This window comes from Ranitomeya imitator, chromosome 5 (genome assembly GCF_032444005.1).
Source record: "Ranitomeya imitator isolate aRanImi1 chromosome 5, aRanImi1.pri, whole genome shotgun sequence".
NCBI lineage: Eukaryota > Metazoa > Chordata > Amphibia > Anura > Dendrobatidae > Ranitomeya > Ranitomeya imitator.
The window spans coordinates 521,708,451-521,780,539 of NC_091286.1; positions in this window are offsets into that span (position 1 = coordinate 521,708,451).

A 72,089-nucleotide genomic window follows, 5' to 3' on the forward strand; every position below is an offset into this window, starting at 1 on the left:
TTATTGAATGTAGATGCATTTTTTCAGGCGCTCGGATTATTGTATGACGAACCTAATTCTGTGGATCATGCAGAAAAAACCCTGTTGGCCTTGTGTCAAGGTCAGGAAGCGGCAGAATTATACTGCCAGAAATTTAGAAAATGGTCTGTGCTCACTAAATTAAATGAAGAGGCTCTGGCTGCTATTTTCAGAAAAGGTCTTTCTGAAACCCTTAAAGATGTTGTGGGCTTTCTTACGCCTGCCGGTTTGAGCGAATCTATGTCTCTAGCCATTCAGATTGATCGGCGTCTGCGCGAGCGCAAAGCTGTGCACCATATGGCAGTATCCTCTGAGCAAAGTCCTGAACCTATGCAATGTGATAGGATTTTGGCTAGAATAGAACGGCAGGAATTCAGACGTCAGAATAGGCTGTGTTTTTACTGTGGTGATTCGGCTCATGTTATCTCTGATTGCCCTAAGCGTACTAAGAGAGTCGCTAGGTCTGTTACCATTAGTACTATGCAGCCTAAATTTCTCTTATCTGTGACCCTGATTTGCTCATTGTCGTCCTTTTCTGTCATGGCATTTGTGGATTCAGGAGCTGCCCTGAACTTAATGGACTTAGAATTCGCCAGGCGCTGTGGTTTTTCCTTGCAGCCTTTGCAGAGCCCTATTCCTTTGAGGGGCATTGATGCTACACCCTTGGCCAAGGATAAACCTCAGTACTGGACACAGATGACTATGTACATGGCTCCTGCACATCAGGAAGATTGCCGTTTTCTGGTGTTGCATAACCTGCATGATGTTGTTGTACTGGGATTTCCATGGTTACAGGAACATAATCCGGTGCTGGATTGGAAAACTATGTCTGTGACTAGTTGGGGTTGTCGAGGAGTACATAGTGAGGTTCCTTTGACGTCAATTTCCTCTTCCCCCTCTTCTGAGGTCCCAGAGTTTTTGTCGGATTTCCAGGATGTATTTGATGAGCCCAAGTCCAGTTCCCTTCCTCCACATAGGGACTGTGATTGTGCTATTAACTTGATTCCTGGTTGTAAGTTCCCTAAGGGCCGACTTTTCAATCTGTCTGTGCCAGAGCATGCCGCCATGCGGAGCTATGTTAAGGAATCTTTGGAGAAAGGGCATATTCGGCCCTCTTCGTCACCATTGGGAGCGGGTTTCTTTTTTGTTGCTAAGAAGGATGGCTCCTTGAGACCCTGTATTGATTATCGTCTTCTTAATAAGATCACGGTCAAATTCCAATACACCTTGCCTTTGCTTACTGGTTTGTTTGCTCAGATTAAGGGGGCTAGTTGGTTTACTAAGATTGACCTCCGAGGGGCATATAATCTTGTTCGTATTAATCAGGGTGACGAATGGAAAACTGCATTTAATACGCCCGAAGGCCATTTTGAATACCTTGTGATGCCATTTGGGCTCTCTAATGCTCCATCTGTGTTCCAGTCTTTCATGCATGATATTTTCCGCAATTATCTTGATAAATTCATGGTCGTATATTTGTATGATATTTTGATTTTTTCCAATGATTGGGAGTCTCATGTGAAGCAGGTCAGGATGGTGTTCCAGATCCTTCGTGATAATGCTTTTTCACTTGGCTCGTCCTGATCGGCCTGGGGGCTCTGGTGAGGGTTCGGTGACCCCTCCTCAAGGGGGGGTACTGTTGTGAATTCCGCTCTTGGGCTCCCTCCGGTGGTTGTAAGTGGCACTTTTGTGAGTTCTGCTCTTGGGCTCCCTCTTGTGGTTTCTAGTGGTATGGCTGCTCCTTGGAATTAGCTGTCATCAGCTGCCTCCACTTATCGTCTCTTCTGCTCTGCTATTTAAGTCTGGCTCTTTCTTCAGCCTGTGCCACTTGTCAATGTTTCCTGGCTGGATTCACATCTCTGCTTGGATTCTCCTGGTTTCCTGACCAGTTCTGCAAAGATAAGTTCTGGCTTGCTCTTTTCAGTCCACATGTTGTGGACTTATTGTTCTGTGCATTCTATATTTGTCCAGCTTGTCAGTATGGATTATTTCTGTTAGCTGGAAGCTCTGGGAAGCAGATTTACCCTCCACACCTTTAGTCAGGTGTGGAGATTTTTGTAAACTCTGTGTGGATTGTTTTGTAGATTTTATACTGACCGCACAGTATCCTTTCCTGTCCTATCTATCAAGCTAGACTGGTCTCCTATGCTAAAATCTGATTTCATTTCTGCGTATGTTATTTTCCCCTCCTCTCACCGTCAATATTTGTGGGGGGCTATCTTTCCTTTGGGGATTTTCTCTGAGGCAAGATAGGTTTCCTGTTTCCATCTTTAGGGGAAGTTAGATCTTAGGCTGTGCCGAGGGGTCTAGGGAGCGTCAGGTACCCCCCACTGCTATTTTTAGTTGCGCTGCTAGGTTCAGGGTTTGCGGTCAGTACAGATACCACCTCCTTCAGAGCTTGTCTCATGTTGTTCCTAAACCACCAGATCATAACAGACATCCAGCAGAGGGCGCCTCACCGCGAATGAAGGTAATTACAGGTCATTGACCTAGTTTCCATTCATTCGCTGGGGTTTTACAGCCACGAGCATAGCTGCATTATAGAAGAGCTCCTAGCTGTAAAAAAAATTAACCCCTTCAGATGGATTTACAACGTGGGACGTTACAGATCCTCGGAAGGTATGTATATTGTTGGTTTATTATTTTTTCTTTGTCACAGAGCGAGGGTCTTCAGCGAGTGGATTGAGCGTACAATAAAATAATACAACAAACGGTGTGTTTATTTCATTAAAAGACTTGTTAATAATGTGTGTGTGTTTTTTAACACTTTCATACAATTGGATTAATAATGGATAGTTGTCAGAATTGACGCCTCTCCATTATTAATCTGGCTTAATGTCACCTTACAATAGCAAGGTGGCATTAACCCTTCATTACCCCTTATCCCACCACTACACGGGAATGGGAAGAGAGTGGCTGTAAGGATTTCGACTGTACATCTGTTCCTGTCTGCTGTTGCCCTCAGTTCGGTTACTTTTGCCCTTACCTAAGATGGAGTCACTGGCCTCACGGGGGCCATCTTGCTTCCTGTCAGACTTTCCTTGTTCCTGTCTGTGGTGTATATAAGGGAGCTCTGTATATTACTCATTGCTTGAGTATCTTGTTCCTGGACTTGTGATCAAGCTGGAAGAACTGCTATCTTGCTGGTTTCTTCGTTACCTTGGGATACCCCATCTGTCTCCGGATCTACATCTCTTCATCGTAAGACTTGTTTCCCTGGATCTGCTCTGCACTCGTCTCTGCTGCTGGACTTTTCCCTGCTAGGAGGCCTGGCCTGGTCTCCAGGTCTCTGGATCTGACATACTTGGACTTCCACGGTCTGTACACGTGCTTACTGCTTATCCAGCTCTGTCTGCTACTAACTTGCTGTGTCATAGCTGTTTACCTGCATACCATCATAAATATTATTGAACTCTTAACCTGTTGTCTCTCGGCCTCTTTTCTGACCCATGACACTGATCTCCACTACACTTAGCACTAAGTTTATAACAGTGGCCAAGTGCCAGAATAGGCGCATCTTCCAGATGTGCCTTTTCTGGGGTGGCTGGGGGCAGATGTTTTTAGCCAGGGGGGGGCCAATAACCATGGACCTTCTCCAGGCTATTAATATCTGCCCTCAGTCACTGGCTTTACTACTCTGGCGGAGAAAATTGCGCGGGAGCCCACGCCAATTTTTTCCGCCATTTAACCCTTTAATTTAATAGCTAGAACGGCCAAATTTTGCACATACACACTACTAACATTAGTAGTGTGGAATATGCAAAAAAAGGGGGATATGACATGGTTTACTGTATGTAACCATGTCTCATATCATGTCGGGTTTTGGAAGGAGATAGCAAAAGCTGGCAATTGAATTACCGGCTTTTAAGCTATCTAGCGCTGGATGAAATATTAATATATATACATATATGTGTCTCAATGACATATATATATATATTATATATACCTATTCTATGTGTACACATTTATTCCACCTATTCTATTGTAAGCTGTCAGTGTGATTTTATTGTACACCGCACTGCATTGCCGGCTTTTCTCGCTAACACCGCTGAGTATTTTTCGTAAGTCACACTGCTGGTCCATGTGTAATCCGTATTTTTCGGGCCCCCATAGACTTGCATTGCCATTTTTTTTGCGCAATACGGTGACAAACGCAGCATGCTGCGATTTTCTACGGCCGTAGAAAGCCGTATAATACGGATCAGTAAAATACGGCAGATAGGAGCTGGAGCATAGAGAATAATTGGGCCGTGTGTAATGCGTGTTTTACGGACGTATTTAATGCGCTCATATGTCCGTAAAACTCGCTAGTGTGAGGCCAGCCTTACTTTGACAAAGGAGCTGCCAGAGGATCAAGCAGGATTCAGAAAAGGCAGAAGAACAAGAGATGTAATATCCAACATTAAATGGTAAAGTCTAGTGATGAGCGAATGTGCTCGCTAGTACTCGGTACTTGCCTAAGTATCACTATGATTATTCAGCGGGAGCTCGTGTCTCCTACTTTTAATTTTGGCACTTTTTAGAGCACCAATCAGCATGCAGGCATTGTCTGCCATTCACTGTAATGCCGCAGCCATCTTTGTTGCGGTATTACAGTGATTGGCTGGCCGCACAGCGTCATCAGGGTCTATAAGCCCTGCTTGCCGCTTTCTGCTCGCCGCATTCTGCTCCGGACTCAGCTATTGTAGGGAGAGCTGCTGAGATAGGGTCAGATTCTTACTTGTATTAGTTAGTGTGGGTCTACTAGTGTTCAATCCACAAATCCTGATAAACCAACAGTCATTTTAGAGCTAATTCGGGGGTGCATAGATTGCAGCGATATGTATGCAGTGGAGTCTATGTGCACATATCCACATCAGTGAAAGGCCTGCAGGCACTGTATGTGAGTATATACTGTAGATCTCACTGCATACCTCAAAAAGCTCCATTCCTGTCTGCTGCTGCTGTGTATTATATACTGTATATACATAGCTGCAGGTATCCGTGGCAATTTTTTTTTTTTTTTTTTTTGCAGCTTATACCTGCTCATTTTATTAGAAAGCAATCCATATCCCCCTTTTTTCTACATTTATTTGCTTGGTCACGCTGCAGACTATAGGCAAGTCATTGCAATGCAAGAGCATGAAAATCTAACAATTAAAAAAAAAAAAAAATTGTCCCAGGCATCAGATGTGAGTGCGCAGAAAAATCTGGCCTTTTTTGGCACTATATTATTTTTGGAGTGTCTTAAAACATTTTGGACACCATTTTTCTGCCCCAAAAATCTGTAGCTGGGCCAAGAATATTTAGCAACAATTCTGATATTTATCACTGTGATTTCTACGCCACACGCATCGCATATCATTGCTCTAAATATTTTACAATTTTAGTACTCCAATTTCTTTTTAGTGTCATAGCATACTTATTGACACAATTTTGGTGGACCCCAAAAATTAAGGCCACATTTTGATCAGTCTATTGTTTCCGTCTGATGCCTGGTCTATCTGTGGTCTCCACATTCTTACTTTTCAGTCATACATTGCATTTTTTGGTCTGCTAGCCTTTGTCTACTCAGTATTTAGTGTTTAAATTTTGTTGTTGTTTTTTTTTTTTTAACCCCTTAGCGACCGCCGATACGCCTTTTAACGGCGGCCGCTAAGGGTACTTAAACCACAGCGCCGTTAATTAACGGCGCTGTGGAAAAAGTCCATAGCGCCCCCCAGAGGCCGATTTTCTCCGGGGTCTCGGCTGCCGAGGGTAGCCGAGACCCCAGAGAACATGATTCGGGGGTTTTTTAACCCACCCCGCATTTGCGATCGCCGGTAATTAACCGTTTACCGGCGATCGCAAAAAAAAAAAAAGCGATCTCTTTTTAATTTCTCTGTCCTCCGATGTGATCGCACATCAGAGGACAGAGAAAAGGGGTCCCAGGTGGCCCCCCAATACTCACCTAGCTCCCCCGATGCTCCTCGTGTCTCCCGGTGGGCGCCGCCATCTTCAAAATGGCGGGCGCATGCGCAGTGCGCCCGCCGGCCGGCACCGGGAGAATCTTTGGGGTCTCGGCTGCCGGGGGTAGCCGAGACCCCAAAGAGCATGATTCGGGGGTTTTTTAACCCACCCCGCATTTGCGATCGCCGGTAATTAACCGTTTACCGGCGATCGCAAAAAAAAAAAAAAAGTAAAGTGTAATTCTCTGTCCTCTGATGTGATCGCACATCAGAGGACAGAGAAATAGGGGGATTCGGGGACCCTAGCATATTCACCTAGGTCCCTGGATCCTCTTGCTGCTCCTCCTGGCCGCCGGCAGCAGAACATGGCGGACGCATGCCCAGTGCGCCCGCCATCTGTCTCCATCTGCCGGCCGGCAGGAGAACAGCAGTTGGGGCTAAAATTAGGGGTAGGGTTAGGGGTAGGGTTAGGGGTAGGGTTAGGGTTAGGGGTAGGGTTAGGGGTAGGGTTAGGGGTAGGGTTAGGGGTAGGGGTAGGGTTAGGGTTAGGGGTAGGGTTAGGGGTAGGGGTAGGGGTAGGGGTAGGGTTAGGGTTAGGGGTAGGGTTAGGGGTAGGGTTAGGGGTAGGGGTAGGTTTAGGGGTAGGGGTAGGGGTAGGGTTAGGGTTAGGGTTAGGGGTAGGGTTAGGGCTAGGGTTAGGGCTAGGGTTGGGGCTAAATTTAGGGTTAGGGTTGGGGCTAAATTTAGGGTTAGGGTTGGGGCTAAACTTAGGGTTAGGCTTCTTTCACACTTACGTCGGTACGGGGCCGTCGCAATGCGTCGGCCCGACATACCGACGCACGTTGTGAAAATTGTGCACAACGTGGGCTGCAGCTGTAGTTTTTCAACACATCCGCTGCCCAATCTATGTCCTGGGGAGGAGGGGGTGGAGTTACGGCCACGCATGCGCGGTCAGAAATGGCGGATGCGACGTACAAAAAAACGTTTCATTGAACGTTTTTTTGTGCCGACGCTCCGCCAAAACACAACTGATCCAGTGCACGACGGACGCGACGTGTGGCCATCCGTCACGATCCGTCGGCAATACAAGTCTATGGGCAAAAAACGCATCCTGCGGGCACATTTGCAGGATCCGTTTCTTGTCCAAAACGACGGATTGCGACGGAATGCCAAACGACGCAAGTGTGAAAGTAGCCCTAGGGCTAGGGTTAGGGTTGGGGCTAAAGTTAGGGCTAGGGTTGGGGCTAAAGTTAGGGTTAGAACTGGGATTAGGGTTAGGGTTTGGATTAGGGTTGGTATTAGGGTTAGGGTTGGCATTAGGGTTACGCTTGGGATTAGGGTTAGGTTTGGGATTAGGGTTAAGGTTAGGGTTGTGATTAGGGGTGTATTGGGATTAGGGTTAGGTTTGAGGTTAGGGTTGAGATTAGGATTAGGGGTGTGTTGGATTTAGGGTTTTGATTAGGGTTATGGTTAGGGTTGACATTAGGGTTGTTTTGGGGTAAGGGTTGTGATTATGGTTAGGGTTAGTGATTAGGATTATGGATGAGGTTGGGATTAGGGTTAGGGGTGTGTTGGGGTTAGGGTTGGAGCTAGAATTGGGGGGTTTCCACTGTTTAGGTACATCAGGGGGTCTCCAAACACGACAGCCAATTTTGCGCTCAAAAAGTCAAATGGTGCTCCCTCCCTTCTGAGCTCTGCCGTGCGCCCAAACAGTGGGTTACCCCCACATATGGGGCATCAGCGTACTCGGGATAAATTGGACAACAACTTCTGGGGTCCAATTTCTCTTGTTACCCTTGTGAAAATAAAAACTTGGGGGCTACAAAATCTTTTTTGTGAAAAAAAAAAATATTTTTTATTTTCACGACTCTGCATTCTAAACTTCTGTGAAGCACTTGGGCATTCAAAGTTCTCACCACACATCTAGATAAGTTCCTTGGGGGGTCTAGTTTCCAAAATGGGGTCACTTGTGGGGGGTTACTACAGTTTAGGCACATCAGGGGCTCTCCAAACGCGACATGGCGTCCGATCTCAATTCCAGCCAATTCTACATTGAAAAAGTAAAACGGCGCTCCTTCACTTCCAAGCTCTGCGGTGCGCCCAAACAGTGGTTTACCCTCACATATGGGGTATCGACGTATTCAGGAGAAATCGCACAACAACTTTTGTGGTCTAATTTCTCCTGTTACCCTTGTGAAAATAAGAATTTGTGGGTGAAAAGATCATTTTTGTGTAAACAAAAGCGATTTTTTATTTTCACGGCTCTACGTTATAAACTTCTGTGAAGCACTTGGGGGTTCAAAGTGCTCACCACACATCTAGATAAGTTCCTTAAGGGGTCTAGTTTCCAAAATGGTGTCACTTGTGGGGAGTTTCCACTGTTTAGGTACATCAGGGGCTCTCTAAATGTGACATGGTGTCCGATCTCAATTCCAGCCAATTCTGCATTGAAAAAGTCAAACGGCGCTCCTTCACTTCTAAGTTCTGCGGTGCGCCCTAACAGTGGTTTACCCCCACATATGGGGTATTGGCGTATTCAGGAGAAATTGCATAACAAAATTTATGGTTACATTTCTGTTTTTACACTTGTAAAAATAAAAAAAATGGTTCTGAATTAAGATGTTTGCAAAAAAAAGTTAAATGTTCATTTTTTCCTTCCACATTGTTTCAGTTCCTGTGAAGCACGTAAAGGGTTAATAAACTTCTTGAATGTGGTTTTGAGAACCTTGAGGGGTGTAGTTTTTAGAATGGTGTCACACTTCATTATTTTCTATCATATAGACCCCTCAAAATGACTTCAAATGTGATGTGGTCCCTAAAAAAAAATGGTGTTGTAAAAATGAGAAATTGCTGGTCAACTTTTAACCCTTATAACTCCCTAACAAAAAAAAATTTTGTTTCCAAAATTGTGCTGATGTAAAGTAGACATGTGGGAAATGTTAATTATTAACTATTTTTCATGACATATCTCTCTGATTTAAGGGCATAAAAATACAAAGTTTGAAAATTGCAAAATTTTAAAAATTTTTGCCATATTTCCGTTTTTTTCATAAATAATCGCAAGTAATATCGAAGAAATGTTACCACTAACATGAAGTACAATATGTCACGAAAAAAGAATCTCAGAATCAGCGGGATCCGTTGAAGCGTTCCAGAGTTATAACCTCATAAAGTGACAGTGGTCAGAATTGCAAAAATTGGCCTGGTCATTAAGTACCAAATTGGCTCTGTCACTAAGGGGTTAAAGGCCACATATTTAAACAGTCTCTTATCTCTGTCAGATGCTTGGTCTATATGTGGTCTCCAAATTCTTGCTTTTCAGGCATGTATTGCATTTTTTCGATGTGCTAGCCTTGGACTACTCAGTATTTAGTGGTTTAAAAAAAAAAATCCCACATATTTAAACAGTCTGTTATCTCCATCAGACGCTTGGTGTATCTGTGATGTCAAAATCCTTACTTTGCAAGCATACGTTGCATTGTTTTGCCTGATAGCCTTGGTCTACTCAGTATTTAGTGGTTTAAAAAATTTTAAAAAACAAAAATGGACACATATTTAAACAGTCTGTTGTCTCCGTCAGACACCTGATGTATCTCTGGTCTCCAAATCCTTGCTTTTCAGGCATACTGATCACAAATAAGTTTTCTCAAAATTAAAACATTTATATTGAACTTTTAAAATAATTCAGTAGTCCATTTAAAATGGGCAAGGCAAGGGGCAATGGACTGGGAAGTGGACATGATGCTGATGGTGCATTCAGAGGAGGAGGACATGGTTAAGATGAAAATGGGCCACAACAAAGACCCACATCTTCTCACTCAACATTCTTGTCGCATTTTCTAGGGGACTGCAGCACACCACTATTGAAGCCAAAGCAGTATGAATCGGTTGTTGGTTGGATAGCAGATGATGCTTCCAGTCACTTAGCCACCACCATCACCACTTCTTCCACATGGTCAAGTCTGAGTAGCCGTGAGTGTGGACCGCATATTACTCAACCTAATCCTCCTTCCTCCCACCATGCTGAGTGCCCTGAGACAACTGATCCCACACTTGGACACACCAAAGAGCTGTTCAGTGTTCCCTTTAACCCCTTTCTGCCATTAGACGTACTATTCCGTCCATGTGGGGTGGGCTTTACTTCCCAAGGACGGAATAGTACGTCATAGGCGATCGGCCGCGCTCACGGGGGGAGCGTGGCCGATCGCGGCCAGGTGTCAGCTGCTTATCGCAGCTGACATCCGGCACTATGTGCCAGGAGCAGTCACGGACCGCCCCTGGCACATTAACTCCCGGCACACCGCGATCAAACATGATCGCGATGTGCCGGCGGTGCAGGGAAGCATCGTGCAGGGAGGAGGCTCCCTGCGTGCTTCCCTGAGACCCCCGCAGCAACGCGATGTGATCGCGTTGCTCCGGGGGTCTCCTACCTTCCTCCCTGCAGCAAATCCCGGATCCAAGATGGCCGCGGATCCAGGTCCTGCAGGGAGGGAGGTGGCTTACCAAGTGCCTGCTCAGAGCAGGCACTTGGTAACGCTGCAGCGCTGTTTGACAGATTGGTGATCTGTCAGAGTGCTGGGCAAACTGACAGATCACCGATCTGTATTGTCCCCCCTGGGACAAAGTAAAAAAGTTAAAAAAATTTTTTACAAGTGTGTAAAAAAAAAAAAAAAAAAAAAAAATCCTAAATAATGAAAAAAAAATATATATATTATTCCCACAAATACATTTCTTTATCTAAATAAAAAAAACAAAACAATAAAAGTACACATATTTAGTATCGCCATGTCCGTAACGACACGACCTATAAAACTGGCCCACTAGTTAACCCCTTCAGTAAACACCGTAAGACAAAAAAAAAACGAGGCAAAAAACAACGCTTTTTTATCATACCGCCGAACAAAAAGTGGAATAACACGCGATCAAAAAGACACATATAAATAACCTTGGTACCGCTGAAAGCGTCATCTTGTCCCGCAAAAAACGAGCCGCCAAACAGCAACATCAGCAAAAAAATATAAAAGTTATAGTCCTCAGAATAAAGCGATGCAAAAATAATTATTTTTTCTATAAAATAGTTTTTATCGTATAAAAGTGCCAAAACATTAAAAAAATGATATAAATGAGGTGTCGCTGTAATCGTACTGACCCGAAGAATAAAACTGCTTTATCAATTTTACCAAACGCGGAACGGTATAAACGCCTCCCCCAAAAGAAATTCATGAATAGCTGGTTTTTGCTAATTCTGCCTCACAAAAATCGGAATAAAAAGTGATCAAAAAATGTCACGTGCTCAAACATGTTACCAATAAAAACGTCAACTCGTCTCGCAAAAAACAAGACCTCACATGACTCTGTGGACTCAAATATGGAAAAATTATAGCTCTCAAAATGTGGTAACGCAAAAAATATTTTTTGCAATAAAAGACGTCTTTCAGTGAGTGACGGCTGCCAATCATAAAAATCCGCTAAAAAACCCGCTATAAAAGTAAATCAAACCCCCCTTCATTACCCCCTTAGTTAGGGAAAAATAAAAAAAAATTAAAAAATTTATTTATTTCCATTTTCCCATTAGGGTGAGGGCTAGGGTTAGGGTTAGGGCTAGGGTTAGGGTTAGGGTTAGGGTTAGGGCTAGGGTTAGGGTTAGGGTTAGGACTAGGGCTAGGGTTAGGGCTAGGGTTAGGGCTAGGGTTATGGTTAGGGTTAAGGCTACAGTTAGGGTTAAGGCTACAGTTAGGGGTAAGGCTACAGTTAGGGTTGGGGCTAAAGTTAGGGTTAGGGTTTGGATTACATTTGCGGTTGGGAATAGGGTTTTGATTAGGGTTAGGGGTGTGTCTGGGTTAGAGGTGTGATTAGGGTTACCGTTGGAATTAGGGTTAGGGGTGTGTTTGGATTAGGGTTTCAGTTATAATTGGGGGGTTTCCACTGTTTAGGCACATCAGGGGCTCTCCAAACGCGATATGGCGTCCGATCTCAATTCCTGCCAATTCTGCGTTGAAAAAGTAAAACAGTGCTCCTTCCCTTCCGAGCTCTCCCGTGTGCCCAAACAGGAGTTTACCCCAACATATGGGGTATCAGCGTACTCAGGACAAATTGGACAACAACGTTTGGGGTCCAATTTCTCCTGATACCCTTGGGAAAATACAAAACTGGGGGCTAAAAAATAAGTTTTGTGGGAAAAAAAGATTTTTTAATTTTCACAGCTCTGCGTTATAAACTGTAGTGAAACACTTGGGGGCTCAAAGTTCTCACAACACATCTAGATAAGTTTGTGGGGGGTCTAGTTTCCAATATGGGGTCACTTGTGGGGGGTTTCTACTGTTTAGGTACATTAGGGGCTCTGCAAATGCAATGTGACGCCTGCAGACCATTCCATCTAAGTTTGCATTCCAAATGGCGCTCCTTCCCTTCCGAGCCCTCCCATGCGCCCAAACGGTGGTTCCCCCCCACATATGGGGCATCAGCGCACTCAGGACAAATTGGACAACAAATTTTGGGGTCCAATTTCTCCTGTTACCCTCGAGAAAATACAAAACTGGGGGCTAAAAATAATTTTGGGGGGAATTTTTTATTTTTATTTTCACGGCTCTGCGTTAGAAACTGTAGTGAAACACTTGGGGGCTCAAAGTTCTCACAACACATCTAGATTAGTTCCTTGGGGGGTCTAGTTTCCAATATGGGGTCACTTGTGGGGGGTTTCTACTGTTTAGGTACATTAGGGGCTCTGGAAACGCAATGTGCTGCCTGCAGACCATTCCATCTAAGTCTGTATTTCAAATGGCGCTCCTTCCCTTCCGAGCCTTCCCATGTGCCCAAACGGTGGTTCCCCCCCCCCATATGGGGTATCAGCGCACTCAAGACAAATTGCACAACAAATTTTGGGGTCCAATTTCTCCTGTTACCCTCGGGAAAATACAAAACTGGGGGCTAAAAAATAATATTTGTGGGAAAAAATGTTTGTTTTATTTTTACGGCTCTGCATTATAAACTTCTGTGAAGCTCTTGGTGGGTCAAAGTGCTCACCACACATCTAGATAAGTTCCTTAGGGGGTCTACTTTCCAAAATGGTGTCACTTGTGGGGGGTTTCAATATTTAGGCACATCAGTGGCTCTCCAAACGCAACATGGCGTCTCATCTCAATTCCTGTGAATTTTGCATTGAAAAGTCAAACGGCGCTCCTTCCCTTCCGAGCTCTCCCATGTGCCCAAATAGTGGTTTACCCCCACATATGGGGTATCAGCGTACTCAGGACAAATTGTACAACAACTTTTTGGTTCCAATTTCTTCTCTTACTATTGGGAAAATAAAAAATTGGGGGCGAAAAGATCATTTTTTTCACAAAAATTATTTTTTATTTTTAGGGTTTTGCATTATAAACTTCTGTGAAGCACTTGGTTGGTCAAAGTGCTCACCACACCTCTAGATAAGTTCCTTAAGGGGTCTACTTTCCAAAATGGTGTCAATTGTGGGGGGTTTCAATGTTTAGGCACATCAGTGGCTCTCCAAACGCAACATGGCGTCCCATCTCAATTCCAGTCAATTTTGCATCAAAAAGTCAAATGGCGCTCCTTCACTTCCAAGCTCTGTCATGCGCCCAAACAGTGGTTTACCTCCACTTATGGGGTATCGGCGTACTCAGTACAAATTGTACAATAAGGTTTGGGGTCCATTTTCTCCTGTAACTCTTGGCAAAATAAAACAAATTGGAACTGAAGTAAATATTTTGTGAAAAAAAGTTAAATGTTAATTTTTATTTAAACATTCCAAAAATTCCTGTGAAACACCTGAAGGGGTAATAAACTTCTTGAATGTGGTTTTGAGAACCTTGAGGGGTGCAGCTTTTAGAATGGTGTCACACTTGGGTATTTTCTATCATATAGACCCCTCAAAATGACTTCAAATGAGATGTGGTCTCTAAAATAAAATGGTGTTGTAAAAATGAGAAATTGCTGGTCAACTTTTAACCCTTATAACTCCCTAACAAAAAAAAATGTTGGTTCCAAAATTGTGCTGATGTAAAGTAGACATGTGGGAAATGTTATTTATTAAGTATTTTGTGTGATATATCTCTGTGACTTAATTGCATAAAAATTCAAAGTTGGAAAATTGCGAAATTTTAAAAATTTTCGCCATGTTTCCGTTTTTCTTCACAAATAAACGCAGGAAATATCAAAGAAATTTTACCACTATCATGAAGTACAATATGTCACGAGAAAACAATGTCAGAATCACCGGGATCCGTTGAAGCGTTCCAGAGTTATAACGTCATAAAAGGACAGTGGTCAGAATTGTAAAAATTGGCCCGGTCCATAACGTGCAAACCACCCTTGGGGGTAAAGGGGTTAAAGATTCTGAGCCAGTCAACTTGAAGTGGGGCACGATGAGATCGCAAGCATGCCCAAAGATTTGAGCAGCCACGGTCACACGAAGGCGATGGTGGGAAAGTGTCACAAGATGTGGATGATGAGAAAGTCAGGAGGAGGAGCAGGTTGCGGATGTGGAAGACGAGGTGGCAGATGACATAGTAACTGACCCAACCTGGCAGGAGGATATGCAGAGCGGGGACTGTAGCACGCATGAGGAAGGAGGCATATCACCCCAACAGGCAGGAAAAAGTAGTGTGGTGGCCACAGACAGAAGGCATGCATCTGTTTCCCGTAACACCAACATGACAGAAGTTGCCATTCTAACTGTTAGATCTTCCCAAGTCTGGTTGTTTTTTAAAGACTCTGCCGATAACCACAAACAGACCACTTGTTGCACCTGCCATGCCCACATCAGCAGGGGTAGCAAAACTACCAGCCTGACCATCACAAGCATGATCAGGCACATGGCAGCAAAGCACCTGACTTTGTGCGCTCAACCCCAGGCTCCAGGAACACTGTCTACATGTAACCCCACTGCTTCTTCCACTGTTTTGCGTAGAAACCAATCCCCAGTCCACAGTGCATGTGAAGATGCCTCGTGCCCTGCACCTGTTGTTGCCCACAGTCAACCAGCACCATCATCAAGGCCGTCCACATCCTTGTCCCAGCGCAGCCTTCAGTTGTCTATACCCCAGTCATTGGAACGCAAGCAGAAATACCTAGCCAAGGTCCCACAGACCACAGTACTAAATTCTAACATTTCTCATCTGCTTGTGCTTTAAATGTTGCCTTTTAGACTCCTTGAGACAGAAGCTTTCCACAACGTGATCCCAAGGTATTCGGTTCTCAGTTGCCACCATTTCTCCTGGTGTACAATATCGGCATTACACCAGCACGTGTCCCACAACATTACCCTTGTCCTCAATAATGCTGTTACTGAGAAAGTCCACCTAACCACGGTAAATTCACTGACAGCACACTGGGTTAACATTAGTGGAAGCCAGGACCCAGTCGGACCTTGGGATGGAACACATCCTCCCCATGCCGAGGATTGCGGGCCTTATGTCAAGGGTTGCCACCACAGTCTACAGTTTCTGCACCTCTTCCTTCTCTTCAGCCTGCATCTCTGAAATGAGCATATCAGTCAGAAGCTGGAAGCACTGCAGCACTGCCTCAGCCAAGTGGCAACAGCCTATGCTGAAGCTAATCTGTTTTGGTGACAAACCGCACAATGCTGAAGAGTTGTGGACAGCGCTGAAAGAGTCAGATGTTTGAATGATACCGCTGAACCTACAGCCAGGTATGGTCATGTGTGACAATGGCTGGAATCTGGTGATGGCTCTGAGGCAAGGTGAGCTCACACACGTTCCTTGCCTGGCCCATCTGCTTAACCTTGTATTTCAACATTTTCTCAAGAGCTACACAAAGCTGGAAGATCTGCTAGTGAAAGTACGCTGTCTGTCTGCCCATTTTAAAAACTCAGCTACAGCTTCAGCCGCACTTGCCGTGCTTCAGCAGCGTTTGCAGCTTCCGGCTCGCCGACTGGTGTGTGATGTCCCCACATGATGGAACTCTACTCTCTATATGATGGAAAAGATTTGTGAGCAGAAGAGGGCAGTTGTTGAATACCAGCATCAACAAGGCCATCATTATATAGTTCAGACTCCACAGCTTAGACCTCAGGAGTGGACATAGATGTCAGACATATGTACCATCCTGAAAATTTTTGAGGACTGCACCAAGATGGTGAGTAGAGATGATGCCGTAATTAGCATCACCATCACACTTCTCTGCATTCTGGAAACCTCTCTGCTCACAATTATTGCATTGCAGGCGGAGCATGAGGACATGGAGCAAGGAACCATACAGGGTGATTACACTCAGCCCAGCCTCATGTTGTCACAACGTGGATTGGTAGATAATGAGAAAGAGTAGGAGGTACTACAAGCACAGCTTTCATACTGTCTGTTAAGCCTTGATGGCCTGAGGACAGCGAGGAGGAGGACAGTATGGTCAGTCGTCCTGTTATTGAGGACACAGAAGTCTTGCCTGTTAGCAGTCTGGCACGCATGGCTGACATTATGTTGCGCTACGTTTCCCGTGACCATCGTATTATTAAATTATTCAGTGACACTCATTACTGGTTGGTGACACTTCTAGACCCACTCTTCAAGGAGAACTTTCAATCTCTTCTTTCAGAAGCAGACAGGTGTACTAAAATGTTGCAGCACCAGAGGGCCCTTGTAGCGGAATTACTAAAAAAATTCTCATCTGAGAATGCTGACAGCAGACAACAGAGTTTGTTGTACAACCAAGGAGTCCAAGAGAGAGAGACAGAAGTACAATCCAGCTCAGACATGGGAACAATGGCAAAGTTTTCATTTTTCTCAGACTCTCCCATCGTGCCGGCGCAGAGGCTGAAAGCACTGCAACAGAGGCAAGGGGTGCTGTCACATGAAGTGCAATATTTGGGAAGATGCTGAGGGAGTACCTTGCTGATTGTACAAGTGCCTTTTAATTATTGGGTATCCAAGCTGGACACGTGGCATGAACTGGCTCTCTACGCCTTGGAGGTCCTGGCCTGCCCTGCTGCCAGCGTTCTGTCAGAGCAAAAATTGCTGGACAACCAGGTTCAAAACCTGAGCCGTACAAGGCACATGTGTGACATTGCCCCAGCGAAGGGCTGCACCCAGGTTTGCAGCATTGTCGCACACAGCCTTCCCTCGCTGCAGGTTGTGTGGAGACAACCATTGATGGAACTCAGTCTCCAGAGCTGACCGACAAAACTATTAACTGGATTAGATGCAGTAAAAATTGAGATACACAGGCGGTATAGTTAGTTTCACAGGCGGGCTACTCTGCTGACGTGCAGTCACTGCTCCTAGGCCCAAAACTATAAACTGGATTAGATGCAGTAAAAATTGGGATACATAGGTGGTTTTGGTCAGCTTCTATGAAGAGGTAAGTTCCGGACTGGACCAAGGTAACCCAGTAGATGTGGTGTATATGGACTTTTCAAAAGCTTTTGATACGGTGACACACAAAAGGTTGATACATAAAATGAGAATAATGGGGATAGGGGAAAATATGTGTAAGTGGGTTGAGAGCTGGCTCAGGGATAGGAAACAAAGGGTGGTTATTAATGGAATACACTCGTACTGGGTCGCGGTTAGCAGTGGGGTACCACAGGGGTCAATATTGGGCCTCTTCTTTTTAACATATTTATTAATGACCTTGTAGGGGGCATTCAGAGTAGAATTTCAATATTTGCAGATGACACTAAACTCTGCAGGGTAATCAATACAGGGGAGGACAAGTTTATATTACAGGATGATTTATGTAAACTAGAAGCTTTGGCTGATAAATGGCAAACGAGCTTTAATGGGGATAAATGTAAGGTCATGCACTTGGGTAGAAGTTATAAGACGTATAACTATGTCCTTAATTCTAAAACTCTGGGCAAAACCGTCAATGAAAAAGACCTGGGTGTATGGGTGGATGACAAACTCATATTTAGTGGCCAGTGTCAGGCAGCTGCTACTAAGGCAAATAAAATAATGGGATGCATTAAAAGAGGCATAGATGCTCATGAGGAGAACATAATTTTACCTCTATACAAGTCACTTGTTCGACCACACTTAGAATACTGTGTACAGTTCTGGTCTCCAGTGTTTAAGAAAGACATAGCTGAACTGGAGCAGGTAGAAGAGCGACCAAGGTTATTAGAGGACTGGGGGGTCTGCAATACCAAGATAGGTTATTATACTTGGGGCTATTTAGTTTGGAAAAACGAAGACTAAGGTCTGATCTTATTTTAATGTATAAATACTGAATATGAGGGGACAGTACAAAGACCATTCTGATGATCTTTTTAATCATAGACCTGAGACAGGGACAAGGGGGCATCCTCTACGTCTGGAGGAAAGAAGGTTTAAGCATAATAACAGATGCAGATTCTTTTTTGTAAGAGCAGTGAGACTATGGAACTCTCTGCCGTATGATGTTGTAATGAGTGATTCGTTACTTAAATTTAAGAGGGGACTGGATACCTTTCTGGAAAAGTATAATTTTACAGGGTATATATACTAGATTCCTTGATAGGGCGTTGATCCAGGTAACTAGTCTGATTGCCGTATGTGGAGTAGGGAAGGAATTTATTTCCCCAATGTGGAGCTTACTCTTTGCCACATGGTTTTTTTTTTGCCTTCCTCTGGATCAACATGTTAGGGCATGTTAGGTTAGGCTATGTGTTGAACTAGATGGACTTAAAGTCTTCCTTCAACCTTAATAACTATGTAACTATAGTTAGTTTCACAGGCGGGCTACTCTGCTGATGTGCAGACACTGCTCCTAGGCCCAAAACAGGTGGGTAGATATCATAGGGAGAGGGAATAGGGGTGTGGGGGTTATGTTTTCAGCTTATCATTAACAGTCATCTTTGTTCATATTACTTGAATATATTTGAAATGCAATTATATGTTATGTGTAGCTTTTGAATAAAGTTGATTTATATTGTTCATCGATGCTCAGTTTCTCCTCCTGGCAATATAATTTGTTTTGAGCAGATAGAGTGAGTTCGGATTTTCTTGGCGTTATTTTCACCAGAAATCCATTTTCTCACATTATGTATATGGGATCTTTGTTCTAACTGGATTAGATGCAGTAAAAATTGAGATACACAGGCAGTATAGTTAGTTTCACAGGCGGGCTACTCTGCTGACGTGCAGACACTGCTCCTAGGCACAAAACTATTAACTGGATTAGATGCAGTAAAAATTGAGATACACAGGCGGTATAGTTAGTTTCACAGGTGGGCTATTCTGCTGACATGCAGACACTGCTCCTAGGCCCAAAGCTATTAACTGGATTAAATGCAATAAAGATTGAGATACACAGGCGGTGTAGCTAGCTTCACAGGCAGCCTACTCAGATAACTATCAGACAATGCTACTAGCCCAAAAGGATTGGCTGAGCTAGATTACCAGCGTAAAAGTAAAAAAAAAAAAAACACTTCATACTTACCTTCCGCTGTCTGTCTCTCGGCGCTCTGCTTCTCTGCCCTGTGTAAGCACAGAGGCCGGAAAGCAGAGCGGTGACGTCACCGCTAGAGTTGAGCGACCTTGACCTTTTTAGAGTCGAGCCGGGTTTCGCGAAACCCGACTATCTCAAAAGTCGGGTCGAGTGAAATCGGCCGATTATGACGTAAAGTCGGGATCAACCGAAACACGAAACCCAATGCAAGTCAATGGGGCAGCATAGTCGGCAGTGAGTGGGGGCCAGGAAAACACCTAGAGTGCCCATTTTAATGTCAAAACCATCCATTCTTCTTAATGAAGCTTGTCAAGCGTAATTTACCTTATAATAATTGGAAGGCATTTGAAATTGGGGGTCATTTGGCTAAAGTTGTGGTGGGTAGGGCTGGTTCAAGTAATTAGTGGGCCCAGGAAATCTGGACCACGTCACGGCAGTGGAGCAGGGAGAGGTAAGTATTTCAACTTTGCAAGTGCTGTGAACCTGAGCAAGCAGGGGGGGCCCACTCGTTGGCATTGGCACTGGCACAGGGCCCCTCAAAGTACAGCGGTGTGTTTGCACGGCGGGGGCGCCTCCCACCGGCAGCAACACTTTTGCGTACTATGAGAGGCCCTGTGCCAGTGACGTCGCCAACTAGTATTCCTCCCCCCCACCTGATGAAGGAACCTGCACTTTCATCTGCACCTTCCTCTTTGTCCCCGTGTAAGGTGGTATGGTATGCGGGAAGAGCAACCTGACTTTCAGCAGGGTCACAATGTTGTTGTGTAGCGTGCACGGGGAATGTTGCGTTATGGGTCAATGTACCAGCAGACTCATCTATCACTGGCTGGGCAATGGGCAGGATGAGGAGGAAACACAGATATAGGCCCAAAGAATAAAGTTGGCTAAATGCAGTTCAAAATTGGTAACACAGGAATAACCAGGGGGCATTGCAGTGGAGGACAACTGGAATGAGAGGCTGACACAGAGAGTAGGCCCAAATCAGTAAGTAGTCGAAATGCAGTTCAAAATTGGCAACCGTAGTAAACAGGCGGCACAGCTTTGTTCAGTGGAGGAGAACAGCAAGGAGTGGCAGACACCGATAGTAGGCCCCAACCCAACTAGTAGGCAAAATGCAGTCTAACATTAACAACTACTTAACGAGCGCCTGAATACGGAATTTCAGGACAGGAAACCAGGAGAACAGCAAGGAGTGGCAGACACCGATAGTAGGCCCCAAACCAACTAGTACGCCAAATGCAGTTGTTCCGTTTAACCACAATTTAATGAGAGCCTGAAGATAGAAGTTCAGGAAAGGCAACCTGGAGAACACCTTGGAGTGGAACACACCATCTCTCTACACCCCATACCCAATTTGTAGGCCTAATGCAGTGTAGTTTCCAAGAACTACTAAACGAGAGCATGAAGATCGAAGCATTGGCGAGGAAACCTGGGGAACACCTTGGAGTGGAACACACCATCTCTCTACACCCCATACCCAATTTGTAGGCCTAATGCAGTGTAGTTTCCAAGAACTACTAAACGAGAGCCGGAAGATCGAAGCTCAGGAAAGGCAACCTGGAAAACACCTTGGAGTGGAGCACACCATCTCTCTACACCCCATACCCAATTTGTAGGCCTAATGCAGCGTAGTTTCCAACAACTACTAAACGAGAGCATGATGATCGAAGCATTGGCGAGGAAACCTGGGGAACACCTTGGAGTGGAACACACCATCTCTCTACAGTGGAACACACCATCTCTCTACACCCCATACCCAATTTGTAGGCCTAATGCAGCGTAGTTTCCAACAACTACTAAACGAGAGCCGGAAGATCGAAGCTCAGGAAAGGCAACCTGGGGAACACCTTGGAGTGGAACACACCATCTCTCTACACCCCATACCCAATTTGTAGGCCCAATGCAGCGTAGTTTCCAACAACTACTAAACGAGAGCCGGAAGATCGAAGCTCAGGAAAGGCAACCTGGGGAACACCTTGGAGTGTAACAAACCCTCTCTCTACACCACGGAAGGGCTGATTCTTAGGAAGGAAGGCTGTCGGAAAGAAGCAGGGCGCGTCCGAGGGTGATTATATTCTTATTAGGTATATACTCACCCTCGGACGCGCCCTGCTTCTTTATTTGTAATGAATGTTTATTTGCAATGTGGTTTTGACTTACTCTATGTTTTTGGTAAATAATGATTTTATTATTTTCATTGTTTTGCATCTTCTTGGCAATAATATAAAGAAGACGCGACAGGACAACACTCGGTGGATGCCATATCTGTGTTTAAAATTGAAAAAACCTTTCAGTTAACTACTTGCAGGAGAAAGTTATTGTAGCTGGTGGCCATTTTTAGTACTGTACCAGATTTTTGTTGTATGTGTTTGTTTTTAATGTTAAAATGTCTGCATTTGATATCTCTCCAGTATTTTCTTTTTTATAAGCAAAATACTTATTTTTATATTTTCTGATGTTGGTTCCAGGGGTACACGGGCAGCAGTGGTGTGGTCAGTGGAGGCCTAGTGGAAGGAGTGACCGCAGACAGGCATCGAAGGCCTAAAATAATAACACATGGCTGTAGGCAATTTTAAATTGGTTCCAGGGGTACACGGGCAGCAGTGGTGTGGTCAGTGGAGGCCTAGTGGAAGGAGTGACCACAGACAGGCATCGAAGGCCTAAAATAATAACACATGGCTGTAGGCAATTTTAAATTGGTTCCAGGGGTCCCCGGGCAGCAGTGCTCTGGTCAGTGTAGTAGTAGTTGAAAGAATGGACCACAGACAGGCATCGAAGGCCTAAAATAATAACACATGGCTGTAGGCAATTTTAAATTGGTTCCAGGGGTACACGGGCAGCAGTGGTGTGGTCAGTGGAGGCCTAGTGGAAGGAGTGACCACAGACAGGCATCGAAGGCCTAAAATAATAACACATGGCTGTAGGCAATTTTAAATTGGTTCCAGGGGTCCCCGGGCAGCAGTGCCCTGGTCAGTGTAGTAGTAGTTGAAAGAATGGACCACAGACAGGCATCGAAGGCCTAAAATAAAAAAATTGGGCTGGCTGTAGGCAATTTTAAATTGGTTCCAGGGGTACACGGGCAGCAGTGGTGTGGTCAGTGGAGGCCTAGTGGAAGGAGTGACCGCAGACAGGCATCGAAGGCCTAAAATAATAACACATGGCTGTAGGCAATTTTAAATTGGTTCCAGGGGTACACGGGCAGCAGTGGTGTGGTCAGTGGAGGCCTAGTGGAAGGAGTGACCACAGACAGGCATCAAAGGCCTAAAATAATAACACATGGCTGTAGGCAATTTTAAATTGGTTCCAGGGGTACACGGGCAGCAGTGCCCTGGTCAGTGTAGTAGTAGTTGAAAGAATGGACCGCAGACAGGCATCGAAGGCCTAAAATAAAAAAATTGGGCTGGCTGTAGGCAATTTTAAATTGGTTCCAGGGGTACACGGGCAGCAGTGGTGTGGTCAGTGGAGGCCTAGTGGAAGGAGTGACCGCAGACAGGCATCGAAGGCCTAAAATAATAACACATGGCTGTAGGCAATTTTAAATTGGTTCCAGGGGTACACGGGCAGCAGTGGTGTGGTCAGTGGAGGCCTAGTGGAAGGAGTGACCGCAGACAGGCATCGAAGGCCTAAAATAATAACACATGGCTGTAGGCAATTTTAAATTGGTTCCAGGGGTACACGGGCAGCAGTGCCCTGGTCAGTGTAGTAGTAGTTGAAAGAATGGACCGCAGACAGGCATCGAAGGCCTAAAATAAAAAAATTGGGCTGGCTGTAGGCAATTTTAAATTGGTTCCAGGGGTACACGGGCAGCAGTGGTGTGGTCAGTGGAGGCCTAGTGGAAGGAGTGACCGCAGACAGGCATCGAAGGCCTAAAATAATAACACATGGCTGTAGGCAATTTTAAATTGGTTCCAGGGGTACACGGGCAGCAGTGGTGTGGTCAGTGGAGGCCTAGTGGAAGGAGTGACCACAGACAGGCATCGAAGGCCTAAAATAATAACACATGGCTGTAGGCAATTTTAAATTGGTTCCAGGGGTACACGGGCAGCAGTGCCCTGGTCAGTGTAGTAGTAGTTGAAAGAATGGACCGCAGACAGGCATCGAAGGCCTAAAATAAAAAAATTGGGCTGGCTGTAGGCAATTTTAAATTGGTTCCAGGGGTACACGGGCAGCAGTGGTGTGGTCAGTGGAGGCCTAGTGGAAGGAGTGACCGCAGACAGGCATCGAAGGCCTAAAATAATAACACATGGCTGTAGGCAATTTTAAATTGGTTCCAGGGGTACACGGGCAGCAGTGGTGTGGTCAGTGGAGGCCTAGTGGAAGGAGTCACCGCAGACAGGCATCGAAGGCCTAAAATAATAACACATGGCTGTAGGCAATTTTAAATTGGTTACAGGGGTACACGGGCAGCAGTGGTGTGGTCAGTGGAGGCCTAGTGGAAGGAGTGACCACAGACAGGCATCGAAGGCCTAACATAACAAAAATGTCAATACAATGGTATTGTCAGTGGCAGGCATTGAAGGATGTCAGCGCATAGACTAAACATTGGTGGAGCTGTGAGATAATTTTGCAAGTGGTAGAGCACTGTTTGAGCTGGGGTGGGGGGAAACTGTCTTGTGGCCGGCGGTACAGGCCCAGGGCCCCTCATATTACAACGGTGTGTCTGATGTTGGGTGCGCACCACCACCGCCAGAGACACTTTATTGTACTAGGAGGGACCCAGTGGCAGTGCCGTCGACCAAAAGCGGGCTCACCCACCTCTTCAGACAAACTGCACTCTCACGGGTGCTGTCGCCAAGTGTCGATACCACGGCCCCGTGTGGGGAGTTTGGCCGTTTAGTGAGGTGTAAACATGTCGTATGCTGGACAATCAGGTGCAGAAAATTACGAGATTGGAAAAGGCATTCAGAATAGTCCACAGGCAAGACCTTTTCATAGGAAAGCTAGGTGTCAGCCGGGCAAGGTGGGGCAAAAGATTTCGAAATCCAGTTGTGGTTCATTTTAATGAAGGTTAGATCATCTACATTTTGGGTAGCCAGACGAGTCCTTTTTTCTGTTAGTATTGAACCTGCAGCACTGAATACTCTTTCTGATAGGACACTAGCTGCCGGGCAAGCAAGCTCCTGCAATGCATATTCTGCCAATTCTGGCCAGGTGTCTAATTTTGATGCCCAGTAATCAAATGGGAATGACGGTTGAGGGAGAACATCGATAAGGGATGAAAAATAGTTTGTAACCATACTGGACAAATGTTGTCTCCTGTCACTTTGAATTGATGCTGCAGTACCTGTCCTGTCTGCGGTCATAGCAAAATCACTCCACAACCTGGTCAGAAAGCCCCTCTGGCCAACGCCACTTCTGATTTCTGCCCCTCTAACTCCTCTGGTCTGCTGGCCCCTGCAGCTCGTGTGAGAACGATCACGGGCGCTGTGTGCAGGGAATGCCAGAAGCAAACGGTCAACAAGAGTTGATTGTTTGGTTGCTAATATTAGTTCCAAGTTCTCATGTGGCATTATATTTTGCAATTTGCCTTTATAACGAGGATCAAGGAGGCAGGCCAACCAGTAATCGTCATCATTCATCATTTTAGTTATGCGTGTGTCCCTTTTGAGGATACGTAAGGCATAATCCGCCATGTGGGCCAAAGTTCCAGTTCTCAAATCTGCGGTTGTGCTTGGTTGAGGGGCAGTTTCAGGCAAATCAACGTCACTTGTGTCCCTCAAAAAACCAGAACCCGGCCTTGCCGCGCCACCAATTTCCAGTGGCCCCGGAAAAGCTTCCTCATTAAAAATATAATCATCCCCATCATCCTCCTCGTCCTCCTCCTCCTCTTCGCCCGCTACCTCGTCCTGTACACTGCCCTGGCCAGACAATGGCTGACTGTCATCAAGGCTTTCCTCTTCCTCAGCTGCAGACGCCTGATCCTTTATGTGCGTCAAACTTTGCATCAGCAGACGCATTAGGGGGATGCTCATGCTTATTATGGCGTTGTCTGCACTAACCAGCCGTGTGCATTCCTCAAAACACTGAAGGACTTGACACATGTCTTGAATCTTCGACCACTGCACACCTGACAACTCCATGTCTGCCATCCTACTGCCTGCCCGTGTATGTGTATCCTCCCACAAAAACATAACAGCCCGCCTCTGTTCACACAGTCTCTGAAGCATGTGCAGTGTTGAGTTCCACCTTGTTGCAACGTCTATGATTAGGCGATGCTGGGGAAGGTTCAAAGAACGCTGATAGGTCTGCATACGGCTGGAGTGTACGGGCGAACGGCGGATATGTGAGCAAAGTCCACGCACTTTGAGGAGCAGGTCGGATAACCCCGGATAACTTTTCAGGAAGCACTGCACCACCAGGTTTAAGGTGTGAGCCAGGCAAGGAATGTGTTTCAGTTGGGAAAGGGAGATGGCAGCCATGAAATTCCTTCCGTTATCACTCACTACCTTGCCTGCCTCAAGATCTACAGTGCCCAGCCACGACTGCGTTTCTTTCTGCAAGAACTCGGACAGAACTTCCGCGGTGTGTCTGTTGTCGCCCAAACACTTCATAGCCAATACAGCCTGCTGACGTTTGCCAGTAGCTGCCCCATAATGGGAGACCTGGTGTGCAACAGTGGCAGCTGCGGATGGAGTGGTTGTGCGACTGCGGTCTGTGGACGAGCTCTCGCTTCTGCAGGAGGACGAAGAGGAGGAGGAGGGGGTGCGAACGGCTACAGCCAATTGTTTCCTAGACCGTGGGCTAGGCAGAACTGTCCCAAACTTGCTGTCCCCTGTGGACCCTGCATCCACCACATTTACCCAGTGTGCCGTGATGGACACGTAACGTCCCTGGCCATGCCTACTGGTCCATGCATCTGTTGTCAGGTGCACCTTTGTGCTCACAGATTGCCTGAGTGCATGGACGATGCGCTCTTTAACATGCTGGTGGAGGGCTGGGATGGCTTTTCTGGAAAAAAAGTGTCAACTGGGTAGCTCGTAGCGTGGTACAGCGTAGTCCATCAGGGCTTTGAAAGCTTCGCTTTCAACTAACCGGTAGGGCATCATCTCTAACGAGATTAGTCTAGCTATGTGTGCGTTCAAACCCTGTGTACGCGGATGCGAGGCTAAGTACTTCCTTTTTCTAACCATAGTCTCATGTAGGGTGAGCTGGACTGGAGAGCTGGAGATCGTGGAACTAGCGGGGGTGCTGGTGGACATGGCAGACTGAGAGACGGTGGGAGATGGTATTGTTGCCACCGGTGCCCTAGATGCAGTGTTTCCTACTACGAAACTGGTGATTCCCTGACCCTGACGGCTTTGGCCTGGCAAAGAAACCTGCACAGATACTGCAGGTGGTGCGGAAAATGGTGGCCCTACACTGCCGGAAGGGATGTTGCGTTGCTGACTAGCTTCATTGGCCGAGGGTGCTACAACCTTAAGGGACGTTTGGTAGTTAGTCCAGGCTTGCAAATGCATGGTGGTTAAATGTCTATGCATGCAACTTGTATTGAGACTTTTCAGATTCTGTCCTCTGCTTAAGGTAGTTGAACATTTTTGACAGATGACTTTGCGCTGATCAATTGGATGTTGTTTAAAAAAATGCCAGACTGCACTCTTTCTAGCATCGGATACCTTTTCAGGCATTGCAGACTGAGCTTTAACCGGATGGCCACGCTGTCCTCCAACAGGTTTTAGCTTTGCCACGCGTTTTGGGCAAGATACGGGCCCGGCAGATGGAACCTGTTGCGATGTTGATGCCTGCTGCGGCCCCTCCTCCTCCGCTTCAGAACTGCTGCCGCCTGCACCCTGTTCCCCCAATGGCTGCCAATCGGGGTCAAGAACTGGGTCATCTATTACCTCTTCTTGTAGCTCGTGTGCAACTTCGTCTGTGTCACCGTGTCGGTCGGTGGTATAGCGTTCGTGATGGGGCAACATAGTCTCATCAGGGTCTGATTCTTGATCAGCACCCTGCAAGGGCAATGTTGTGGTCTGAGTCAAAGGACCAGCATAGTAGTCTGGCTGTGGCTGTGCATCAGTGCACTCCATGTCAGATTCAACTTGTAATGGGCATGGACTGTTAACTGCTTCACTTTCTAAGCCAGGGACGGTATGTGTAAAGAGCTCCATGGAGTAACCCGTTGTGTCGCCTGCTGCATTCTTCTCTGTTGTTGTTTTTGCTGAAGAGGACAAGGAAGCGACTTGTCCCTGACCGTGAACATCCACTAACGACGCGCTGCTTTGACATTTACCAGTTTCATGAGAGGAGGCAAAAGAGCTAGAGGCTGAGTCAGCAAGATAAGCCAAAACTTGCTCTTGCTGCTCCGGCTTTAAAAGCGGTTTTCCTACTCCCAGAAAAGGGAGCGTTCGAGGCCTTGTGTAGCCAGACGACGAACCTGGCTCCACAGCTCCAGACTTAGGTGCAATATTTTTTTTCCCACGACCAGCTAATGCTCCACCACTACCACTACCCTCATTACCAGCTGACAATGAACGCCCCCGGCCACGACCTCTTCCACCATACTTCCTCATTGTTTTAAAAACGTAAACAAACTAACGGTATTTGTTGCTGTCACACAAATTACACGGTGAGCTATAACTTCAGTATGATTTAGCTACCCCTTTACAGGTGAGTGAGACCACAACGAAAATCAGGCACAATGTTACACACTCTGTTGTTGGTGGCAACAAATGAGAGAGATGCCACACACGCAGGACTGTCACTGAAGCACAAATGTAAATATTAATCTCCCACTGATTTGATTTTTTTTTTTTTTTTTTCAGGGAGACTTTAGGAAAAAAAAAATAGAATAAAATGATTTTTTCAGGAAGAATTTAGAAACCAAAGAAAATAAAATGATTTTTTCAGGGAGAATTTAGAAAACAAATAAAACAAAAAAAGGCTTTCTATGGCCCACTGAGTGAGAGATGACGCACACAGGAGTCAGGAGTGGCACACAAGCCCAGAGGCCAATATTTATCTCCCACTGATTGATGTAGTGATTTTTTCAGGTAGATTTTGGAACCCAAATCAAGCTAAAAAAAATAATAGGCTTTCTATGGCCCACAATTGGAGAGAGAGAGAGAGAGAGATGGCACACCCAGGAGTCAAGACTGGCACACAAGCAGAAAGGGCAATATTAATCTCCCACTGATTTGTTTTTTTTTGTTTTTTTTTTTCAGGGAGACTTTAGGAAAAAAAAAATAGAATAAAATGATTTTTTCAGGAAGAATTTAGAAACCAAATAAAATAAAATGATTTTTTCAGGGAGAATTTAGAAAACAAATAAAACAAAAAAAGGCTTTCTATGGCCCACTGAGTGAAAGATGACGCACACAGGAGTCAGGAGTGGCACACAAGCCCAGAGGCCAATATTTATCTCCCACTGATTGATGTAGTGATTTTTTCAGGTAGATTTTGGAACCCAAATCAAGCTAAAAAAAATAATAGGCTTTCTATGGCCCACAATTGGAGAGAGAGAGAGAGAGAGAGATGGCACACCCAGGAGTCAAGACTGGCACACAAGCAGAAAGGGCAATATTAATCTCCCACTGATTTGTTTTTTTTTGTTTTTTTTTTTCAGGGAGACTTTAGGAAAAAAAAAATAGAATAAAATGATTTTTTCAGGAAGAATTTAGAAACCAAATAAAATAAAATTATTTTTTCAGGGAGAATTTAGAAAACAAATAAAACAAAAAAAGGCTTTCTATGGCCCACTGAGTGAGAGATGACGCACACAGGAGTCAGGAGTGGCACACAAGCCCAGAGGCCAATATTTATCTCCCACTGATTGATGTAGTGATTTTTTCAGGTAGATTTTGGAACCCAAATCAAGCTAAAAAAATAATAGGCTTTCTATGGCCCACAATTGGAGAGAGAGAGAGAGATGGCACACCCAGGAGTCAAGACTGGCACACAAGCAGAAAGGGCAATATTAATCTCCCACTGATTTGTTTTTTTTTTTTTTTTTTTTTTCAGGGAGACTTTAGGAAAAAAAAAAAATAGAATAAAATGATTTTTTCAGGAAGAATCTAGAAACCAAAGAAAATAAAATGATTTTTTCAGGGAGAATTTAGAAAACAAATAAAACAAAAAAAGGCTTTCTATGGCCCACTGAGTGAGAGATGACGCACACAGGAGTCAGGAGTGGCACACAAGCCCAGAGGCCAATATTTATCTCCCACTTTTTTTTTTTTGTTCCAGGGAAAATTTATAAACCCAATAAAAAAAATAATAAATAGGCTTTCTATGGCCCACTATCTGAGAGACAGAGAGAGATGGCACGCTTAGGACTGGCACACAAGCCCAAAGGCCAATATTAATTTCCCTTTTTTTTGTAAGGGAGAATTTATAAAACCAAAAAAAAATAAATAAATAGGCTTTCTATGGCCCACTATTTGTGAGAGATGGCACGCTCAGGACTGGCACACAAGCCCAGAGGCCAATATTAATCTCCCACTTTTTTTTTTTTTTCCAGGGAAAATTTATAAACCCAATAAAAAAAAAAATAAATAAATAGGCTTTCTATGGCCCACTATCTGAGAGAGAGAGATGGCACGCTTAGGACTGGCACACAAGCCCAAAGGCCAATATTAATCTCCCACTGATTGATTTATTGATTTTTTCAGGTAGAATTTAGAACCCAAATAAAGCAAAAAAAAAAAAAAAATGGGCTTTCTATGGCCCACTGAGTGAGTGACGATGCACACAGGATTCAGGAGTGGCACACAAGCCCTGAGGCCAATATTTTTCTCCCACTGATTGATGTAGTGATTTTTTCAGGTAGATTTTAGAACCCAAATCAAGCAAAAAAATAAATAGGCTTTCTATGGCCCACTGAGTGAGAGATGGCACAGACAGGGATGGCACTCTAGCAGAAATGTCAATCTTAATCTCCCACAAAAAAAAAAAAAAAAACAGGGAGTGTCCTTCAATTACTATCTCCCTGCAGTAATCTCAGCCAGGTATGGCAGGCAGCAATAAGGAGTGGACTGATGCACAAATTAAATAAAAAGTGTGTACAAACCAAAAAGATAGCTGTGCAGAAAGGAAGGAACAAGAGGATTTGTGCTTTGAAAAAAGCAGTTGGTTTGCACAGCGGCGTACACACAGCAATGCAGCTATCAGGGAGCCTTCTAGGGCAGCCCAATGAGCTACAGCGCTGAGGGGGAAAAAAAAAAAATGTAGCTTCCACTGTCCCTGCACACCGAAGGTGGTGTTGGGCAGTGGAAATCGCTACAGCACAAGCGGTTTGATGGTTAATGGACCCTGCCTAACGCTATCCCTGCTTCTGACGAAGCGGCAGCAACCTCTCCCTAAGCTCAGATCAGCAGCAGTAACATGGCGGGCGGCGGGAACTCCCCTTTATAGCCCCTGTGACGCCGCAGACAGCAAGCCAATCACTGCAATGCCCTTCTCTAAGATGGTGGGGACCAGGACCTATGTCATCACGCTGCCCACACTCTGCGTTTACCTTCATTGGCTGAGAAATGGCACTTTTCGCGTCATTGAAACGCGACTTTGGCGCGAAAGTCGCGTACCGCATGGCCGACCCCGCACAGGGGTCGGATCGGGTTTCATGAAACCCGACTTTGCCAAAAGTCGGCGACTTTTGAAAATGAACGACCCGTTTCGCTCAACCCTAGTCACCGCTGTGCTTTCCGGCCGCTGGGCTTACACAGGGCAGAGAAGCAGAGCGCCGAGAGACAGACAGCGGAAGGTAAGTATGAAGTGTTTTTTTTTTTTTTACTTTTACGCTGGTAACCAGGGTAAACATCGGGTTACTAAGCGCGGCCCTGCGCTTAGTAACCCAATGTTTAGCCTGGTTACCGGCATCGTTGGTCGCTGGAGAGCTGTCTGTGTGACAGCTCTCCAGCGACCAAACAGCGACGCTGCAGCGATCCGGATCGTTGTCGGTATCGCTGCAGCGTCGCTTAGTGTGACAAGACCTTTACCCTTGCCAAAACATGGTTAAGCCACAAAGTCATGGGCATTGTTGAGTTCACCAAAACCCAGTTGCAGTTGACAGAGAGCCATAAAACAGAGGTGTAACTTGAGGGGCAGGCATGGATGTTCCTTAAGTGCAGCCGGCAGGGGGGAACCAGTTTCCGCCCCCCCCACCCCCCCGGGTCGAAGTTTGTTGTTCGCTGAGCCAGCTGTCAAACTGACAATTATTAGGGGAACAGATAGGGCAATCTGTCACAAAGACCGGGATCGTCGAACGGTGTGCTGCCTACCTGGCGCTCAAGTCTGACACATTGCTGATCAGGTTGACAGATTACTGGGAGGGGCTGGTGAGGACCCAGCGGTCATGGTGCACATTGGCACAAATGACAAAGTTAGAGGTCGTTGGAAGGACCTTAAAAACTATTTCAGGGAATTAGGCTGCAAGATGAAAGCAAGGACCTCCAACGTGGTATTTTCTGAAATACTGCCTGTACCACGTGCCACGCCAGAGAGGCAATGGGAGATTAGGGAGGTTAATAAGTGGCTCAAGAATTGGTGTAGGAAGGAGGGTTTTGGGTTCCTGCAAAACTGGGCTGACTTCTCAGTTGGCTACAGGTTCTACGCTAGGGACGGGCTGTACCTCAATGGGGAAGGTGCAGCTGTGCTGGGGGAGAAAATGGCTAGAAGGTTGGAGGAGTGCTTACACTATGGATTGGGGGGAGGGTATTCATTTTATAGGAGGGGAAGATAGTGCAGATAGAGACCTGGGCACAAAAAAGGAAGTTGGGGGTGGCGGTGGCATAGGGGTGGGGTTAGAACAATTAATAATTTAAGAAAGAATAGAGGTGCAGAGAGATACATATATTGTATGTATACTAATGCCAAAAGCCTCGCCAACAAAATGGACGAATTAGAATTAATGTTGTTGGAGCATAATTATGACATGGTGGGGATATCTGAAACATGGCTGGATGAGAGCCATGACTGGGCTGTTAACTTGCAGGGTTATAGTCTGTTCAGAAATGACCGAACGGATAAGCGAGGGGGTGGGGTGTGTCTATATGTAAAATCGTCCTTAAAACCCATCCTGCGTGATAATATAGGTGAATCTAATGAAAATGTAGAATCCCTGTGGGTGGAGATAAGGAGAAGGGGAAAAAATAATAAATTACTGATAGGGGTTTGTTATCAGTCTCCAAAAATAGTGGAAGCAACGGAGAATATCCTCATAAAGCAAATAGATGAAGCTGCGACTCAAGGAGAAGTCATTATTATGGGGGACTTCAACTACCCTGAAATAGATTGGGGAACAGAAATCTGCAGTTCCAGCAAAGGTAATCAGTTTTTGACAACTATGAGAGACAATTACCTTTCACAACTGGTTCAGGACCCAACAAGAAGGGGGGCACTGCTAGACCTAATATTAACCAACAGGCCAGACCGCATACCAAATATAAGGGTTGGGGTCACTTGGGGAATAGCGATCACAAAATAATAAGTTTTCATGTATCCTTCAATAAGATGTGTAGTAAAGGGGTTACAAGGACATTAAACTTCAGAAGGGCAAATTTCCAATGGATGAGAGATGATCTTAGTGCAATTAACTGGGACGATGTCCTGAGACATAAAAATACACAAAGAAAATGGGAGACGTTTATTAGCATCCTGGATAGGACCTGTGCACAGTATATACCGTATGGGAATAAACATACTAGAAATAGGAGGAAACCAATATGGCTAAATAGAGCTGTAAGGGGCGCAGTAAGTGACAAAAGAAAGCATTTAGCGAATTAAAGGAAGTAGGTAGTGAGGAGGCATTAAATAAATACAGAAAATTAACTACATTCTGTAAAAAGCTAATCAAGGCAGCAAAAATTGAGACAGAGAGACTCATTGCCAGAGAGAGTAAAAATAATCCCAAAATATTCTTTAACTACATAAATAGTAAGAAACTAAAGAATGATAGTGTTGCCCCCCTTAAAAATAGTCTGGGTGAAATGGTGGATAAGGATGAGTAAAAAGCCAATATGCTAAATGACTTTTTTTCATCAGTATTTACACAAGAAAATTCCATGGCAGACAATATGATCAGTGATAACAAAAATTCCCCATTAAATGACACCTGCTTAACCCAGCAGGAAGTAACATAGTAACATAGTAACATAGTTAGTAAGGCCGAAAAAAGACATTTGTCCATCCAGTTCAGCCTATATTCCATCATAATAAATACCCAGATCTACGTCCTTCTACAGAACCTAATAATTGTATGATACAATATTGTTCTGCTCCAGGAAGACATCCAGGCCTCTCTTGAACCCCTCGACTGAGTTCGCCATCACCACCTCCTCAGGCAAGCAATTCCAGATTCTCACTGCCCTAACAGTAAAGAATCCTCTTCTATGTTGGTGGAAAAACCTTCTCTCCTCCAGACGCAAAGAATGCCCCCTTGTGCCCGTCACCTTCCTTGGTATAAACAGATCCTCAGCGAGATATTTGTATTGTCCCCTTATATACTTATACATGGTTATTAGATCGCCCCTCAGTCGTCTTTTTTCTAGACTAAATAATCCTAATTTCGCTAATCTATCTGGGTATTGTAGTTCTCCCATCCCCTTTATTAATTTTGTTGCCCTCCTTTGTACTCTCTCTAGTTCCATTATATCCTTCCTGAGCACCGGTGCCCAAAACTGGACACAGTACTCCATGTGCGGTCTAACTAGGGATTTGTACAGAGGCAGTATAATGCTCTCATCATGTGTATCCAGACCTCTTTTAATGCACCCCATGATCCTGTTTGCCTTGGCAGCTGCTGCCTGGCACTGGCTGCTCCAGGTAAGTTTATCATTAACTAGGATCCCCAAGTCCTTCTCCCTGTCAGATTTACCCAGTGGTTTCCCGTTCAGTGTGTAATGGTGATATTGATTCCCTCTTCCCATGTGTATAACCTTACATTTATCATTGTTAAACCTCATCTGCCACCTTTCAGCCCAAGTTTCCAACTTATCCAGATCCATCTGTAGCAGAATACTATCTTCTCTTGTATTAACTGCTTTACATAGTTTTGTATCATCTGCAAATATCGATATTTTACTGTGTAAACCTTCTACCAGATCATTAATGAATATGTTGAAGAGAACAGGTCCCAATACTGACCCCTGCGGTACCCCACTGGTCACAGCGACCCAGTTAGAGACTATACCATTTATAACCACCCTCTGCTTTCTATCATTAAGCCAGTTACTAACCCATTTACACACATTATCCCCCAGACCAAGCATTCTCATTTTGTGTACCAACCTCTTGTGCGGCACGGTATCAAACGCTTTGGAAAAATCGAGATATACCACGTCCAATGACTCACCGTGGTCCAGTCTATAGCTTACCTCTTCATAAAAACTGATTAGATTGGTTTGACAGGAGCGATTTCTCATAAACCCATGCTGATATGGAGTTAAACAGTTATTCTCATTGAGATAATCCAGAATAACATCCCTCAGAAACCCTTCAAATATTTTACCAACAATAGAGGTTAGACTTACTGGCCTATAATTTCCAGGTTCACTTTTAGAGCCCTTTTTGAATATTGGCACCACATTTGCTATGCGCCAGTCCTGCGGAACAGACCCTGTCGCTATAGAGTCACTAAAAATAAGAAATAATGGTTTATCTATTACATTACTTAGTTCTCTTAGTACTCGTGGGTGTATGCCATCCGGACCCGGAGATTTATCTATTTTAATCTTATTTAGCCGGTTTCGCACCTCTTCTTGGGTTAGATTGGTGACCCTTAATATAGGGTTTTCATTGTTTCTTGGGATTTCACCTAGCATTTCATTTTCCACCGTGAATACCGTGGAGAAGAAGGTGTTTAATATGTTAGCTTTTTCCTCGTCATCTACAACCATTCTTTCCTCACTATTTTTTAAGGGGCCTACATTTTCAGTTTTTATTCTTTTACTATTGATATAGTTGAAGAACAGTTTGGGATTAGTTTTACTCTCCTTAGCAATGTGCTTCTCTGTTTCCTTTTTGGCAGCTTTAATTAGTTTTTTAGATAAAATATTTTTCTCCCTATAGTTTTTTAGAGCTTCAATGGTGCCATCCTGCTTTAGTAGTGCAAATGCTTTCTTTTTACTGTTAATTGCCTGTCTTACTTCTTTGTTTAGCCACATTGGGTTTTTCCTATTTCTAGTCCTTTTATTCCCACAAGGTATAAACCGCTTACACTGCCTATTTAGGATGTTCTTAAACATTTCCCATTTATTATCTGTATTCTCATTTCTGAGGATATTGTCCCAGTCTACCAGATTAAGGGCATCTCTAAGCTGTTCAAACTTTGCCTTCCTAAAGTTCAATGTTTTTGTGACTCCCTGACAAGTCCCCCTAGTGAAAGACAGGTGAAACTGCACAATATTGTGGTCGCTATTTCCTAAATGCCCAACCACCTGCAGATTTGTTATTCTGTCAGGTCTATTAGATAGTATTAGGTCTAAAAGTGCTGCTCCTCTGGTTGGATTCTGCACCAATTGTGAAAGATAATTTTTCTTGGTTATTAGCAGAAACCTGTTGCCTTTATGGGTTTCACAGGTTTCTGTTTCCCAGTTAATATCCGGGTAGTTAAAGTCCCCCATAACCAGGACCTCATTATGGGTTGCAGCTTCATCTATCTGCTTTAGAAGTAGACTTTCCATGCTTTCTGTTATATTTGGGGGTTTGTAGGTACAAGTACCATTGTTTGGAATGGTTGGTTTATCAATGATTAATATGTGCGAGTGGGTGATGCAGCAATCCTGGACATTGAAAAACTATTATAAATATTAATGATTAGTGTTGAGCATTCCGATACCGCAAGTATCGGAATTCCGATACCGAGATCCGATACTTTTGTGGTATCGGGTATCGGTATCGGATCCATAGGGATGTGTAAAATAAAGAATTAAAATAAAAAATATTGATATATTCACCTCTCCGGCGGCCCCTGGACATCACGCTGGTAACCGGCAGGCTTCTCTGTTTAAAATGAGCGCATTTAGGACCTGCGAATGACGTCCCGGCTTCTGATTTGTCGTGTGCCGCCCATGTGACCGCCACGCGACCAATCAGAAGCCGTGACGTCATTCGCAGGTCCTAAATTCGTAGAATTAGGAGTTAAGTGAATGAGAATGACGTCGCGGCTTCTGATTGGTCGCGTGCCGCTCATGTGACCGCCACGCGACCAATCAGAAGCCGCGACGTCATTCTCATTCACTAAACTCCTAATTCTAGGAATTTAGGACCTGCGAATGACGTCACGGCTTCTGATTGGTCGCGTGGCGGTCACATGGGCGGCACGCGACCAATCAGAAGCCGGGACGTCATTCCTCAGGTCCTAAACGCGCGCATTTTAAACAAAGAAGCCTGCTGGTTACCAGCGTGATGTCCAGGGGCCGCCGGAGAGGTGAATATATCAATATTTTTTATTTTAATTCTTTATTTTACACATTAATATGGATCCCAGGGCCTGAAGGAGAGTTTCCTCTCCTTCAGACCCTGGGAACCATCTGGATACCTTCCGATACTTGGTGTCCCATTGACTTGTATTGGTATCGGATATCGGTATCGGCGATATCCGATATTTTTCGGGTATCGGCCGATACTATCCGATACCGATACTTTCAAGTATCGGACGGTATCGCTCAACACTATTAATGATATAAACATTACATTTATTAATTTATTTTACATTATTTGCCTAGTAGTCTGTATTTCAGCATTCTGAGAGATGAGTGTAACAGAAATATAATCTTGCACACAGCCTTTTTCTAGCCAAAACAAGCAATTAAGGAAATTCCAGCCAGTGACTTGTCAACACACAGAAGATATTACTCATATTACCATTTCCAATCAAGATAATACAGATGTTCCACATAGATTGTATCATTATCACTGAGAAGACTTTGAACAGCAATTCATACCCTGTGAAAATGTATTTTAGATTCGGAAAATGTGAAAGAAATAGACCATTAGCCTTCATTTTCTCCAAAGTGTTGTTCATTGTAGTCACAGGCAGAGGATGAGGCTGAGTCCCTCGGTCACGCTGGCTAGTATAGCAAGCTGCATTTTTGATTGCTTGTGGGATGACAAATGTATCTTTATCTTCAAGCAATGGGAAGACTACTGCATAGCCATGCTTTCTGACTCTCGCTTAAAAAGCAAATTGGGCTATTTTTTTTTTCCTGCCTTCTGAAATGGGAATCAAAATTTCTGCATCACAAGAATAAGCTGTGTTCCCTGCTTGGCAATGCTTCTAATGAAGAGACAACTTCCAACCGCATATCTGGCAACGACACTCCTCTCTGCTCCCTGCAGAACCAATGCTACCATCACACTTGCCAGCACTATGGCTACAACAAGTAGTCGATGCAGTAGTGATGAAAGTATTTATGATATTTGACATGAAAGACTAGGTGTGTTATAGCCTACGAATTATAAGGGTGGGTAGGAACAAGTTGTGATAAAAACCGTCATAAGCTGGAGTAATTTGTTGGCTATCAGCCCAGGACAGGTTTCTTATTAGGTTAGGTTCCCAGAGAAGAAGGTCGTCTTGTCGATGGCTGTTAGGCACAGATGAAGTGGCCGATTTATGCACTAAGTATCTTCATTTTACCTCTTTTCTAGAACAGCAATGCAATTCCAATTTCATATATTCCATGTGTGCATAATATAGCATTACAGAATGAAGCTTTAATTTGTTAGTTGCCTTGCGTGGTACCGTCTTGTCCAGCCTCCAATCTGCTGTCAAAGATGGTATTTATTACAGAGTTTTGCTTTTTCACGTCCAAGTGGACCATAATGTCATCTGCAAATGTGAAAAACTTCTGATTTGCCAAAGGGAAGAGTTGTAATTTAAATTCACCTATTGGTGGATTCCAGTGATTAGATCAGCTATAGCATCTGCCTGCCCATTGTGTTTTATTCGATTGCAGCCAATGCCCCACATAGACTAGCACTCCCTCTTTGTCTCTAATCTTATATTGATATTGTGCTGCTTCTGTTGGAGTTGCTAGTGCTTGACCTATAGAGACAGACATTTCTTGTCTCTCTCAGCCGATTCTATACTGTGTGCCTGCTTCTGCTGCTACAACCACTAATAGACTGCCTTCTATCTACTACCTGTTCATTGTGGTCTATAACTACACTGTACGTCTGCTTTTCCTGCTGCTGCAAGTGCTGGCCCTACACAGCCTAACATCTCCTGGCTTGTCCATTCATATTCTATAATATGCAATAACTGCCTCTGCCTCTTCTTCTAATGATAGACAGTCGTACATAGTTTGCCTTTCTGTTGTGTTCCATAGTTTTACTGTATTTTACTATAAACCCTACAGGGTAGAAAAAACTTAACTGCAACCAAAAATGTGTTATGTTTTTAAAAATACATTTATTCTTCATTTTCTATACAGAAGACTTGTTGGTGCCCCTTCCCCCCCCCAAAATGGAATATTTTTTAGTTGTTGGATTAGTAAAAAGCCATCTTCCAGACAGCAAACCTGTTGCTGCTCCTAAAAAATGGATAATGTTTTATGACAAGCCACTGTTTCTCATTTTACAAAAAAGAAATCTGTTACTGCTTCCGAAAAGGGATAATTTTTGGATGGCTTTCTAAAAAGCCATTGCTTCTTCATTTTTTCAACAGTTAGGCTGTGTGCACACACAGCGGATTTGTTCGCTGCGGATCCGCAGCAGTTTTCCCAAAGTTTACAGTACCATGCAAACCTAAGGGAAAAAAATAAAACCGCAGTGCACATGCTGCGGAAAATGCCGCGCGGAAACGCTGCGGATTATTTTCCGCAGCATGTCAATTGTTTGTGCGGATTCCGCAGCGGGTTTCAACCAGCACCAATAGGAAAGTGCTGGTGAAAACCCGCAGAAGAATCCGTAGAAGAAACCACAAGAAAATCCGCAGTGAAAACCGCAGTGGTTTTGCACTGCGGATTTTCCAAATCCGCTGCGGAAAAATCCACAGGAAAATCTGCAGCGTGGGCACATACCCTAAGGCCGGCTCCACACTTGCGAGTTTTACGGACGTAAGAGCGCAGAAACTACGTCCGTAAAACTCGCAAAAAATACGGCACAATTATTCTCTATGCCTCTGCTCCTATCTGCCGTATTTTACTGATCAGTATTATACGGCTTTCTACGGCCGTACAAAATCGCAGCATGCTGCGTTTGTCACCGTACTGCGCAAGAAATACGCCAATGAAAGTCTATGGAAGCGTGAAAAATACGGATTACACACGGACAAGCAGTGTGACTTGCGAGAAATACGCAGCGCTGTTAGAGAGAAAAGCCGGTAATTCAGTGCGGTGTACAGTAAAATCACACTGACAGCTTACAGTAGAATAGGTAGAATAAATGTGTACACATAGAATAGGTATATATATATATATATATGTCAGTGAGACACATATATGTATATATATTAATATTTTTTCCAGCGCTATACAGCTTGAAAGCCGGTAATTCAATTACCGGCTTTCAAGCTGTATAGCGCTGGAAAAAATATTAATATATATACATATATGTGTCTACTGACATATATATATATATATATATATATATATATATATATATATATATATATAGACAGTATATATATATTTTTTTTTCTTTTTGGGACACATGGATCACTTCTATAGCGGTATGTTGGTTTTGCAAGCCTGCGAGAAAACCACGCAGTACGGTTGCCATACGGATTACATACGGAGGATGCCATGCGCAAAAAACGCTGACACACCCTGCCTACGGAGGAGCTACGGACCACTATTTTCGGGACATTTCAGCGTATTACGGCCGTAATATACGGACCGTATTTTCATACGCTGAGTGTGAAGCCGGCCTAAACCTGTTGCTGATCCCAATAAAAGAATATTTTTTGACAGCTTTTTGCAAAGGTGTTGCAAGCCCCTGGCGTTTCCTTGGCACATCTTGCTCCATTAAGACTGTTGTACAAAACACATAGAACATAGAAGCCTTTAGTGGGTTTAAATATGATTAATCAAAATTGAATTAGATTGCAGTAAATGCAATGATCAGGTGATGTGTCTTATTACAGTAAATAATTATATAAATTATTTTACCATACAATATCATGTACTGAATGACCTCAGTCCTTAATGTTAAAGGTTCAGATTGATTTAAGAAAACGAAAAACAAATATAGTTTGACCCTCTGCAGATTCATTGGTCACCAACCTAGGTAAACAACAGTTTTGTTTTGTTTTTTTATACCAAACTGCACTACAGGGAGAAGAATAGCTGAAAGGGGACAACTCATTTAACTACTACATAGCTTATCTTGTAAGAATGTTTGGAAAAGAAGAAAGCCAAATCACTCACTTCAAATAAAAGTTTAAACCCTGGAGCCTTTTCCTTTTGTTGTCAAAACTCATTAGCGTAGCGGCATACTTCCTCCTGGGTTACCTGAACAATGACACGTATTATAAACACAGCAATGACAAATAGATTTAGTCAGGTAACACTGGAACAGGTGTAGCTTTGAGCACTTGCCAGATGTTGATTGACAAAAACAAAATAACATGACTTGCATACATTTTAATTGACAGACTATTGAAAACAAATTTCATGGTATTTTCTCTCTCAAGCTATGTTTTGATTCATCGGTTTTTAACAATTTCATTACTAAAATTGTACTCTGTTTTTTTCCTTACATGTAGTGGAATAATTTGATTTATACTGTCTTTTTCATTGGAAACTCTAAAGTGCCTAATGCATTCTATACATTTTATGTATCAAATGACTAATTATATACATGTTTAGAGTAGTTAAAAATGAGCATCTAAAAACTCAAATTAGAAGATTCAAAAGTATTCACTGAATATAAACACATGGAGGCTGCCGTCACACTATCAGTACTTGGTCAGTATTTTACATCAGTATTTGTAAGCCAAAACCAGGAGTGGGTGATATATACAGAAGTGGTGCATATGTTTCTATTATACTTTTCCTCTATTTGTTCCACTCCCGGTTTTGGCTTACAAATACTGATGTAAAATACTGACCAAATACTGCTAGTGTGATGGCAGCCAGAATAACCCAAAGAATTTTACAATGTTGCAGCACTGCAATGTGTACAAATTTATGTGGATGAAAAGTCACTGTCTGATTGTAGTACAATATTGTCAGACACAATGACACAGCTATGATGGTGCGGAACAAAATTATTTGTATCAAATTGTAATGTGGTACATCAGCTCACTTGGCTGCACATAGAAGTAGATGACAAAGGAACACTGTCTCTTTAATTCTTACACTGGTTTATTAAAAATATTCCATAAACCAGTGCAATGTTAGCAAAACAAACCCGACTTTCCTGGCCTAACAGGATAACAAAAACATAACTTTGGCACAGCCCTTGATGCTACGGCAATCCTCCTGCTTCAGGAACAAACAACAAAAGGTTCAACTTCCCCTAACATGAAACCACAGCTTCAGAGCTTGCACCTCCAGGCCCACCCCACACTGAAGGCATGGTATAAATACTCTGGACTCCTCCCACTCTATGGCGATTCAATCAATCTAGTACTAAACATGGCTGATTAACCCCTTTCAACATTTGGTGTGTTGGAGCATTTGCTAGGTTGCTATCGCTGAAGTTACCGTATATACTCGAGTATAAGCCGACCCGAGTATAAGCCGACCCCCCTAATTTTGCCACAAAAAGCTGGGAAAACTTATTGACTCGAGTATAAGCCTAGGGTAGGTGCTGCAGCAGCTTCTGGTAAATTTTAAAAATAAAAATAGATGCTCCATACCGTTCATTATTGCCCCATAAGGTGCTCCATATAAAGCTGTGCCATATATAATGCTCCATACTGTTCATTATTGCCCCATAGATGTGCCATAGAAAGCTCTGCCATATAGTACTCTGCACCGTTCATTATTGCCCCATAGATGTGCCATATAAAGCTGTGCCATATAGTGCTCTGCACCGTTCATCATTGCCCCATAGATGTGCCATATAAAGCTGTGCCATATAGTACTCTGCACCGTTCATTATTGCCCCATAGCTATGCCATATAGTGCTCTGCGCCGTTCATTATTGCCCCATAGCTGTGCCATATAGTGCTCTGCGCCATTCAGTATTGCCCCATAACTGTCATATAGTGCTCTGCGCCGTTCAGTATTGCCCCATAGCTGCCATATAGTGCTGTGTGCCGTTCAGTACTGCCCTATAGCTGCCATATAGTGCTGTGTGCCGTTCAGTACTGCCCCATAGCTGCCATATAGTGCTGTATGCCGTTCAGTACTGCCCCATAGCTGCCATATAGTGCTGTGTGCCGTTCAGTACTGCCCCATAGCTGCCATATAGTGCTGTGTGCCATTCAGTACTGCCCCATAGCTGCCATATAGTGCTGTGTGCCGTTCATTACTGCCCCATAGCTGCCATATAGTGCTGTGTGCCGTTCAGTACTGCCCCATAGCTGCCATATAGTGCTGTGTGCCGTTTAGTACTGCCCCATAGCTGCCATATAGTGCTGTGTGCCGTTCAGTACTGCCCCATAGCTGCCATATAGTGCAGTGTGCCGTTCAGTACTGCCCCATAGCTGCCATATAGTGCTGTGTGCCGTTCAGTACTGCCCCATAGCTGCCATATAGTGCTGTGTGCCGTTTAGTACTGCCCCATAGCTGCCATATAGTGCTGTGTGCCGTTCAGTACTGCCCCATAGCTGCCATATAGTGCTGTGTGCCGTTCAGTACTGCCCCATAGCTGCCATATAGTGCTGTGTGCTGTTCAGTACTGCCCCATAGCTGTGCCATAGAAAGCTCTGCCATTGTTGCTGCTGCTGCAATAAAAAAAAAATGCCATACTCACCTCTCTTGCTTGCAGCTCCCAGCGTCCGGTCCCGGCGTCTCTGCGCACTGACTGATCAGGCAGAGGGCGTCGCACACACTATATGCGTCATCGCGCCCTCTGACCTGTACAGTCAGAGCGGAGCGGCGCCGGGAAGATGGAGCGGCGCCCGGTGGCTGGAACGCGGACAGGTGAATATTACATACTTACCTAGTCCTGGTGGTCCTGACGCTGCCCCTGCCCGTCACGCGGTCTTCGGTGCTGCAGCCTCTTCCTCTATCAGCGGTCACCGGCACCGCTGATTAGAGAAATGAATAGGCGGCTCCACCCCTATAGGAGGTGGAGCCGCTTATTCATTTCTCTAATGAGCGGTCCCACGTGACCGCTGAACAGGGGAAGAGCTGCAGCACCGAAGACCGTGGGATGGCAGGGACAGCGTCAGGACCGCCAGGACTAGGTAAGTATGCCTCAGCGCCCTCTCCCCCTCACCCGCCGACCCCACCGCTACCGTGACTCGAGTATAAGCCGAGAGGGGCACTTTCAGCCCAAAATTTTGGGCTGAAAATCTCGGCTTATACTCGAGTATATACGGTAATACCCTTAGTGGAACATCTCTCCTCCAGTACTTTGCCATTGATTTTGTCACAGTAATTAGAGATGAGCAAGCACTAAAATGATCGGATGTTCGTTACTTGAACCGAGCCATTCCTAATGCTCCATTGCTTGTTTCGAGTAGAGGGTATAATGAGAGTCAATGTGAAATCCAATCATTTCTCCAGCAGACCCTACAAAGAGATGTGGGGGCAGTGAAAATTTTGAAATGGATGGAAAAAGTCCTGAATAGAAGGAGAACAGCTTGGGGAAGACCCCTGAGAGTATCTCTGACTCCCAGATCGCTGCTGAGAATAATGGTGTTACACTTTTGCTCTATTTTAAGGACTGACAATAAAACATTTGAAATTTAAAAGAAATTGGCGTTTACAGAAAAAACTTATTAAGAAACATTTTTCCTGTATAATGACTTGCATATAAAGATACATTTTAAAAGGATTTAAAAAATATATAATTTATGTAAACCAAAATTGAATTTTTTATTAAAAATTTGAAATTTCAGTATAATTAATGAAGAAAGCTAGAAGTATCAAAAAATTTGGGGCTCAGATACATACACCCTGTATTAGACATAAACGAGTGCTTCATTCACATTTTGTTCAACTTGTCATGTTTTGTTACTCCTAGACTCACAAATGCTATTTATATGAAGTGTAAATTCTGCCCAAAATTAGAAGCAAGGTCATCCATACACCCTTGAAGGCACTAACTGTAGTGCCTCAACCAAATATTGTGAAAAAAGTGTGGCTGTGGCACTCCTACACTCCTAAAAGTTATGCACAGTGAAAAGCCTGCCAAAAATTACAAGCAGGGTCACCCATACTACCTTGAAGGCTCCAACTGTAGTACCTTGTACAAATATTGCGAGCAAAGTATAGTTGTGGTACTCCTACACTCCTAAAAGATATGCAGAGTGCAAAGCCCTTGTAAAAATTGCAATAAGGGTGATCTATATACCCTTAAAGGCAACAACTGGACAGGCTCATTAAAATATTAAGAAAGTGTATACTTGTAGCAAGCCAATTTTGGTTTTTATCTCAAACCAACAAATTTTAACACAAAGTAGGTTCTACAGTATATATGACAATAGTCAGTTTTTGACCAAAAACATTTTGTAAACTGTAGCATGCCAAGCTGTTTTTAAAAATGTTAACCTATCATAATTTTACATGAAGTACTATATTGGTGGATCATTGAATCCATAAAACATTTTGGAAGCTTTTTTGTAGTTCAATATACCAGTGAAATGTAACAAGAACGATGTTACTGTATATGGGTGAATCATTGGTAGATATCACAGTAAGGTACCCCAGACCACAAAATACTGTATGGTTTCAAAATTTAATACACAAAAGAAGGTTTCACTCTATCATGCTAAAGCATGTCAATGTGAAATATATGAAATATGAAGAGCAATACAGCTTTTGAATATTAGGGAAAAAAATTAGATACTTTGCACAAAATTTGGCCAAATTACAGTACAGACCAAAAGTTCTCTTTTAAAGATTTCTCTGTATTTTCATAACTATGAAAATTGTACATTCACACTGAAGGCACCAAAACTATGAATTAACACATGTGGAATTATATACTTAACAAAAAAGTGTGAAACAACTGAAATTGTTTATTATATTCGAGGTTCTTCAAAGTAGCCACTTTTGCTTTGATGACTGCTTTGCAGACTCTTAGCATTCTCTTGATGAGTTTCAAGAGGTAATCACCGGGAATGGTCTTCCAACAATCTTGAAGGAGTTCCCAGAGATGCTTAACACTTGTTGGACCTTTTACCTTCACTCTGTGGTCCAGCTCACCCCAAACCATCTCGATTGGGTTCAGGTCTGGTGACTGTGGAGGCCAGGTCATCTGGCGTAGCACCCCATCACTCTCCTTCTTGGTCATATAGCCATTAGACAGCCTGGAGGTGTGTTTGGGGTCATTGTCCTGTTGAAAAATAAATGATGGTCCAACTAAACACAAACCGGACGGAATAGCATGACGCTGCAAGATGCTGTGGTAGCCATGCTGGTTCAGTATGCCTTCAATTTTGAATAAATCCACAACACTGTCACCAGCAAAGCACCCCACACCATCACACCTCCTCCTCCATGCTTCACAGTGGGAACCAGGCATGTACAGTCATGGCCAAAAGTTTTGAGAATGACACCAAAATTATATTTTCACATGATCTGCTGCCCTCTGGTTTTTATTAGTGTTTGTCTGATGTTTATATCACATACAGAAATATAATTGCAATCATATTATGAGTACCAATAGGTTATATTGACAGTTAGAATGAGTTAATGCAGCAAGTCAATATTTGCAGTGTTGACCCTTCTTCTTCAAGACCTCTGCAATTCTCCCTGGCATGCTCTCAATCAACCTCTGGACCAAATCCTGACTGATAGCAGTCCATTTTTGCATAATCAATGCTTGCATTTTGCCAGAATTTGTTGGTTTTTGTTTGTCCACCCGTCTCTTGATGATTGACCCCAAGTTCTCAATGGGATTAAGATCTGGGGAGTTTCCAGGCCATGGACCTAAAATCTCTATGTTTTGTTCCATGAGCCATTTAGTTATCACCTTTGCTTTATGGCAAGGTGCTCCATCATGCTGGAAAAGGCATTGTTGGGCGCCAAGCTGCTCTTGGACGGTTGGGAGAAGTTGCTCTTGGAGGACATTCTGTTACCATTCTTTATTCATGGCTGTGTTTTTAGGCAAGACTGTGAGTGAGCCGATTCCCTTGGATGAGAAGCAACCCCACACATGAATGGTTTCAGGATGCTTTACAGTTGGCATGAGACAAGACTGGTGGTAGCGCTCACCTCTTCTTCTCCGAATAAGCTGTTTTCCAGATGTCCCAAACAATCGAAAAGGGGATTCATTAGAGAAAATGACTTAGCCCCAGTCCTCAGCAGTCCACTCCCTGTACCTTTTGCAGAATATCAGTCGGTCCCTGATGTTTTTTTCTGGAGAGAAGTGGCTTCTTTGCTGCCCTCCTTGAAACCATGCCTTGCTCAAAGAGTCTCCGCCTCACAGTGCGTGCAGAAGCACTCACACCAGCCTGCTGCCATTCCTGAGCAAGCTCGGCACTGCTGGCGGTCCGATCCCGCAGCTGAAACAGTTTTAAGATACGGTCCTGGCCCTTGCTGGTCTTTCTTGGGCGCCCTGGAGCCTTTTTGACAGCAATGGAAGCTCTCTCCTTGAAGTTCTTGATGATGCGATAGATTGTTGACTGAGGTGCAATTTTTGTTGCTGCGATACTCTTCCCTGTTAGGCCATTTTTGTGCAGTGCAATGATGGCTGCACATGTTTCTTTAGAGATAACCATGGTTAACTGAAGAGAAACAACGATACTAAGCACCAGCCTCCTTTTAAAGTGTCCAGTGATGTCATTCTTACTTAATCATGACTGATTGATCGCCAGCCCTGTCCTCATCAACACCCACACCTGTGTTAATGGATCAATCACTAAAACGATGTTAGCTGCTCCTTTTAAGGCAGGACTGCAATGATGTTGAAATGTGTTTTGGGGGTTAAAGTTCATTTTCTGGGCAAATATGGTCTAATGTCCATTCCTTGTGTCCTTTAGCCCAAACAAGTCTCTTCTGTTTGTTGCCTGTCCTTAGCAGTGGTTTCCTAGCAGCTATTTTACCATGAATGCCTGCTGCACAAAGTCTCCTCTTAACATCTGTTGTAGAGATGTGTATATAGGAGGACAACGAGAGTTTATAGAAAAGGTATATATTTATTAGAAAAAATATAGTTAAAAACCTAACACACAGTAAAAAACACCAATGAAAACACCAGAGATACATACATATGGATATATAAAGTATAGACTATAAAGATGTAACCATACTGTAAAGATCCTAAATCTCCAAAGAGACCCCCAGAGATGGAGGAAAAAACCCCTTATCGCAATCAGCCTAAATATCCCACATCCTGCAAGTATAGCCACTATAGCTGTGAACATATGGGAAAATGATCAGTGGAAAAGGGAATTCCACCACAAATGAGGGTGGAAATAAAGTGTGTCCCGGAGAACCATATAGATATAATGCCACTTGTAATTTAAAGACCCCCCTCCTGGGACCCACCATAAAAACGGATCTTACCAAATGAGAGTACTTCCTGGATTGGGCGCTCCCTGGATTGGGGGTAGTGCCAAATCCAGGGAGTACTCTCATTTGGTAAGATCCGTTTTTATGGTGGGTCCCAGGAGGGGGGTCTTTAAATTACAAGTGGCATTATATCTATATAGTTCTCCGGGACACACTTTATTTCCACCCTCATTTGCGGTGGAATTCCCTTTTGCACTGACCATTTTCCCATATGTTCACAGCTATAGTGGCTATACTTGCAGGATGTGGGATATTTAGGCTGATTGCGATAAGGGTTTTTTTTCCTCCGTCTCTGGGGGTCTCTTTGGAGATTTAGGATCTTTACAGTATGGTTACATCTTTATAGTCTATACTTTATATATTATTATTATTATTATTTATTATTATAGCGCCATTTATTCCATGGCGCTTTACATGTGAGGAGGGGTATACATAATAAACAAGTACAATAATCTTGAACAATACAAGTCACAACTGGTACAGGAGGAGAGAGGACCCTGCCCGCGAGGGCTCACAATCTACAAGGGATGGGTGAGGATACAGTAGGTAGGGTAGAGCTGGCCGTGCAGCGGTTTGGTCGATCGGTGGTTACTGCAGGTTGTAGGCTTGTCGGAAGAGGTGGGTCTTCAGGTTCTTTTTGAAGGTTTCGATGGTGGGCGAGAGTCTGATATGTTGTGGTAGAGAATTCCAGAGTAGGAATACATACATATCCATATGTATGTATCTCTGGTGTTTTCATTGGTGTTTTTTACTGTGTGTTAGGTTTTTAACTATATTTTTTCTAATAAATATATACTTTTTCTATAAACTCCTGTTGTCCTCCTATATACACATTGTTCTATGGGGAGTAGTATGTAAAGTGAGCCGAGCCATTGTCTTTGGCCACTGAGTCTACTATGAGTCTGGGTGTATTTGTAGTGCTTGTTGTAGAGATGTGTCTGCTGCTAGAACTGTGTGGCATTGATCTGGTCTCTAATCTGAGCTGCTGTTAACCTGCGATTTCTGAGGCTGGTGACTCAGATAAACATACCCTCAGAAGCAGTGGTGACTCTTGGTCTTCTTTTCCTTGGACGGTCCTCATGTGAGCCAGTTTATTTGTAGCTCTTGATGGTTTTTGCCACTGTACTTGGGGACACTTTCAAAGTTTTCCCAATTTTTCGGACTGACTGACTTTCATTTCTTAAAGTAATGATGGCCACTCGTTTTTCTTTACGTAGCTGCTTTTTTCTTGCCATAATACAAATTCTATCAGCTGTGTATCCACCAGACTTCTGCACAACACAACTGATGGTCCCAACCCCATTTATAAGGCAAGAAATCTCACTTATTAAACCTGACAGGGAACACCTGTGAAGTGAAAACCATTCCTGTTGACTACCTCTTGAAGCTCATCGGGAGAATGCCAAGAATGTGCAAAATATTTAGAATTGAGAGTCCTCAGTGGTTGATACCTTTTAATGGCTAACTGAAAGTGGTTGATACCTTTTAATGGCTAACTTAAAAGGTATCAACCACTGAGGACTCTCAATTCTAAATATTTTTCTATCTACTGGCTAACACAGTACCAATATATATATATGTTTCCTGTATCAAGAATGTGCAAAGCAGTCATCAAAGCAAAAGGTGGCTACTTTGAAGAACCTAGAATATAAGACATAATTTCAGTTGTTTCATACTTTTTTGTTAAGTATATAATTCCACATGTGTTAATTCATAGTTTTGATGCCATCAGTGTAAATGTACAATTTTCATAGTCATGAAAATACAGAAAAATCTTTAAATGAGAAGGTGTGTCCAAACTTTTGGTCTGTACTTACTGTATGTCTGCCCATCAACCAATGTCAAGGTGGTCTCAAAGACTGATGGGTCCCTACGTTTATGAATAGCTCTCTTAGGCTGATGTCTGAATTCCTGGGTGAATGTGGACACCTCTCAGTAAAGCCTGCAGTTATGGGTAGGTAAAAACCTGCTGTAATTAAAATCACCACATGTTGAAGGGCAGAGTGCTCAGTCAGTAAGCTAACATACAAATGACAAAAAAACTGACTGGCACATCCAAGCTAGTTTGAATAGGTGCATACCAGGAGTAGCTGCCTCCAAAAGAAATGGTTGTACTCTATCGTTCTAAAGCATGTCAATATGAAACATATGAAATATGTATATCAATATGGATTTTGAATATTAGGAAAGAAATGTTCCTACCTACCCATAAATGCAGGCATTGCTGAGAGAGGTGTCCACATTCACCCAGAAATTCAGATATTTCACATTGACATGCTTCAGCACAATAGAGTGCAACCTTTATTTATATATTGTATATGCCCATTACTCACCAGTACCGGTACATCCAAGGACCCAGATACTCGAGTGATATCCAAGTATCACTGAGCACGTTCGCTCATTCCTAAATGTAAAAAATACAACAACATCCTCAATCATAAATTTGTTAAGCCAAAAGCATAGCCAGAATACAACACCTAGAAATGAGGCTTTCAGAAAAGAAAACATAAAAATGTGTAAAACATGGTAGTACAGATACAGATAAAAGGTGGATATTGCTGGATAAAGGTATAATACAATATACTGCTCAATAAGAAATCCAGTTATATGTTACAGATCTTATTTATACAAACAGTAATATAACATAAATATGTATATACTAGATGGTGGCCCGATTCTAACGCATCGGGTATTCTAGAATAAGCATGTCCACATAGTATATTGCACAGCCCACGTAGTATATTGCCCAGCCACATAGTATATTGCCCAGCCACGTAGTATACTGCCCAGCCACGTAGTATATTGCCCAGCCACGTAGTATATTGCCCAGCCACGTAGTATATTGCCCAGTGACGTAGTATATTGCCCAGTGACGTAGTATATTGTCCAGCCACGTAGTATATTGCCCAGACATGTAGTATATTACCCAGTGACGTAGTATATTGCCCAGTGACGTAGTATATTGCGCAGCCACGTAGTATATTGCCCAGCCACGTAGTATATTGCCCAGTGACGTAGTGTATTGCGCAGCCACGTAGTATATTGGCCAGTTACGTAGTGTATTGCGCAGCCACGTACTATATTGGCCAGTTACGTAGTATATTGCCCAGTCACGTAGTATTTTGCCCAGCCACGCAGCATATTGCCCAGCCACGTAGTATATTGCCCAGTGACATAGTATATTGCCCAGCCACGTAGTATATTGCCCAGCCACGTAGTATATTGCCCAGTGACATAGTATATTGCGCAGCCACGTAGTATATTGCCCAGCCACGTAGTATATTGCCCAGTGACGTAGTGTATTGCCCAGCCACGTAGTATATTGGCCAGTTACGTAGTGTATTGCGCAGCCATGTAGTATATTGGCCAGTTACGTAGTATATTGCCCAGTCACTTAGTATTTTGCCCAGCCACGTAGTATATTGCCCAGCCACGTAGTATATTGCCCAGTGACATAGTATATTGCCCAGCCACGTAGTATATTGCCCAGACACATAGTATATTGTCCAGTGATGTAGTATATTGTCCAGTGACGTAGTATATTGCCCAGCCACGTAGTATATTGCCCAGCCACGTAGTATATTGCCCAGTGACGTAGTATATTGCGCAGCCACGTAGTATACAGCACAGAGCCACGTAGTATATTGGCCAGTAACGTAGTATATTGCCCAGTGACGTAGTATATTGCCCAGTGACGTAGTATACAGCACAGAGCCACGTAGTATATTGTACAGCGAAGTAGTATACAGCACAGAGCCATGTACTATATTGGCCAGTCACGTAGTATATTGCCCAGCTATGTAGTATATTGGCCAGCCAGGTTTGTCACAGGTGAAAAAATAAAAAATAAACATAAACTCGCCTTTCCAAAGGCCCCTTGCAGTCCACGGCAGCTTCCGGTCCCAGCATTGGTATGAGCGCAGGACCTGTGATGACGTCGCGTCACATGACCGTAACGTCATGGCAGGTCTTTCTAGCACAGGCGCGCAGGGCCTGGATGACGTCGCGGTCACATGACCGTGACATCATGGCAGGTCCTTGTCGCGCATGGGCTGTGATGACGTCGCGGTCACATGACTGTGACGTCATGGCAGGTCCTTCTGCCATACCATCATTGCCACTGGAAACTGCAGCGGAAGATGGCGACCGGCAGGAGCGGCTCAGCGGACTACAGAGGGTGAGTATAGCAGGTTTATTTTTTTAAAATTATTTTTAACATTACATTTTTTACTATTGATGCCGCATAGGCAGCGTCAATAGTAAAAATTTGGGGACACACAGGTTTAATAGCGGCGGTAACGGAGTGCGTTACCCGCAGCATAACGCGGTCCGTTACCGCCGGCATTAACCCTGTGTTAGCGGTGACTGGAGGGGAGTATGCGGGCGACAGGCACTGACTGCGGGGAGTAGGGGCGGCCATTTTTTTCCGGACTGTGCCCGTTGCTGATTGGTCCCGGCAGCCATGACAGGCAGCTGGCGAGACCAATCAGCGAATGAATAACCGTGACAGAAGGACAGACAGATGGAAGTGACCCTTAGACAATTATATAGTAGATGAGGTAGTTGCTGGTATTAGGGTAGGAAATATATATCAATATATATAGTTTACTACTACTAATACCAAGATATATCAAATGCTCATAAAGACAATAACATCAAATGATACACCTTACAAGATAATTTTTAAACTTCAGTAGTAGACCAGACACATAAAGGTGGATGCATAAAGCTAATGTTACCTGCAGAAAATTATCCAGGAACCCACCACATCCGATGCGAGTTTCGCAATGAAATGCTTTGTCTACTACTCAGGTACTAAGTGAGGGAGAGATTCTTTCTCTCTCTGGTTCTGCTCTACTGTCTGGCAAAGTGCAAACAGACATACCTGGACAATAGCAGGCACAATGCAAGAGAGGAAGTGACTAAAAATAAGTTCCTTAGAATTCTAGCACAAAAGCTTTGAAAAGTCACTAAATATAGGCACAACGCAAAGTTAAGCCTACATTTTGCCACTTTTGAAATCTTCAAGACAGTTTCTCCCAGCTCTGTCAAAATGGACAGAGCTAGAGCAGGATGGAGGTGTGACAGGGAATTGACGCCACAGCCCATCTAATTCATGATGAGCTATGGCATTGTTTATGCCAAAAATCTCACAATCTCACTCCAGTACCTGATTGGAGAGAGGTTTCTTGCATAGCTTAAGGCGGTGCATGCCCCTCGTCCGCCGCTCACCTCTTCATGAACCAGAAAAGTCTGACTCCAGCATGCTCCCTCATCAAGACCAGCGTGAGCAGTGTGATCTTGATAAAGCTGGCCCAGTGAGATGGAAAAATACAGATGAAGAGTAAACTATTTACTGAGCATGAAAACCTTCACAATTCCTAGACATTCTAATTGTTTCTTTACTGGTAAATGTGAGCCCTGCTGCACTGCTCGGTCAAAAATGACCGTTTTTGAACTTTGATATTTTTTAAACAATTCGTTATGCGATTCTGAAACTTGTGGTTACTTCTATTTTCCTAATTTGAGAGGTTCTTTCTAAGGGTCCTTTTTTTTGTTTAGTTTTTGCGCAACATTTTTGTACACTTGTACTGTTCCCGGTCAAAAATGACCGAATAGCATTTTAGCTAATTTCAGCAATTTTTTGAGTAAAACAAATAAGTTATCATTTCTTTTGAGACTACTTATTGCATCTACTATTGTTTATGAAGTAATCAGTTGCTTTAGGCGCAGATTTACACATGCAAACCATGAAATTAGCTAAAATGCTATTCGGTCATTTTTGACCGGGAACAGTACAAGTGCAAAAAAAAAACATATTGGCTTTCAGAACAGTTCTGTGCAAACAAGCCTGAGCTTCCCCAAGGTATTCTCAGCAAAAGAGGTGTACATAGTTCCATGTTTTATTTCACTCAAGACACAACAGTGGTTTCTTATCTCCCCCCAAAAAATTAAACAAGTGATACTTATGAGCACATTGCACAATGATGATGCAATAAGCAATCGAGAAGATAGAAAGCCGGACATGATAATGGACTAGGCAGACATGTGTATTATTGTTGTCCTGAATGTAAACAATAGAATTATGTGAAGATTTTCTGAAAAAAAACTGTTTTTTTATTGTTTTTGTCTTTTTTATTATTTTTACTATTTTTTTTCAAAATGTTTGCACGCAGTTAAATTTTATACTATAGTTAATTTTAGTTATAGTTAGTTATAGTTGTTATAGTAGTAGTAGTTGTTTTAGTTAGTTAGTTAGTTAAGTTCAAATTTGTAATTTATGTGCAGAATTCAATAAGGCCTTGTAAGCTTTATAAGCACAAAATAAATAAAAAAATTGAGTTTTTTACGTATTTTTTTTTATAATGACCAACCATGCTCACATACAGTATAATAATGCAACAGGTATTCAAAAAAAATTTAAGTAGCTAAAACAGCATTTTAATAGGTCCGGTCAAAAATGACCAGAGCAGTACAAGTGTATAGTGGAAACGAATAGAACAGCAGGGTTAATGTTTAGGACTAGAAATAAATTCAAGAACACAAATAATATCAGATGAAAGATTGAACAACACTTCTAAATGCAAGCTAAAAGATTTTTCACTTATTCTGTTGGCAGTAAAGCGGCATGTTTTAAATTCTTTAACCTATGAAGTTTGTTATGTAAGTCCTAAAGGGATGTTCAAATACAAAATGTCTAATAGATCATCTCACTGCCACTTCAGGCAAAGATGTTTGTCCCCTGCTTGATGAATGATTATTTTTTTCATTCTTTGTTTAATATGCGATTCTCAGAAAGGGATGAATCAATATACAAAAATGTTTATTGTAGTGTTCATAACAGAAATACTTTTTACTGCAACATTTCCCAGTGTGACTCTTTCCTTGCTTACATCCATTTACTATTCAGTAAATAAATATGTTGTGATGACCCATATGTTAGGCCTCAAAATGTACAGTGGCATTAAAAGTTTGGACACCCCTTTTCAAAATTACTGTTATTGTGAACAGTTAATCAAGTTGAAGATGCAATGATTTCTAAAAGGCCTAAAGTTGAAAATGACATTTATTTTGTATTTTAGGCAAATATATATATATATATATATATATATATATATATACTAGCTGAAGAGCCCGGCGTTGCCTGGGCATAGCAAATATCTGTGGTTAGTTATAGCACCTCACTTCTCTTATTTTCCCATCACGCCTCTCATTTTCCCAATCACATCTTTAATTTTCCCCCTCACATCTCTCATTTTCTCCCTCACACCTCTCATTTTCTCCCTCAGTCCTCTCATTCCCCCCTAACACTTGTCATTTCAACCTCACATCTGTCATTTTCTGATCACTCCACTATTTTTCCTCACTTCTCTCATTTTGCACTCACACCTTTTCATTTTCACCTCACACCTCTCATTTTCACCTCATCACCTCAGTATATACATGTTTGTCATCACCCTTATATATAGTATACATCTGTATGTCATCTCCTGTATATAGTATATACCTGTATGTCATCTCCCCTGTATATAGTATATACCTGCTGTGTGTCATCTCCCCTATATATAGTATATACCTGAATGTCATCTCCTTCTATATATAGTATATACCTGTATGTCATCTCCTCCTGTATATAGTATATACCTGTGTGTCATCTCCCCTGTATATAGTATATATCTGAGTGTCATCTCCTCCTGCATATAGTATATACCTGCATGTCATCTGCTATATATAGCATATACCTGTATGTCATCTCCTCCTGTATATAGTATATACCTGTGTGTCATCTCCCCTGTATACAGTATATATCTGAGTGTCATCTCCTCCTGCATATAGTATATACCTGCATGTCATCTTCTATATATAGCATATACCTGTATGTCATCTCCTCCTGTATATAGTATATACCTGTATGTCATCTCCTCCTGTATATATATGTACCTATATGTCATCTCCTCCTCTATATAGTATATACCTGTGTGTCATCTCTCCTGTATATAGTATATATCTGTGTGTCATCTCCCCTGTATATAGTATATACCTGTGTGTCATCTCCTCCTGTATTAGACCTCGTTCACACGTTATTTGCTCAGTATTTTTACCTCAGTATTTGTAAGCTAAATTGGCAGCCTGATAAATCCCCAGCCAACAGGAAGCCCTCCCCCTGGCAGTATATATTAGCTCACACATACACATAATAGACAGGTCATGTGACTGACAGCTGCCGTATTTCCTATATGGTGCAATTGTTGTAGTTTGTCTGCTTATTAATCAGATTTTTATTTTTGAAGGATAATACCAGACTTGTGTGTGTTTTAGGGTGAGTTTCGTTTGTCAAGTTGTGTGTGTTGAGTTGCGTGTGGCGACATGCATGTAGCGACTTTTGTGAGATGAGTTTTGTGTAGCAACATGCGTGTAGCAACTTTTTGTGTGTCGAGTTACATGTGACAGGTTAGTGTAGCATATTGTGTGCAGCAAGTTTTGCGCATGGCGAGTTTTGCGCGTTGCGAGTATTATGTGTGGTGCCTTTTGAGTATGTGCAAGTTTTGTGTGAGGCAACTTTTGCATGTGTTGCAACTTTTGTGCATGTGGCATGTGGCATGTGCATGTGGCGTGTGCAAGTTTTGTGTGTGGCGAGTTTTTCATGAGGAGAATTTTGCACCTGTGGCGAGTTTTGCAAGAGCCTAGTTTTTGCATGTGGCGAGTTCTGCGCGTGGCGAGTTTTGAGTGGCGACTTTTGTGTTTTGACTTTTATGTGGCGAGGTTGGTGTATTTGTGGTGAAATGTGTGCTGAGGGTAATATGTGTTCAAGCACGTGGTAGTGTGTGGCGCATTTTTTGTGTGTTCATATCCCCGTGTGTGGTGAGTATCCCATGTCGAGGCCCCACCTTAGCAACTGTACGGTATATACTCTTTGGCGCCATCGCTCTCATTCTTTAAGTCCCCCTTGTTCACATCTGGCAGCTGTCAATTTGCCTCCTACACTTTTCCTTTCATTTTTTCCCATTATGTAGGTAGGGGCAAAATTGTTTGGTGAATTGGAAAGCACGGGGTTAAAATTTCACCTCACAACATAGCCTATGACGCTCTCGTGGTCCAGACGTGTGACTGTGCAAAATTTTGTTGCTGTAGCTGCGACGCTTCCAACACTTTTCCTTTCACTTTTTTCCCCATTATGTAGATAGGGGCAAAATTGTTTGGTGAATTGGAACGCGCGGGGTTAAAATTTCGCCTCACAATATAGCCTATGATGCTCTCGGGGTCCAGACGTGTGACTGTGCAAAATTTTGTGGCTGTAACTGCGACTCCTCCAACACTTTTCCTTTCACTTTTTCCCCATTATGTAGATAGGGGCAAAATTGTTTGGTGAATTGGAACGCGCGGGGTTAAAATTTCACCTCACAACATAGCCTATGACGCTCTCAGGGTCCAGACGTGTGACTGCAAAATTTTGTTTCTGTAGCTGCGACGCCTCCAACACTTTTCCTTTCACTTTTTTCCCCATTATGTAGATAGGGGCAAAATTGTTTGGTGAATTGGAAAGCACGGGGTTAATATTTCACCTCATAACGTAGCCTATGACGCTCTCAGGGTCCAGACATGTGACTATGCAAAATTTTGTTGCTGTAGCTGCGACGCTTCCAACACTTTTCCTTTCACTTTTTTCCCCATTATGTAGATAGGGGCAAAATTGTTTGGTGAATTGGAACACCCGGGGTTAAAATTTCGCCTCACAATATAGCCTATGACGCTCTCGGGGTCCAGACGTGTGACTGTGCAAAATTTTGTGGCTGTAGCTGCGACGGTGCAGATGCCAATCCCGGACATACACACATACACACACACACACACACATTCAGCTTTATATAGTAGATATATATATATATATATATATATATATATATATATTATGTAACATACTGTATGTATATATATATAAATATATATATATATATATATATATATATATGTTGTCATTTTTTACATTTTAAAAATTACAAAAGAGAAAATGGGCGGATGCAAAAGTTTGGGTACCCTTGGAGATTTGTGTCCTCAGATAACTTTGACCTATTTTTCAGACCTTAATTAGCCTGTTAGGGTCATGGCTTATTCACAATCATCGTTACTTAAAGCCAGGTGATGTAGTTTTCCAAGCTTCATAAAACCCAGGCTCCTCTAACCCTGTGCAAAAAAACAGCAGCCATGGATCCTTTGAGCAACTGCCTATCACTCAGAAAATGGTGGAGGCCCACAAAGCAGGAGAAGGCTCACAAAGCAGGAGAAGGCTATAAGAACTAACAAAGCATTTGCAAGCGTTGCCCTTTCCTCAGTTCGAAATGTAATTAAGAAATGGCAGTTAATTGAAACAGTGGTGGTCACGCTAATATCTGGAAGACCAAGCAAAATTTCAATGAGAGCTGATTGTAGGATTGCGAGTGAGGCAAATCAGAACTTGACTGGCAAAGACCTTCAGAAAGATTTAGCAGTTTCTGGAGTTGTGGTGTATTGTTCTACTGTTCGGAGACACTTGCACAAATTTGGCCTTCATGGAAGAGTCATCAGAAGAAAACCTCTCCTGCGTGAGTTTCTCTTATGGTGCAAGTGGGGATCTCACCAAGGTCACAGCAGTTCAGCCCAGTTGGGAACGCAGCTTCATTGACCGGAGAAAACCTCTATGATGTCACCGCAGGTCACTGAGTCTGCGCTCGCAGCAGCTCATTCACCAGTGGTTATCAGCCTTGACATCTTGGCACTGTCCAGGTTGAAAACTGTTGTTCCCCCAGACATGGATTACAGCATGGGACAGAATGATGGATAGGTGAGGGATATTGTTGTTTTTTATTTTTGGTTTATGATAGGAGAACCAGGGCTTCGGTGGAATAAGTGCTTGGTGAGTATAACTGTTTGTTATTTTTAAATAAAAAAGTAAAAGTGTGTTTTGTTTTATTTCAAATAAAATACTTTATACTTGCTGTGTCTTTATTTATAATATAACAATAGGATTAGCACGGTGGCTCAGTGGTTAGCGCTGGAGTCATGGGTTCAAATCCCACCAAGCACAACATCTGCAAGGAGTTTGCATGTTCTCCCCATGTTTGCGTGGGTTTCCTCTGGGCACTCCGGTTTCCTCCCATGTTCCAAAGACATACTGATAGGGAATTTAGATTGTGAGCCCCATCGGGACAGCAATCATAATGTGTGCAAACTGTAATGCGCTGCGGAATATGTTAGCGCTATATAAAAATAAACGTTATTATTAGTAATGGACAGATGTCTTATAGACCCTTATTCATTACTAATCTGTGGGATTGATGTCACCTAATAATACAAAGGTGATATCAACCCCCAAAACACGAACCCCACTTGCCACCGTTACAGGGCTAGAGGGAAGAGTGGAGCAAAGTGCCAGAATTGGCGCATTTTATATGCGGGCTGCTATTTTTAGGCTGGAAGGGGCCAATATCCATGACACCTTACCAGTCTGAAAATACCAGCTTCCAGCTGTCTGCTTTAGCAAGGCTGGATGTCAAAAATATGGGAACTCCACGCCGTCTTTTTAAATGATTTATTTTAATAATTAAAAAATTCAGTGTGGGGACACCTCTATTCTTGATAGCCAGCCTTGTTGAAGCTGACAGCTGAGGGTTGCAGGTTTGTGAGTTTTGCCTGGCTGGTTATCAAAAATACAGGGAAACCCACACCAGGTCTTTTTTAATTATTTATTTACAGTGCAGGAGCTGACTAATGAATATACCCATCAGCCGCTCCTGCTCTCACTTTTATTAGTGGCAGGAGGTGTTGGAAGATTGGAGCAGTAGTCCCATCCGTTGACATCAGTGACCGGAGGTAAACGTTATACCTCCGACAACAGCTGAGCACTCACACTGTCATTTGACAGCATGGGAGCTGCGGCTCACTTACCGGCGGGGATGATTTCACCGCCGATCAGAAGTGGTATTTTCTGTGCTGTCATGCACAAAGCAGCATGACAAACACCTAGTGTTCGGGCAGCCAAACCTGAACAGTAACACGGACTTACTGATGAAGTCCGTGTTCGGTATCCTTACCCGAACAGTAGGTGTTCAGTACAGACGCCAAATTTTACTGTTCGGGTTCACCCATCTCTGGTGACTTGGCTTCAAAATTTTCAGGGCATGCAAGACTACTCAGGAATCTCATAGAACTGGAAGAATTTTCCACGTAAGAATGGATGAAAAACCCTCAAATAAGAATTGGAAGACTCTTGTCTGTCTACAAAAAGCATTTACAAGTAGGGTTGAGCGAAACGGGTCGGCCATTTTCAGAAGTCGCCGACTTTTGGCAAAGTCGGGTTTCATGAAACCCGACCCGACCCCTGTGTGGGGTCGGCCATGAAGTCGGCGATCTTCTGAATCTGGTATCGGAATTCCGATCCCGAGTTCCGATATGTTTGCAATATCGGAAATCGGTATCGGAATCCATATCTAAGTGTAAAATAAAGAATTAAAATAAAAAATATCGCTATACTTACCCTCTGACGCGCCCTGGCACTAACCGGCAGCCTTTTTTCCTTCGAATCAGCGCTTGCAGGACCTTGCGGTGACGTCGCGATGACATCGCGGCTTGTGATTGGTCGCGCGACCGCCCATGTGACCGCTCGCGCGACCAATCACAAGCCGCGACGTCACCGCAAGTTCCTGCAAGCGCTGATTCTTAGGAAGTAAGGGTGCCGGAAAGAAGCAGCGCGCGTCCGAGGGTGAGTATATACCTAATAGGAATATACTCACCCTCGGATGCGCCCTGCTTCTTTCCGGCAGCCTTCCTTCCTAAGAATCAGCGCTTGCAGGACCCTGCGGTGACGTCGTGGTCACATGGGCGGTCGCGCGACCAATCACAAGCCGCAACGTCACCGCAAGGTCCTGCAAGCGCTGATTCGAAGGAGGGAAGGTTCCCGGTTAGTACCAGGTCCGAGGGTGAGTATAGCGATATTTTTTATTTTAATTCTTTATTTTACACTAAAATATGGATCGCAGGGCCTGAAGGAGAGTTTCCTCTCCTTCAGACCCTGGGAACCATTGGAAACCCAATGCACTGCATTGGGTTTCGAGTTTCGACCGACCCCGACCCCGACTTTTTTATAGGATCGGCCGATTTCACTCGACCCGACTTTTGAAAAAGTCGGGTTTCATGAAACTCGACCCGATCCTATAAAAGTAAAAGTCGCTCAACCCTATTTACAAGTTGTGACTTTCAAAAGGGGGTGCTATTAAGTACTAACCATGTAGGGTGCACAAAAATTTTTGTATCATTCCATTTTTATTTCTGTAATTTGTAAAATATGAATATATGTATATATATATATATATATATATATACTAGCTATTGAACCCGGTCTACGCCCGGGTGGCGAGCATTTATATTGGTATATGGTCTCCATCCTGGTATGTGCTGCTCCATCCTGCGTCCCCATCCTGTCATGTGCTGCTCCATCCTGCGTCCCCATCCTGTCATGTGCTGCTCCATCCTGCGTCCCCATCCTGTCATGTGCTGCACCCATCCTGCGCCCCCATTCTGTCATGTGCTGCTTCCATCCTGCGCCCCCATTCTGACATGTGCTGCTCCCATCCTGCGCCCCCATTCTGACATGTGCTGCATTCATCCTGCGCCTCCATTCTGACATGTGCTGCTCCCATCCTGCGCCTCCATTCTGACATGTGCTACACCCATCCTGCGCCTCTATTCTGACATGTGCTGCACCCATCCTGCGCCTCCATTCTGTCATGTGCTGCTCCCATCCTGCACCCCCGATCTGTCATGTGCTGCTCCCATCCTGCGCCCCCATTCTTTCATGTGCTGCTTCCATCCTGCACCCCCGTTCTGTCATGTGCTGCTCCCATCCTGCACCCCCGTTCTGTCATTTGCTGCTGCCATCCATATGCCCCATACGCTGCTCCATAAAGGTTTATGGCCCCCATAAGATGCTCCATAGTATAAGCCCCGTACACTGCTGCATAAAGGTTTATGGCCCTCATAAGATGCCCCATAGTATATGCCCCGTACACTGCTCCATAAAGGTTTATGCCCCTATAAGATGCTCCATTGTATATGCCCCCGTACACTGCTCCATTATGGTTGATGGCCCCCATAAGATGCTCCATATTATATGCCCCCGTACACTGCTCCATTATGGATTATGGCCCCCATAAGATGCTCCATTGTATATGCCCCGTATGCTGCTGCGATATATATAAAAAAAAATACCATACTCACCTATCGTCGCTGGGCAGCGAGTGCTGGGGGGCCTGAGACACCGGCGCGCTGTGGGGGTCAGGTGCCGGTATCGCCGCTAGCTCAGGCCCCCCAGCACTTGCTATATTCACCTGGCCCTGATCCAGCGCTGCGTCCGCTCCGTGTTCTGGCTCCTCTGGCTGTGACTGTTCAGTCAGAGGGCGGCGCGCATTAAGCGCGTCATCGCGCCCTCTGAACTGTGAATGTCACAGGCAGAGGACCCGAGAGACTGAGCCACACGCGGTGCTGGAACGGTGGACAGGTGAATATAATACTTACCCTCCTGGTGCTTCCACGGTCCCTGCCTCTCCGGTGGAGATTGCGGTGTGCGTTCAATGTTTACGCATACCGCGATCTCCTGGAAGCGTCACTCTGTGGGGTCCAGACTGCGCCGGCACTTGCGCAGTCTATAAAGGCTTAGGACAGAGTGACGCTCCCAGCGTTATATTATAGATATATTTTTTTTGGGGGAGGGGGCCTAAACAAATAGAATATGTGTCATGTTTAACTTTAGGCCTTTTTATAGATCAGTTCATCTTCAACTTAGTAACATAGTAACATAGTTAGTAAGGCCGAAAAAAGACATTTGTCCATCCAGTTCAGCCTATATTCCATCATAATAAATCCCCAGATCTACGTCCTTCTACAGAACCTAATTGTATGATACAATATTGTTCTGCTCCAGGAAGACATCCAGGCCTCTCTTGAACCCCTCGACTGAGTTCGCCATCACCACCTCCTCAGGCAAGCAATTCCAGATTCTCACTGCCCTAACAGTAAAGAATCCTCTTCTATGTTGGTGGAAAAACCTTCTCTCCTCCAGACGCAAAGAATGCCCCCTTGTGCCCGTCACCTTCCTTGGTATAAACAGATCCTCAGCGAGATATTTGTATTGTCCCCTTATATACTTATACATGGTTATTAGATCGCCCCTCAGTCGTCTTTTTTCTAGACTAAATAATCCTAATTTCGCTAATCTATCTGGGTATTGTAGTTCTCCCATCCCCTTTATTAATTTTGTTGCCCTCCTTTGTACTCTCTCTAGTTCCATTATATCCTTCCTGAGCACCGGTGCCCAAAACTGGACACAGTACTCCATGTGCGGTCTAACTAGGGATTTGTACAGAGGCAGTATAATGCTCTCATCATGTGTATCCAGACCTCTTTTAATGCACCCCATGATCCTGTTTGCCTTGGCAGCTGCTGCCTGGCACTGGCTGCTCCAGGTAAGTTTATCATTAACTAGGATCCCCAAGTCCTTCTCCCTGTCAGATTTACCCAGTGGTTTCCCATTCAGTGTGTAATGGTGATATTGATTCCTTATTCCCATGTGTATAACCTTACATTTATCATTGTTAAACCTCATCTGCCACCTTTCAGCCCAAGTTTCCAACTTATCCAGATCCATCTGTAGTAGAATACTATCTTCTCTTGTATTAACTGCTTTACATAGTTTTGTATCATCTGCAAATATCGATATTTTACTGTGTAAACCTTCTACCAGATCATTAATGAATATGTTGAAGAGAACAGGTCCCAATACTGACCCCTGCGGTACCCCACTGGTCACAGCGACCCAGTTAGAGACTATACCATTTATAACCACCCTCTGCTTTCTATCACTAAGCCAGTTACCAACCCATTTACACACATTTTCCCCCAGACCAAGCATTCTCATTTTGTGTACCAACCTCTTGTGCGGCACGGTATCAAACGCTTTGGAAAAATCGAGATATACCACGTCCAATGACTCACCGTGGTCCAGCCTATAGCTTACCTCTTCATAAAAACTGATTAGATTGGTTTGACAGGAGCGATTTCTCATAAACCCATGCTGATATGGAGTTAAACAGTTATTCTCATTGAGATAATCAACTTTTTTAGCTATTTTCAATTTCAGAAATTTTCACTATTGGGTGCCCAAACTTTTACATTCCACTGTATACTGTATGTTTGCAGGATGAATATGAGGTGCCCCCTGAAGTAGTATGGACGAAACGCGAGTCGGGGTTGAGGGACACGGCATGGGCCCTCCATCTCATATAGTAAGTCACTATCTTAGGGCTTTTTGCCCATGCTTATTTTGCTTTCACAGCCAGTGCTGATGGTGATTGTCTTATTCTTACTATAGAATCATAGAATGGTAGAGTTGGAAGGCACTTCCTGGGTCATCTGGTCCAACCCCCTGCTCAAAGCAGGATTCACTAAATCATCCTAGATAGATTGTTTCATTCTTACTATAGAATCATAGAATGGTAGGCTTGGAAGGAATCTCCTGAGTCATCTGATCCAACCCCCTTCTCAAAGCAGGATTCACTGAATCATCACAGACAGATCTCTGTCCAGCCTCTGGTTGAAGACTTCCATGGAAGGAGATCTCACCACCTCTTGTGGCAGCCTGTTCCACTCATTGATCACCCTAACTGTCAAAAAGTTTTTTCTAACATCTAATCTGTGTCTCCTCCCATTCAGTTTCATCCCATTACTTCTAGTCTTTCCTTGTGCAAATGAGAATAAAAATGATCCTTCTACAATGTGACAGCCCTTGAGATATTTGGAGACAGCTATTAAGTCTACTGTCAGTCTTCTTTTTTGCAAGCTAAATATTCCCATATCCTGTAACCATTCCTCATAGGACATGGTTTGCAGACCGGTCACCATTCTGGTCGCTCTTCTCTTTGCCTTTGTCCTTGTTAAAAACCATTCTGTTAGTTGCTGCCCACTGCTCCAGTTTATTTAAATCTTTTTGAATCCTCTCTCTCTTCTTTAGTATTAGCTATGCCTCCTAGCTTTGTGTCATCAGCAAATTTAATTAGTGTACCCTCAATTCCTTCATCTAAATCATTGATATAGATGATATTTAGTTAATCAATTGCTATATTTAATATGAGGCTTTAGTTACGCCTCTCATATATGTTAAACTGAACATTATATTAAAAAAAAGGATTGTAAGCTAAGGCACGTAATTTCAAGCATTATGTTTGCCGACATTTATTTAATATACCCTCTTTTTGCACAAGCACTTTAGTATTGATGAATTTTCATGTTGAACTGTGGCAATTTTCAACACATCATTATTGCCCTAGCTCCAGACGTTTATGGACCATAGCTGAAAGTGTCCCTCGCATTTGAGGCATCTTTTTAATTACAATTCTTTGTATGTTATATTGTTAAAAAAAAGATTGTCAATTAATTTTTTAAAAATGTTTGGGTATTTTTCAAGTCACCTTATATCACTCCTTGGGTGTCTCGGAGGGGTTTATATGTACTGATAGTATGATTTGTTTTGGATCATTCCTCTTTGATTCTATAAAATATTGATGACCTGACTTTAGGAAAGGTCACCAATATCAGTTCAGATTGAACAGTAGTAAACAGACAACTGAAGATCAGCTCCTATTCCCTCTAATATGGAGTTGATCCCCCTTTATAGTTCTAATAGGTTTCATCCTTTTGGGAAGGCATTCTACAAGATTTTGAAGTGCATTAGAGATGAGCAAGCACTAAAATGCTGAAGGCGACCACTGGAGGCCCTCATTAAAATATTAAGAAAGTGTAGTTGATGTGTTCCTACTCTCATGATGGCTATGAACAAAATGCTAAGCCATGAAAAAATGATAACGAGGGTGATACAGTCATCCAAAGACCCTTGAAAGCAACAACTGAAGGGCCTCATTCAAATATTGAAAATTTAAAACACTTTATATGCTGCTGTCATCGAGTGGTGTGGAAAAGTTCGGGCTAATCCAAGCTTTTTTCATTTTTATCAAAGTGTGCCTGTGTTACCACTTTCTGTTGACAGAAGAAAGCAACTGTTACTCTCGTGCTTGGACTTTTTAGCGCACGCATGGATCATGTTCCCACTGTGCCACGGACCAGACTTACCCCGGAGAGGCGTGACTAAGTGGCTACCTTGGTCTTCGCTGGAGTCTCTAGTGGGTGAGGTCAGGCTTGTCAAGCAGAGAGCTGCCTGGTACCACGCCAGGGCAGCGTCCAGCGGTAGCAGTTGACCCCCTAAGGGACAGGTGGTGGATATGTAGTACCAGACAAGTGTTTGAAAACTGAAAATTAAAGTGATATACAAAGCAATTTTTGAAAATGGAAGCATTCAGTAAAATGTATGACTATTACCTTTTTCAGAAAAACAGTGGAATTATTAACTTTCAAGGCAGCATTTACTGTGCTGCTATGGATCTTTTCCCAATTTTTCAAGTGAATTAGAAACTTTCCTAATATATAATTAACATTAGGGGCAGACACCAGAAACAGAGGGTACCTGTAGACTACTGGATCTAACAATTTTATGGCATCTCTGTATCTTTCTTTACTAAAACCTGTTGTGAAAAACAACCAAACTAACATCTTCCAAACGGGGTGAAAACCAAGGACATGAGGACAAATACCTAGACACATTTAGTGTGTATCGATATTTATACATAAATAAATCCACAAATACATATTGCAGATTTCTATACTTCCATTTACAGTCTCTAATGAATATAAAACTAATAATGTGAAAGGAGTGACGTCATAGTCTTCATCATTCATTACTTTTAGAAAATTATTCCAGTTTCTTAAATTTAACTTGTAATTGTAAAGAATGGATAGGAAGAAGCTTAGTCCTCTATATGTAATATAGTAGATTATTAAAATCACTATAACTTTACCGGGGTAGCCATGAACCTCTTACACAAGTTCCATGTACAGTATGCCCACCTGTAGTTTACAATGTATGTGGACAAGAGGAAACCAAGCAGACCATAAAAGCCAAGCATGATCAAAAAGTGTAAAATTCAAATATTCTTTATTTAAAAATCAGAAAGGCAACAATTAGTTGGATAATAAAAGTAGCATATACCAATGGTGAGTCATATTTCTATGGTAAAGTACAATGCCAATAAGTATAAGAAACCAAATAAATATGTTTTTCAATGAAGCTTTTGTGGGCCCCTGAGGGTCCAGTCGCCACAGAGGTACTGTACCTCAGCCAGAGGTGTAGTACCCCACTCTCAGGTAAGGGGGGACACTACCTGGTACCCGCACACTAGCATCCAACACCACACCACTTCAGGCCAGGAGATCTGGATGGACCCTACTGAGGGAGGGCCCTATCTCAGGTTGGAGGGAGAACTAGGTAGAGGGTGTGGGTGGAGGAAGAAGTGTTGCCATGGAAACAGGAGTGACGTGGAGTTAGCTGGTGAGGAGTGTGAGAGAAAGGAGTTGGAGAAGAGCTCCAGAGAGAAGGGGTCCTAGGGGCCAGGGAAGTGAAGGATCCACCTGTGGCGCCCAAATCCACGCCGACCATAGTTGGGTGGAGGGACCAGGTCGCAGTGGGGGGATTGGCCCCAGACTAGTGGAGAGCCTGTAGGACTCAGCTAGCAAACTGGAGGCTTTGGTGTCTGTATGTGCCACAGCAAAATCTACACACATTCGCTAAAAAGGCAGCCACATAGGGTCAAGGGCACCAGGAGGACGTCGCCTGACAGGCTCTGAGGCAGCTGGCTTGGGACACTGTGTGTAAAGCGCAGGGCAGGAAGACAAGGGCCAGCGCAGAGAGACGATCTGGAAAGGTACACAAGCAGGGGGTCCCGGAAAAGTGCACCCAAACTACCTGAGAGCTGGCTGGACCACAACCCGGAGGACACAGCACCCGGCTGGAGATTGTAATCTAATAACTGTGAGTAATGTGTGAAGACTGCACCCCACTGTGTCCTCGGAATTATTTACTGCGTCACCTGCCCAGTACCATAACAGTTCCATCATAAACCCTTTATCTGCCCTGGGGCCCACTCTACCTGTGGAGAGCTGAAACAACCTTGCTGCGTCACCATCGGTCCCAGTGGACCTGAACCGCAGCGTTGGCCATCCCTTGCCGAACACCATGGGTGGCATCACGAACCAATCCCATATAGCTTTTCCCCCTTGCATCACCCATTTAATTGCACACCCAGGGCCACTGAGTTGGGTCACGGCCCTGTGATTTCCCCAAAGAACTGACTGACCCGGTTCCGAATACGCCACTGGAGGGCGTCGCACTTGTAACACAAAATATGATATACAATAAAGCACTGAAAGCCACCTCAGGCCAAACAGAGTAAAAACTCTTTCCCAAACTTAGTAAAACATGATTTTATCAAGACATATTAAAAAACATAATTTCAAAAAAATCTTGATGAAGCAAGGTAAATCTGCAAAAAGAAATGCATGATAAGTCTCAAAGTATTCACTATAGCTCACAAAAATACATATAGACACAGAACATATAAAGGGTGAGGACACTATGTACATATATGATAGATTTTTCATGTGCTAGTTATACAATCATAGAAATGTTCAGTAGTAGAATGCGGATATAAATTGTACAAATTATCATTTATTGTCAATATTGTACATTCTATATTTTGTGAATTTATATCAATGATTTAAGGTTGTGTCCATATGCTGCAGGTGCATTGTGAATGTGGTGTATTGTGTGTGACATTTTGAAATTACAGTAAAGATGTAAAGTTTATTCCTTAATTTTGCAAAATAGTGGCAAAATCGCAATTGGCAATGTGTATAACACGAGTTATTCATATGGCATCCAAATATGATAATTAGTTCAATGGATAGACTATTATACTATATAGTCTAATGCTCAGAATAATCATTGCCCCTCATTCATTGCACTTATCATTATCATTAGGGCAAGTTATTCTATGGGGCCAATCACATGTCCGTTTCTTTCCTCAGACAGAGACTACCAAGAAAAAAAAATCGTTGTATGCCCGAGTCTAATCTGATATTCGAATCACACTTGGCCACACAAGTCAATGAGTGCATTGTAAACATTGGACTGCACTCTGATGAAACCTGAGTGCAGTCCGATTTACATGGCCTCACAAAATGGAGAAGATGGAGACATTTTTTTCTCCATCTCCTCCTCATGTGAGAGAATCGGAGAACACTATGACCGCTCTCTGAGAGAATATATGGCCATCTGCACCTGCCCTAAGGGGAAGCCTTCATTTTTCGTCCTGTGGCAATCTTGATAGATAAATTAATGGGTGAAATGTACTTTATTCTTTGAGTTGCTTGCATAATAAAACATTCAAGCACTGTGAATTTGGAATGCTGAGTTACCCGATACACATTATTGGAAGCCATATCTACAACTCATCAATTTATAAGCTCAATATACTGTATCTATGAGGTTTTTTGAACATTTATTTTTATGGCTATATTATATAATTAACGTATGTAATCATTTCCGTAGATGTCACTGCATATGAAATATAAGGCTATCTCCATGTTTTATGATTAATATTATATTCATGTATTGTTGATTGCACATCTGTATAAAAAAGACCACCAAATACTATTACATGTATGTGTTTAGCTTCTAATATGGTGATTTCTTTTCTTTCACGGGTTGGTTTAAAGTTCATATCCTCTAGAAAAAGCTGCACATTTTACTCTGGTGCCTTGAGAGAATATTCATCTGAATAAGCATAATGTCATGTGGCATTTTCTGCATCTCTGGCAGTTTATATCTAAGAGGTTTGTATGTGTCAAGTAATGTTTTAGTTTCCTTAGTTTTTGGCTCTGACTGATCATTTGTGAAGACATTAATTAAACTAGAAAGCATTTGTGTCACTCCTGGTACGAAATTCTGAGTTTGCTATCTCGATTTTTTCATATGAAGTTATTAATTTTATAAATTAATTGTTTGCCTCAAAATGCCATAGTAACTGTAATATACAGATTAAATAATTAGATTAAATATGAAGAAATGAAAAGAAGCAGTATAGCGAAACGGCGCTCGTCGGGCACAGGATCGGCCACAGCCTTTCCTTCCTCGTCTGCCGCATTAGCTTTCTTCAAAACCTGCATCAGGTAAAAACCTCTTTTCATTCCAATATAAGAAGGTTTTTTTCCCTCTTACTATGCTGTTTTCTTTGGAATATATCTTGCATTAAGCTGATACTGGACACTGTGACATTATTAGCCATATTGCTTAATTCACTGGCTCATTACTTCCTTTTATGAATTTTTCTTCCTCTTTTCCATATATAAAATTACAGCATTTTGAATTTAGGAAGTGTTTGAGAATACCAGTGCATTTGGTTATATAATATCAGCTCCATTTATTTATTTAATTATTGATTTTCAATTATCCATTTGTCCTCCCATAGCAGGTTGTTTTCTCATAGTTTAACAGTGCAGGGTTGATTATTTCTATTGAATATTGCTATGTCATCACCCCCCATTTTGGAGGTATAACCCCCCCTTTTTTGTCTTTTTGACCCATTTTAACCTTGTGTATTCAATAAAGATTAATTCAATTTTATCTTCCATTTTCTAGTCACTTTTTCTGCCATGGTATTCTACCATGGTAGTTCATGTGTTAGTTATATGTAATTATGTGTAGTAGTAGTAGTAGTTAAAGGGTTTGTTCACTACTAAGAGAACCCCTTCTTGATCAAAATATTTGGCCCCGATAAAAAAATAAAACCTCTTGTGAGGTTGTTGTAACACTGGCACCCAATCAGCGCTGGCATCACTGTCGCCGCCTTTAGCCAAATCGAGCATGAAGAGGCAGTCCGGGCTGCAGGTGATCTTGGTCTTCACCTTCCTGCTCAATTCGACAGGAGGCGGGGACAGGGATGCCAGGGCTCATTGGGTGCAGGCGTCACTACAGCGTACGAGAGCCTCGGGGAAAGCGAGTGCCAACACCGCAGGGATGGTGCCAGCACGGGAGGTGAGTAAATGCTTAATTGTTTCATGGGGTCTAAGCAAGGGGTGTGAGAAGAAGTTGTTCAAGTAGTGGACAACTTCAGTAAATTGATTAGATGCACATAGAATTTGTGTTGAATTCTATAAAATTTGCATGATCTGGCGAATTTGAACAATTTACAATTTGATTTGTAAGAATCAAAAAATTACGTGTTCACTTCCATTTTACACATTGAAAAAGCCACGCAAAGCTAGTAAAACAACAGGCACGACTGTCCAGGCTTTATTCTAATGCTTTGCAGCTATCACATGATATAGCGCAGCCAATCAGGAGAAGTTTGTGAGCTCTTGTAAAAGCTGAGTCAGGAAATACAGCAGTTCTTTTAGAGTGATCTAGAATAGTAAGAGAACATCAAAACTCACAGCTTAGTAAAAGAGATAGAAACAAAAAGTCCTAAAACATCAGTAAAAAACTCTAGACAGTAATGTTATAGTATAACTGCAGTACTGAAGAATAGTAAGGGCTAATTCAGACATAAGTTTTTCTTTTACGAGTTCTATTCATGCTTTTCACGGATAACACTTATATCTACAGGGTGGGCCATGTATATGGATACACCTAAATAATATGGAAATAGTTGGGGATACCAACTTCCTGTTTGTGGCACATTAGTATATGGGAGGGGGGAAACTTTTCAAGATGGGTAGTGACCATGGCGGCCATTTTGAAGTCGGCCATTTTGGATCCAACTTTATTTTTTCCAATGGGAAGAGAGTCATGTGACACATCAAACTTATTGAGAATTTCACAAGAAAAATGGTGTGCTTGGTTTTAACGTAACTTAATTCTTTCATGAGTAATTTACAAGTTTCTTTTTGTTTAGAGCCATTGACATGTCGCAGAGGTTAACATGTGAGGAGCTGATAGAAATTGTGTGAATGTCTGGTGAACACAGTATCCGGGTCATTGCAGCAGATTTCAATGCAAGACACCCTACACAAGAAAACTGTCACCACTCCCATGATATTTTGGTGTATCCATATAAATGGCCTACCCAAAAAAGTTTGCCTCATCATTGAACATAATGTTCTGTATAAACTGAGGGTCCTGTTCCAATTTTTGTTTTGCCCATTCTGCAAATTCAGCGTGCCCATCTGGGTCATCCTGGTTGAGATGCTGCAGCAGCTAGATTTTGTAAGGGTGACATTTATGAGTAGCTAATATCTGCCGAAGGGATGTTCGACTGATTAA